The 69,886-nt window shown below is 45.0% G+C and overlaps 5 protein-coding genes across 5 annotated transcripts in view; 3 read left to right on the forward strand and 2 right to left on the reverse strand.

Annotated features, from left to right (window-relative positions):
- Window positions 1–458: 458 nt before the first annotated feature.
- Window positions 459–7,525, reverse strand: zgc:92162 (group 10 secretory phospholipase A2). The gene is made up of 4 exons (XM_035398459.1): window positions 6,771–7,525; window positions 4,121–4,289; window positions 1,281–1,387; window positions 459–641 (listed from the first exon to the last, which is right to left on the reverse strand). The coding sequence occupies exons 1-4, from the start codon at window positions 6,805–6,807 to the stop codon at window positions 493–495; spliced, it is 462 nt and encodes a 153-aa protein (XP_035254350.1). The 5' UTR covers window positions 6,808–7,525; the 3' UTR covers window positions 459–492.
- A 235-nt stretch (window positions 7,526–7,760) lies between these two features.
- zc3h7a (zinc finger CCCH-type containing 7A) lies at window positions 7,761–28,111 on the forward strand. Its single transcript, XM_035398457.1, has 22 exons — window positions 7,761–7,902; window positions 8,971–9,074; window positions 9,850–9,889; window positions 9,975–10,172; window positions 12,778–12,936; window positions 13,071–13,151; window positions 16,538–16,577; window positions 16,713–17,053; window positions 17,539–17,767; window positions 18,290–18,315; window positions 18,796–18,937; window positions 19,210–19,365; window positions 19,789–19,994; window positions 20,350–20,450; window positions 21,100–21,284; window positions 21,756–21,829; window positions 23,869–24,005; window positions 24,358–24,463; window positions 24,979–25,087; window positions 26,161–26,294; window positions 26,801–26,964; window positions 27,344–28,111. The coding sequence occupies exons 2-22, from the start codon at window positions 9,007–9,009 to the stop codon at window positions 27,531–27,533; spliced, it is 2,886 nt and encodes a 961-aa protein (XP_035254348.1). The 5' UTR covers window positions 7,761–7,902; window positions 8,971–9,006; the 3' UTR covers window positions 27,534–28,111.
- Window positions 28,112–36,605: 8,494 nt separating this feature from the next.
- On the reverse strand, window positions 36,606–41,949 carry LOC118216181 (stannin-like). The gene is made up of 2 exons (XM_035397243.1): window positions 41,690–41,949; window positions 36,606–37,151 (listed from the first exon to the last, which is right to left on the reverse strand). Exon 2 carries the CDS (start codon window positions 36,945–36,947, stop codon window positions 36,684–36,686), a length of 264 nt encoding a protein of 87 aa, XP_035253134.1. The 5' UTR covers window positions 36,948–37,151; window positions 41,690–41,949; the 3' UTR covers window positions 36,606–36,683.
- A 9,642-nt stretch (window positions 41,950–51,591) lies between these two features.
- LOC118217076 lies at window positions 51,592–60,184 on the forward strand. The gene is made up of 15 exons (XM_035398873.1): window positions 51,592–51,813; window positions 51,969–52,312; window positions 52,460–52,606; window positions 52,764–52,994; window positions 53,078–53,182; window positions 53,393–53,488; window positions 54,285–54,623; window positions 54,770–54,916; window positions 55,227–55,463; window positions 55,561–55,665; window positions 55,876–57,507; window positions 57,761–58,099; window positions 58,292–58,618; window positions 58,721–58,825; window positions 59,129–60,184. The coding sequence occupies exons 1-15, from the start codon at window positions 51,684–51,686 to the stop codon at window positions 60,182–60,184; spliced, it is 5,340 nt and encodes a 1,779-aa protein (XP_035254764.1). The 5' UTR covers window positions 51,592–51,683.
- A 1,099-nt stretch (window positions 60,185–61,283) lies between these two features.
- Window positions 61,284–69,886, forward strand: part of litaf (lipopolysaccharide-induced TNF factor) — an 8,992-nt gene continuing 389 nt past the window's right edge. The window contains exons 1-4 of the mRNA XM_035397880.1: window positions 61,284–61,769; window positions 64,786–65,087; window positions 66,141–66,297; window positions 67,971–69,886. The exon at window positions 67,971–69,886 is cut by the window's right edge and continues 389 nt beyond it. Coding sequence (XP_035253771.1) covers window positions 64,790–65,087; window positions 66,141–66,297; window positions 67,971–68,079 — 564 coding nt within the window. The 5' untranslated portion in view covers window positions 61,284–61,769; window positions 64,786–64,789 and the 3' untranslated portion in view covers window positions 68,080–69,886. The remainder of the gene's footprint in view (window positions 61,770–64,785; window positions 65,088–66,140; window positions 66,298–67,970) is intronic.

Raw genomic sequence — 69,886 nt, forward strand, 5'->3', positions numbered from 1 at the left:
TGTGATGTACATCATATAAATACAGTGACATAACTGGATTACAGCCCATGATCATGAAATAGTATACGGGCTGCTTGGAGTTTAATCCCTAAATCAGGGGTCCTCAATCTTATCCAGAAAGGTCCGGTGTGGGTGCAGGCTTTCATTCCAACCAAGCAGTTTACACACCCGATTCCACTAATCAAGGTCCTTAGCAAAGACTCTAGTGGTTGATTAGTAGAATCAGGTGTGTAACTGCTTGGTTGGAACAAAAGCCTGCACCCACACCGGCCCTTTCTGGATAAGATTGAGGACCCCTGCCCTGAACATTTTGAATGGGAAAATGAACCATGTGTTAACTGTATGGATAATCATACACATACCACTTTCATTTAATCGCTGTACGTTACTCTTGAAGAAAAATGTAGAAGAAGAATGTAAAATATGTTCATTTTGATACAAAAAATGATATACGAATGCACTTTGTGGCCCAAAAAGCGTGGCTTTATTGAATCAGTAATAGCTGCACGTTGGGTATTCACTGCCGCAGAGGAAGTCGGGCCAGACAGAGTACCTCCGGATGAACGGCGCCTTCCTCAAGCATTTCGCTGCTTCCCTGTCACATTTGCAAAGAATTCGTTCACACTTGTCCTTCAGGGAATCTGGAAAAAGAGAAAGGACACCTCCTGGTGACATCCACAACCTTTTCTAGCCATTCAGTAATCTGAATGTGAAGGGAGTGAGGCATGATTTTTAACCTATGTATTTCAACAGCAAACAGAGCTGCCCATGGTTATTATGCATTCCATGTGCAGCACGTGATACTGTAATGACTGCGGTTGCTAAGGGCTAAAAATAGTTCTGGAACCTGGAGCGCACACCGCACTTACCCTCCCATTGGCTATAACGGGACCGCGGTGTTCCCCAAACTGGACCGCGCTCGGTGAACCACATTCTAATTGCCCGCTCGTTCAGTCCTAAGGACTGCAAGCACAGTCGGCACACATTCTGGCTCTCCTGCTTTACCAGCAGCCAAATGGGTGAGACGTCCTGCTCTTCGTAAGCTACCGACCCAAGGGTGGACGCACGCTCGCACGGCAGCATTTGTTTTCGCCCGACGATACCGTCGCGTCATTTTAGATTTCATCCATTCGAGTGCCTCGGCGCAAGTGACCGCACGCAGGCTGGCTGGCGTTAGTGCAGGGCGTGCAGGGCACGGACAGGAGGTAGGAGGCGCGAGAGCAGCGTCCCACCCCCGGGAGGGGTCCGTTCGGCCGGGGCTTTCCGCGGGACGAACGTACCGCAGTCTGGGACCCGGTCCTCGCACGTCCAGTCGTACCTGTCCGTCATGGTTCGGCAGCCGGCAAACTCCGCCTTCCCGTAGCAGCAGTCGTGCCTGTGGCAGCACCTGGGCAGAGGAAAGAGAAGCTCATTCTGAGACGCGTTCGATTGTAACTCGGGAACTGTAACGTTTCTCGCGGTTTCACTCCCAGCTTCTGTTATTTTATGGTAAATCGGCCTGTCTGTAGGGATGTTCAACCGTAAAAAAGAGATTTAAAATGTCATCTGCCGAGCACCAGAGGCCTGGTAGGCATGCCCAAAGAACCTTAAATAGTCTGTCAAAGAAAACAGAAAAAAACTTTCATTACCTTAAAAATAAACACTGTAAGAAGATAAAAGCTCGTCCAGCAGGCTTTGACACTTCATAAAAGTAAGAGCCTCTGGAAATGAGCCACTAATTGCTGTTTCTGGGGTGAGCTGAGGGTTTGGGTTATTTTAAATTACAGCAGATCATTCAGAACCAGATGCAAAACAGCTGCACAATCTTGTCTCATGAAACGAGGGGAACACGGTTACTTATGAGTATATTAGAGAGCCGCACACCCATGCAGGGCTATTTTTAATATATAATATATTATATATTATACAGTACTCCGGTTTCCTCCCACAGTCCAAAGACATGCAGGCAGGCCAATTGGAGACTCTAAATTGGCCATTTGTATGAGGGTGTGAGTGAATGGTGAGTGTGCCCTATGATAGATTGGCGGCCTGTCCAGGGTGTTTTTGTTTTTTAGACATTTTTCCAAAAAATGGAAATCATTTGGTCTAAAAATCAAAAACTCAACTAACATACAACTAAAAATCAACATACAACTACAAAAACAACTAAACTAAAAATCAACAAACTTAATCAATCAACATCATCCTGTTTCAGCATCGCTAAATGTATACTGAGTATCATGTGAATGACAGTCAACAGTTTAAAAGTTAACACAAACCTTTATGTTTTTATCAGTTCTAATACTGATATAATTATTTATTTACTGTCAAATTGTCTTTGACCCAATGTAAATAAATTGATATATCCATCACTTTGTATGATCGGTCTTTCACTTTGGTGAAGAAAAAATGTTGTGGGCTGCTGGGTGGCTCAATCAGTTAAGGCACCACGCTGTGCCAGTCTGGACCGTGGCAGTGCCAACTGTGGTCAGTAGTGCCATAGGGCAACGTACAACTGTCGATTACATTGCCCAGGCTTGCTCATCACTTTCATTAAAACATTTATCTATTTATTTATTTTAAATTTGGTGCACAATGTGGGGCTGAACACGTCGGATTTCTACCATATGCTGGAAGGTCCGACTACCTGCAGCCACAGCCACATTCAGGAACAAACCTCACAGCTGATTTGGGAGTGTGTGCCACAGCCAAACACATATAGGGTGGAGTCGGAGGAAGACCTTCCACATGCGGCTTTAGCATGCAGTCCACCGGTGACCAGCGGGGGTCACTAGAGAGCAGTGAAATGCGCACCCCTAACTGACTGAACCCTCCCGTACCCTGGGCAATGTAATCAACAGTTGTACGTTGCCCTATGGCACTACTGACCACAGTTGGCACTGCCACGGTCCAGACTGGCACAGCGTGGTGCCTTAACTGATTGAGCCACCCAGCAGCCCACAACATTTTTTCTTCACAAAAGTGAAAGACCGATCATACAAAGTGATGGATATATCAATTTATTTACATTGGGTCAAAGACAATTTGACAGTAAATAAATAATTATATCAGTATTAGAACTGATATATAAAGGTTTGTGTTAACTTTTAAACTGTTGGCAAAAGAATTAAAATAAAGGAACATATTCTATATGGTTTTGTGTGTGCATTTCAGTGACATACTATGTGCTTTGTTGCCCTATTTCTGTGCTGAAATGATTATACCCATCTGGGAACCCATCCCATCAATTCACTAAAACAACAGTAGCAACTGTACATTATCGGAGGGAAATTCCTATACGGAATAAAGTTTTCCCTGTTATTTTTTTCACTTGACAGCATTTGAGTGTGCGGTCCTGATGCTTTGAGGTCAAAGCAGGAAGTGGGTGGTGGGTGTGTCCCACCAGAGAAACACCAAATCTTAAAACTGCACAAAATAATACTCTGTGCCCTCCAGTGCATAACCCTGTCATCATATTCAGCTTGTAAACACAAGGAAACCAGGCACACTAAAAATATTAGACAAACAAGAAGAGTGCCTGCCAAATGGCTGCAGTCTTTAGTAGAACTGATGCCACACACACTCAAACGTATCAGCTATAACATTCTTGGCCATGTGACTTATATGAGTAAATTATCTGCATTTCTACAGCGTCTTTCAGAACAAAATACGGGGAGGACTTTTACTTTCTGAACCTGGATTTTCCACTGTGGTAACACCTGCAGTTCAATCACAGCCCCCATAGTTTGCTTAAACTGTTTGTTTAACTTTAACTTCAGACAATCAAACTGACAGACAGCCAATTTTTGGGAATTTGGCCGAGATGCAGGGGACCTCTATTAGTCCATTACATTACATTACAGGAATTTGGCAGACACCCTTATCCAGAGCAACTTACAGAGACTTACAGCAACCTACAACTTATCCAGAGCACAGCATTTATATTGCATCCATTTATGGCTGGATATAAGCTGATAGCAATGCAGGATAGTACCTTGATTAAGGGTATAACAGCAGTGTCCTACCCAGGAATTGAACCTGTGACCTTTAGGTTACAAGCCCAGTTCCTTACCCACCATGCTACACTGCCGCCCCCAGTCCCTATGCATCCCGCAGCACAGATCCCCAGCAGCCTCCTCACCAGTCTGCCCTGTCGCGGGGCCAGCCGCGCCCGCCCAGCCCGCAGTAGCAGCCGTACATCATGTAGGAGAGGGCCGACCTCCTCGTGCTGCACTTGATGGCCCCGGCCAGCTCCAGCAGCCCTCTCTTGCTCCTCTGAGACTTCTCAGGGGTCTGGGATGCCACACAAGCTGGAACACATGGAACAGAATCCCCTCAAAGCACAGCTACCAGCTCAGAGAACAGAATCCCCTCAGAGCACAGCTACCAACACAGAGAACAGAATCCCCTCAAAGCACAGCTACCAACTCAGAGAACAGAATCCCCTCAAAGCACAGCTACCAACAGAGAACAGAACCCTCTCAGAGCACAGCTACCAGCACAGAGAACAGAACCCTCTCGGGGATTCAGATGGGCTGTGACATTGTAGGTGGGGGGATTTAGCGATCGGTGTAATACAGTGTATTTTAATGCTGATCAGAACCCTATTTACTATTGAAATGTAAAATATTGTCTTTGTTAATTTGTATTTCATTGCTATTATTTCTTATGTTCAGCTGTGCATTTTGTAACGTTTGTTGTTTAATTGTTGCTAATTGGGGTAATGGTATGAGCTGCTGCTATAAAAGGGCTGCATTGGGGTCCTCACTTCAGTTCCAGTCTAGTTTCTTATGGTGGATGTGCCAAGATCAGTAGGGTGATATTGTGTGCAGGGTCTGAGGACATAGCCTGGCAACATATGCCCATTCATGTAATTTTTTCTGTACAGTTTTTTGTTTAGTGTTTTGTACTGTTCACTGTATATATGTTAATTCACTGGCTTCCCACCTGTTAATAAAATAAGTGAACGCACTGCACTGGTTTTGGAAAAACGCAGTCTCCTCTGCTACTTACCATCATCCAGCCAGTGGTCAACCCCTAACACCCTGAAATACATTTCTGAGCTCAGTTCCAGCCGTTTATAACAATGACCTGCTAAACGTGCCAGGAAGGGAAATGACTGTGATAATTCTACATCTCCATCTAAGAGAGTATCTCCTTGACTATAAATTATGTCATTAATACTTTATAACACTTTGAAACTACCACACTGCAAATATTTGTTTGCAGAGCTGTAATGAAATATAATTCTCAGATTGTGCCTTTAAAGCATTGAACAGTACTTTACCATCCAGCCTAACATTGACTATCAAAAAGCCCTTCACATCAATCCTTGTTATTAGGACAACACTGACTTTTAATAAATGTTTTATTCTATTTATTGCCATATATACAGTGACAAAATATGAGATTAAAATCCTCTATGTAAATTGGGTTCCAGAAACAGATAATGATATGCACATCCAGAGTGACTGCAGTGGTTTCCTGCCAAGCTCACAGTAATTTGATCTGGTTCTGGTGAGCAGTTTGTGTCCCCTTTCCCTTTTTAAGGGCCAATTTTCTGTGGCGCGCTTGTGTGATGGTAATGAGTCTGCAACTGCTATCTCCAGATCTGGAGGGGAAAAGGCTAACAGTGGTGCACCCAGCATTCCAACACACAAAAGAAGGGATCAGATCAGCAGAGGCTGCCCTCCCACCATTGTACAGACAACAGTGAATGGATTTCTGCCTTTACAACCAAACCATCCTGGGCAGCTCATAGCACATAGACTGCAGTAAAACAGAGTAAAACAGAACAGTGTAGTTAAGCTAAGCAGCCAATGGACGTAGAATATTTATAGAACAGTGTTCCTTTGAGGACGTGATGGGCTCACACCCTACAGTGCGTACAGTAATGGCTGTTTTTCTGATCTCAGAAATGATACCAAACCAAGCAGCCCAACATCAGACTTACAGACTGGGATGCATGTTTTCTAGATGCAAGGTCCAATAATGCTGCATTGTGTAAACACATTCATTGATAAAGTCATTAGTGTCATGCATGGAACAAATGCAATAAAAAGTTTGTAAAAGTTTAGCGGTATTGCTTACTATACCAAAGGTACATAATATAATTTTAATAGCACTGAAATACTGGTACCATTCCATGACTTAATGGAGTTACATATAAAATCCTAAAAATCATAAAGAAAATTTCCTGTCTGTTGTCCCCAATTATTATAATTATATATACATCCTTGTTACATTGTAGAATTTAGATACAAGTTTTCCATATACAGTAAATGTATTCTGATGAATGCAGAAAAAATATGCCATTAAAGCTTTGGTGTAAATAGACAAAACTACAAGTATATTACTTCTGGTCAGAAGCAGGACCATGAAGGCATGGCACCACATCTGCAATGTTTTATCCATGCCAACAGGCACTAGAGCGCGTATTGTTTCGAGTTCGCCATTGGAAATTCTAAAATTAAGGATATCAGCAGAGAAAGCAAATCTTATAAACACACGCGAATAGCCTACGTAGCAGTGTTCGAATTACGGCGGGGATTGGGTAAAAACATGTTGTTTTTACCTCTTTTGTGCTGGTCCAAGTTTTAATTAGGGGGTCAGACCCCCACAATCCCCGCCGTAATTCGAACACTGCTGCGTAGCGTACTTCACCAAACTTGGTTGCGCAAATCCTCTGCACGGTGCCTGAAACGCACTCACCTAGTCCATAACACAGCAGATAAGCAAACATCTTTTACATTTGAAAAAGTCAGTTATAGTACCGAGCGCCCTGTACTTACCAGAAAAGAGCAGTAGTATTAGATACAGAGCAGACATGGCCGGCAGTGAAATCGGCTCTTGCTTTCACTCGGGAGAACAGACGCGCGCTGTTAAGAGGTTTTTATGCTTACCCGTTTACGCATAAGCTGCCCCTCAGCGCTTCCTTGAGAAAGTCCTAATGCCTGCACACAGCTCGTGCCTCTGCTGCCTTAGGCATCCCTCCTCAGTGTCAAAATTGTTGCCTGGAGAATTGCGTAATTGCGCCTGCATGGTCAACATCAACTCAAGGAGTTCCAGAGCAAGCAACTCACATTAAACTCAAGTGCAGTCGATAATACACAGAGAATTTGTCCTGCTCTATATGAGGGAGACTATTTTAGCGTACAAAGTTCAGTCATATAGTGCAGTCCGTAAGTATCTGGAAAGTAACACAATTTCTGTTTCTTTGGCTCAGTACTCCAGCACATGGGATTTGAAACATTTTACTGTAATTTGTGCGATATTTCGTCTTGCATGTGGTTGTATTGTTATAATTGCTCAGTTTCCTAAGGAATAGCACGCTATTTTTATTTCTGTTTTGCATTCGGCTTTGCGTTTTGAGTCTTTATTTTCGTATGTAGCTACAATTGTAATAGCCTACTTTTTGACATATTGATATAAAATGATATGACAACAAAAGTTAAAGAATTGATAATAATACATTATATATAAGATATAGATTAGATCTTTAGCCTAGACTACAAAGCAAGGGAGTTCCCTGTGTGTCCTATATTTTCTATGGCAAATATTCAAAAATTTATTAATAGAAAAGCAAAGAAAACGATAAACAGTCGGGGTTAGTTATAGTAGTAACATCTCACTATACACGAGCAGGCTACACGGGTTGTGTTTTCATGTGGAAACTGGCCGTTTTGAGAAGGAGAGGGCCGCTGATTCTCTGCCTGGTGCAGTGATTGGTGAAGTTCGGAGGTGGTCGATAGGGAGCAGCACTCTCTTCACTTTTAGACCAGGACACTTTTTCGGAGGGGAACAAAAAAAATCGGCGGCGGTGTGTAGATGAGTGTCGTTTTGCCCTAGTACCAACAGCACAGGGTTGACTAGTAGGCTGTTTAACGTTACCCAGAGCATCTGCTGACCAAGTATTTTAAAAGGGTAAGTCTGCGACAGAGCTGGGGTGGTTCCAATGCTCTGAAGGTTTACTGTTTAGCACCTTGTGTTGAAATGTGTTTTTAGCATGTTAAAATCGCTTTGCTAGTGTTAGCCATATAAACTTTACAGGCCGACCCTGCTAGCGTTAGCTAACTAGCTACTATACTGCTGACGAGTTTTTACATATCACAAATATACAGCTTTGTTCGCGTGTTTTCTCGCATTCCGGCGATATAACTTATCTGACTTTCCTGCCTGCTTGAGCCGTGTGGATATGTAGCTCGCTGGCTTTAATGTACCATTCTGCTACAATCAGCAACATGCTATAGCCAGCTGTGAAAGCGCATTTCCGCTCCACTTATGCGCCAAACGTCTGACTGAATGGCATTGCATACTAGCTACAAATAGCTAGTGCAATAAACAGCAGCCTTTATGTATGGAAATGGCGTAACAGTGTTGCTAAGTTAGCTACTCCTCATACTGCAGTTATAGAGACAATTATTTCGCCTCTGACAGTTGATAGCAAGGGCCAGGCAAGTTCGGTACCTTCCTAGCCACATAGCCTTGCTAATCGTATAGCATAACTACCTGTAATACCTGGCTATCGATACTCATGTCTAGCTAGTCTAACCGTATCGTAGCCACCGGAATCTCCGTACACGCCACATCACAGAGATGCGGCAAGGTTAACGAGCCTACTAGATAACTTACTATTTTAAGGTGTAGCTAAACTAGCTAGCTTGTAAAATTAATTTCCAAACGTGTTGAGTGCCGTTTGAAAGCTCTGTTTGTATAATTGAGAGAGGCTGGCGAAACGATCCCCCATTCTACTTCCTTGTACAAATAGTGTCCATGCAAGCTGATGTTACCAATAACGTTACTTAATCTATACCCAGCTAATGTTAGCTAACATTTTTCCATGTATGGGACGGGGTATGGTAGTTTAATAGTGGTAGTATGGACCGGGACAGTGCAGGCGCTTATTCTGGTACCCGAGTCCCTGTCCCTGTTCCTGGGCGCTACTTCCGTGGAGGTGACGTGCGCGCATTCCGGGCCTTCATGCGTTTTTAGGTGCGGAGCGATCCGGGACCGGCGGCGCATGGAAGCATGTCTAGCATGTCTCAGGACCGAAGCAGCCGCTGGACGGACATACAGAAAGGACTGCAGTTCATACAGTGAGTTCCGATGAGACCTGGAGCCCCCACGGTCTTGCTCAGACTCCGGAGGGAGCCGCGTTTACCTCTGCATCTCGGCTGTTCCCAAGAGACTATCAACACATTACTTGTCAGGGGGGACCTGTAATTGTTTTTGTGCAGATAATAGTTTTAATAGAATTTTTATAGCCAGAACTCTCGTGCAGTTTTAATTGTGTGCATTATATTACATTACTGTTTAATTTACTGTGTATGTTTGTGATTCTTACATTGCCAGCAATTAATAAATAGACCTAAACATGGTTAGTAGTAGTACTTGTTGCTTTTCATGTTTTTGTTCATCCTAAATCAAAATAGCTTCACATTTTTACATTCAGGGGTGAATGATTAATATGAGGGCTGTGTAAGTTGTCAAGAGGCTGCAGAATCATTGACAGGACATTTGTTTTTGCACAAGGTTAAGCATGAGTAATGATGATTACTAATGTCTTTAGTGAGGCAGGTTTTGCCTTACATTGGCCCTAACCCCAAGTGATGTACAAGCAAGACTGGAAGATTCTGATCTGCTTCACATAAGACTTACAGTAAATCTAGCTTTATTAAAAATCATGTGCCACATAATCCATATTGCAGCACTGTATATACAGTACACATGAATTAATGTTCTGTTGAAGTTAGTTTCCTGTTCTGTTGTGCTGGACATGCATGTTGTCCTGCATCGTTAAAATTGAGCTGTGTTCTGTATGTGAAGCGCACTTCGAAATCGTAAGTGCGCACCTGTTTTGTTTCGGAACAGGTCTACCCTGCCCTTTCCTGGAACTCAGGAGGAGTATGAGGTAAGCGCGCTTCGGCTGAGGTCTAGCTCCGGGGATGAGGTTTAGCATGGGCCTCTCAGCCCTTACGCTCCCTCTGCTCTTACAGGTGTTCCTCCGGGACCTGGTGTGGAAGCTGTTTGGGGAGGGAAATGACATCTATAGCGAGGGCGAGTGGGCGCGCTCAGTGGAGCTGTACACCGAGGCCTTGAGCATCGCAGAGTACGCCGACTCCGAAGACATCAGCATCTCCAGCACGGTGCTGGAGAAGCTGCACGCTAATCGCGCCGCTGCCTATTTAAACATGGTAAGTATAACATGAGATGGGGGGGGGGGGGTTCACGTTGATTTGGCGGTTCAGTGTTAAATTGATTGTCGTCTGTGAATGTTAAAGAGGAAACATTGATTCTGATTTTGACTTTTTACATGAGGCTGATAAATCGCAAAGACAGTCACTTCACAAAAATACTTGAATCTTTCTTGAGGATAAAATGGACACCTTATGTGTATGTTTCTTGTTTTAAATGCATTCAAAATATATTTTGTACAGCTGGATATTACTGAAATAATTCAGGTGAAGTATGCTCATGGTAGTGCCCCACCTTGGAATCAGACCTGTGACCCTGGATCTGCAAGCCCTGTTCCCTCAGTGCTGTACTGCACGAGCACCTTTCAGCTCTCATTGACACTGAGAAAGCGAAGTGCATTTAATGACATCATTTTTAAGTGGCAGGCGTGCCTGTGTGGGGGTATGGCTGCTTGCCTGATTCAATTGAATGTGCTTTGTTGTGATTGAATGTCAAAGCCATTTCTGTTTGCTCTGACCAAGCAGCCAAACCCATACTGTATTTCTGAAGTTTACTTTCTGGTCTTGTTGATAGGTGTTTCTCACTGGCATCACTGCGCTTGGCTCCAGTATAGCTGTTTCAGCTAGGGTTTGGCCGATGTAAAAATTCAACCGGTTTGATATTAAGCCAAATACCTGACCGGACCGGAAATACCGAATTTTACCACTAGGCGTCGCACGTAACTCAGCCGCTCCCGAGTGGAACATAATGAGAGTGTAGCGGCTTTACCGTTGTCAAGCACTCCCGTTGGTAGTTCTATTTGGACCATTGTTATGCAAAAACTCTGGTTGGTAGTTCTATTTGCACTGTTTTTAAGCAAAAACCTCTGGTCGTTAATTCTATGAAAACAATGATGCTATCAAGAAAAAATAGTTCCTTCTCGTTTTATACCATACAATTAGCACCAATTTTGGTGATTTTGTCATTACATTATGTAATAAAACTGCATGAAACCATAAGTCAATCAAATTAATCTCCCTAGCACTGTTTTGCTTTTTAAATGGTGTGGTCGCGCAGTGTATACATAACGTCTTTCTAAGACCCTCTGAAACTGGTTTTGAATGCCAGCTAGCTTTATGTTCACGGTCACTTGTCACCTAGCCAATATTAAAATTCTTGGTTTTAGGTCAGAATGGTCTCATGGCATGCTTGTTATCCTGGCTAGCTAGCTAGCTAACTAACTATTGAATTGTATTCAAAACAGCGGTTACTATAAACGCAATCGTTCACAAACATGCGGATGAAAATGCGTAACACCTACTCTACTGTCCAAATAAGGGACGATTCCGATCTGTAAAGCTAGCAACAGTAACTAGAAATGTGATTCAACGTTGCCATCAATTGTGAAATTGGACATTGAAAACGGGAGGGGATATAACGACAATTCAAATGCGAAAGTTGCTGTTTAAACTGCTTTAGAATGCTGGATTTTGTAGCGTATTGGTTTTAGAACCGCTAAAAGGCCAAGGTGTCCCTTTACTGAGAAATAATTCCCACCCTTGGACCAATCAGGATTGAGTATTCAGCCAAGCCGTTGTATAATGAAATTGGATCTCCTTGTTGCCGGCCTCAGCACTAAATTGCGCACGGCCTGTCAATCTTTTTTTTTTTTTTTTTTTTTTTTTTTTTTTTTGGGCACTCAGACACTAGTGGCTCCGTTTATGAACAAACATAATATTATGTTGATCACATTGTTATATTGTTTATTAGTAATGCAATACAGGTTTGATTTAGCGCCGTCGGCACAGGTTGCTGATGTAGGCTACTTTTTAATTTACCAGTAGGCTACGTCTCATAATGACAAATGCTGGTTCCGTCGGTTCGCATAAAATCAAACCGGTTTAAGCTCGTACACCGGACCGGACCGGCAAAACCGGAAACCGACCCAACCCTAGTTTCAGCCACTTGCTTTAATGTCAAGGACAACAATACGGTCAAAATACGAAGTCAATAATATTTTCCCTCAAGAAAAAGTTGCAAAAGGTGTTTTTTCTTCATGTAATGTCTCCCCATATGCCTCTTTGTTACGTTGTTGTGCTATTTGGATAAACCGATAATATTTTGTGGACCAATCACAGACAGACTGAGTCACTATCTCACGCACTTAGTGGACGACTGGACTTCAAATCCCTACTGCGCAGTCTCTGGCTCCAATTTGTACAACATGGCGGTGCCCACAAACTACACTGCCTGGGCTTCAAAACCCTTTTCACCAAGCCCATGGAAAGTCAATGGGTGACGTCACAGCGAATTTGTCCATATTCTTATAGAGTTTATGGCTTTGACTCACCCAGGGCCAGCCAACCCTGTCCCATAGTGGTTCACCAGTGTTGTGTCTGTGTGAAGGGATGCGGCCATATTTGGAAGCAGCCCCAGAATCCTCAGTAAAACCTCTCTGTTCTCTGTTTTTGTGTAGACTGAAATCTCAGGCAGACTAACCTTTGCTTTCATGAGGGTGGACGGATTCACAAACAGCACCAGGACTGTGTTCCTGAAGCTGACTGGTGTGGACTCCTTAGAGTGCATGGCTCATAGCACGTGTGTGTGTGTGTGTGTGTGTTTCAGGGTGTCCATGACCAGGCCCTGGAGGACTGCGATAAGGCCCTGCAGCTGAACGAGGGGAATCACAGAGCCCTGTACCGCAAGGCCCGGTCCCTGAAGGAGCTGGAGAGGCACAAGGAGGCGTACGAGGCTGTGGCCCAGTGCTCCCTGGCTGTACCTCAGGTACAGCTTCCCCCCCGCCCTTATTTCAGCTGATGTGTTTGTCCCAGTCACCCCTCCGCCTTTGGGAAGCCTGTGTGGTACTTGTACTTCCTTTATTTTAGTGTTCCTTTTATAGTCTTTTGTTTCCCTTGCAGGATCCAAGTGTCATAAAACTGACTCAGGAGCTGGCTAAAATGTTGGGCCTAAAAATACGTAAAGCATACGTAAGGAGTAAGGTAAGCATTAACATTACCATTGTACCTTACCTGTGGTGTGATTGTTCTTTTTATTTAACATTCACCAGCCTGTGTCTTTGTCAGCACTGAGACAGATTTTGGTGTGGTTACTCTGCTACCCGATCGGTTGTATAATCAGTGGTTGCCATGTGATGCCAAAATCTCTAATTTGCAAAGTGTCATTTTGTAAGATGCTAATTCGAACCATCATAGGGACGAAAAGCTGACAGAATTTTCCCCCTGAGTATTTAGTCAGAATTTTGGCTGAAAAGTATATAAAATGGATTAGAGTCATGAAGACCACGCAAGTTAAAAATAAGAAGAATTTATTAACAGGCAGGTAGGTCATTAGCTTAGAATTCACAATCAATTATAAAATATGAAATTTCTAGAACATATATACGGAGTAAAAAGTTCTTACCCAGCCTGTTCAGCTACACACGGAACACAGAGTATGCGCAGTGTGGTCGATTACAATCTTCCCAGATTGCTCTGTCCCTTCTCCTTAAATGTCCAAACAGAGGTCATAAATCTCGGAACTGCAGCGGTCAAATTGGAATTTTGATTACCTTTTCCAGATGTCCTTCTGAGAGAATATTTTACCAATGCGGGTTTTTCTCCTAAGTTATTGAATAGATATGAAATCTATGTCCGCTGTTTATGAAATTAATATTACTGTACTCCCCACTCCGATGCGCTTCAAACAAGACCAGACATGACTCAGTCTGACTTGATACTGTTGCTCTTTGTCATGAAACCTCCCCTTTTCACTGTTCTACTAATCAAATGAATAGTTAAAACCCAGTCAGATCCCTGAATTCTGATTGGAGCAATACCCACAATATACACCTTTAACCTAAGTTAGGTAAAGTATGTGTATTAATATAGATATTACATTTGTTCAGTATATTGTAATGATGTTACTCTAATACTATATATTTCATCAGACAAAACAATATCTTAATGATCACATAATGCAGAGTATTTGAATAAAATGTCCGGTTTCCTTTATACAGTGCTTCTGGAAAGAAAGATGTATTTTTCCAGCTCAGTGCATGGTTTCTGTGTGAGATCCCTTGTTTGGAGTAAAGGAAAAAGGAAGAGGTGTCCCGACTCACTTTTTCCTCATGAGGGTAATGTTTCACTGGCCGGGCAGTGACCTCTGAAAACATGGTTCTTGTCCTGAAAAAGGCGCCCTGGAGTTCAGGAGGTTGTAATCCATCTTGCAGGATCTTACAGGAGCCTCGGCCTAATGGTTTTTACGACCTGCTTTAAAGGAAATTCCTCCCATACTGGCACGGTTTCTCAGACCCAGTTCCCATGCCTCTGTGTTAAAGATTTTCCCAGGTGTCCAGTCTTTCGGCCTGCCTTACACCCGCCATCGGCGTGAAGCCTTTTCCATAATGTGCTGCAGAGATGTGTGTCCTGAGACGGGCCTGCAGTGAAACGGTCGCGTTAGCTAAAACTGCCCGGCTCCGTTTAGTGCCCAGGGTTTCAGTTTGGGGTTTAGCCTGCGCTGAACGTGCTAACCTGTGTCTCTGCTCATTTCAGCCTGTGCTAAACATGCTAACCTGTGTCTCTACTCGTTTCAGCCTGTGCTAAACGTGCTAACCTGTGTCTCTGCTCATTTCAGCCTGTGCTAAACGTGCTAACCTGTGTGTCTGCTCATTTCAGCCTGTGCTAAACGTGCTAACCTGTGTCTCTGCTCATTTCAGCCTGTGCTAAACGTGCTAACCTGTGTCTCTGCTCATTTCAGCCTGTGCTAAACGTGCTAACCTGTGTCTCTGCTCATTTCAGCCTGTGCTAAACGTGCTAACCTGTGTCTCTGCTCATTTCAGCCTGTGCTAAACGTGCTAACCTGTGTGTCTCTGCTCATTTCAGCCAGCGCTGAATGTGCTGCAGGGCTCCAGCAGCTCAGGGGCGAGCAGCGATAAGGTGAGTCAGGGCCCCATTCTGCGGGTGCTCAAGTATGCTAACGCCATTGTGAGGCCCCGTGAGGGCCCCGGGCCTCTCATGCCCGGGAAGGCCGCTGCGAAGCTTTCAGCAGCCTGCCCCAGGACAGCTGGGAACGCTCCGGGCCCACAGATGCCGAACCCAGATACACACGTTTACACAAACACATGTTTGTTAGGGCCGCATTTTTCTGCTTCTCCGTGTCACGTTTGAATGTCAGAGATGTAGACAGGGGCCGGGTGGGGGGGGGGGGTCGGGTCGGGTCGGGCCGGGCAGTCTGATGGGAAAACCAAATCCCAATGGTAAACCCCTCCACCCCATCGACCCCCTCACCCCCACTGCCCCCCCCACCCCCCCTTTCCCGAGAGGGTGTGACTCTATCCAATCAAATTCTCTGTTTTTAATAGCTGTACACAAGGAGGCGAAGAAAGCAAGTGCTGTTCGGTCAGAGGCTTTTCAGTTAAAAGTTACTACAGGAATGATTGGTTTTGGCCTTTTTTTGGAGGCCTTTTTTTGCGCGAGTTGCACGATGGTTGACCTTTCACCCGTCGACCTGCACGGCTGTTTACTGGCCTGCCAATCATTCATCACAGAAGAGCTCAGCATGTCAGACCCCCCCCCCCCCCCCCCCCCAGCTCTCATCTGTAGAAATTACACCCCTAAAGTGAAAAGCAACTTATTTCCCTGGTTATACTTTTAAAGGAGTTATTGTTAGGGGTGTAACGATGCATCAGTCCGGATTGGTACAGCATGCGACAACCAATCAAATTGTTATGAATCATAGCAAAATATTAATTTGAATGTTCATAACCTTACAGCGCTTTGCTGTCTAGCAACGTGCTGTCAATAAGCTTTTACACTCTCCACCTCATTGTGGTTATTTGTATACACTGTAGCAGGGTAGTGTTAGGTGGATCATATATATTGATCTTTTCTCACTATATCGGACCATTTTGTATCGTATCGAAATTAGTGATATTGCCAAATATCGAACCGCTGCCACTAGAATCAAAATCATATCCTGTTGTGGTGAAGCCTGAGGTTTACACCCATAGTAATTATGCATCTATCTTGTGGTTTAATGCACATTTTAAATGCACAGAATCCCACACTTCATCTCCCAACACTGTACATTAACCACCTTATTCTGAATGCACCCACACCTACGCACACACACACATACACCAACATGCACACACACACACACCAACACCAACATGCGCATGCGTGCACACACGCACACACACACACACAAACACACACACCCTGCAGCCAAAGGAGGTCTCCCCCTTCTGAGTTCCCCCCTTCCCCCCGGTTTGTTCATGTTTCGCTCCTTGGAGAGTCTCTCTGTTGGTGTTGTGGGGCTTTATGTTGGGGTCCCAGATTACATCAGAAATGTTGGATCTAATGGTTATTCCTCTGTTGTTTCACAGTGTTGTCAAGGGTCTGAATCCGTGGAGGATATTGAGATGGGTGAGTGATCCTGTCAGTGTGTGTGTGTGAGGTGTTGTGCGTGCGGTGCGTGAGACCGCCGTGGTCCTGTGTGCGGTGCTGTGGCCCTGGCCGAGCCGCGGCTGGCCCGGCTGCTGACTCGCTGTGTCGTTGAAGCGCCGCAGCCCACGCAGGAGATGGGCGGAGCCCCGCCGGGTCCCGGCCCCGCCCCTCGCCCCCTCGCCGGCGAGAAGCCCGAGTGCGAGTCGGCGCCGGTCAGCGCCATGTCCTCCGTCTCGCCCATCGAGGTCCACAACCCCGAGAAGCCCCCGATGCCCGTGGCCGCGCCCCTGACCGTCCCCGTCGCCACGCCCATGGCCACACCCCCGCTGGTGAACGGGGCCAGGGCTAACGAGTCGTACCCTGTGCCGGAGTCCCGCCTGGACTACGACACCGAAATCATCGGGGACGACCTGGACGAGCTGCTGGACAGGGCGGGCCCTGCTGAACCTCCCATGGTGAGTCACATGACGTCACAATGTCCTCTGTAATAATAGCAGATTACACTGCATTGTATTATGTTCAGTTACATTATGCTTTGAATTGTTATATTACGTTATTGTACAATACTCGCACTCTGTTCTTGTGAAGCGGACTCAGACGCTTTGTGCAGGCGGTGTTTAGCTGTGATGGGGTTCCTCCTGCAGCGGTTTGACCGTGTTGGGGGACCTTATCGGCGATTTGACCGTGTTGGGGGATCTTAGCGGCAGTTTGACCGTGTTGGGGGATCTTAGTGGCGATTTGACCGTGTTGGGGGATCTTAGCGGCGATTTGACCGTGTTGGGGGATCTTAGCGGCGGTTTGACCGTGTTGGGGGATCATAGCGGCGATTTGACCGTGTTGGGGGATCTTAGCGGCGATTTGACCATGTTGGGGGCTGTTGGCTGCACTGCCGTTCCTCCTGCAGCGGTTTGACCGTGTTGGGGGCTCTGCTCCGTTTCAGGCCGTTCCCGCTCTGAAGGGACCCGTCCCACTTCCTGCCAGCATCCCCAGCAGCAGCCCCACCGCCCTGCACATGCCCTCTCACCACACCAGCCATTCTTTCATCCCCGTGCCCCCTGTCAACCTGCCCCCCCTTTATCACCAAGCGGGTTACTCGGCGCTGGGGCTGGACTCCTACTCCTCCCCCCTGGATTCGCTGGACAGCCTGTCCATATCCGAATCCGAGGCAGGTACGTACGGCCCTCTCAGCACAGACGAGGTAAACGGGACGCAAGCACAGGAGATTCTCATGGGGAATTCTGCACTCTTCTGTTCTCGCTCTTATAGTTTATTTTGTTAAGGGAAGCCACAGGTTGTGTTCATTTTTTAAACCACACTGATTTCTGGGTTCCTCTGTTAAAACCTTTCCTTTGCTCTGGCTCCTGTGTCTGTGCGTCAGAGCTGGCTGATTCTCATCATGACCATGTTCTGTCAGTGATTATTTCCTGTAATATGTTTTATGCGCAATGTGGAGAAATTGCAAGCACTTTGCAAGCACTTTGCATTTTATCATACGTCAAAATAATATTGTAGTTTCGTATTATGAATCTTACTTGAATTAAATAAGCAGAACTTTTGGAAGTTATCTTCTGTACCTTGTGTTATATTTGTTATTTAATTTGGAATAAGCATGTTTAATCACTAATTAGATGTGTCTGACATCCTTTTGTCTTTCAAATACAACTTGACAACATTTCCACCTAAAATTCCAGTGTACGGCCAGGCTTCCTTTATGCCAGTAAGTTTTATTTTAGTTTTTTTTATCTGAATGATAATGATAAAAGATAGCTGAATGATGTAGCTGTGAAGTTACGTTGGCGTCAGAGCATTGGTTGATCAGTATGTTTTAAGTTTTTTGTCAGTAGTTGTGAAATTAGCATTGTGTTTCTCAGTGTGTGTGAAGTTAGCATCGTGTTTCTTGGTGCGTGTGTAGTTAGCATCCTGTTTCTCAGTGTGTGTAAAGTTAGCATCGTGTTTGTCAGTGTGTGTGAAGTTAGCATTGTGTTTCTCAGTGCGTGTGAAGTTAGCATCCTGTTTCTCAATATAGTCAGCATTGTGTTTCTCAGTGCATGTGAAGTTAGCATCTTGTTTCTCAGTGTGTGAAGTTAGCATTGTGTTTGTCAGTGTGTGTGAAGTTAGCATCGTGTTTCTCAGTGTGTGTAAAGTCAGCATCGTGTTTCTCAGTGTGCGTGAAGCTAACCTTGCGCTTGTTTGTCAGGTTGTTGGGGTTGGTGACGGGGCTCAGGGCCCCCCCGTGGGGATGGGCTTCATCGTGTCGGAGGGAGTGGACCTGGCCAAAAATCCTCTGGCCGACACGCATGAATTTAAACAGGCCTGCAGCGGCTGCTTCATAAAAACCGGTAAGGAAACGAGTCCACGTTTCTCACTGCTGTACACTGACCTGAGGTGTGGGGCTGGCTTCAGATGCAATCCCAACAGTATTCACTACCTACGTACAGTATAATGCAATGTAATGTATTCCAAATAGCAGTTACGCATATATCAGCACTATCTCTCTCAGGGCTTGAATATGCCTGGTTCTGGACATGTTTAGTGGGCCACTGGTGTCTTAGCGGGGACATGAGTTTCACCCTCTCGTACTCCATGCTTAGTGCCACTTCTCTCCCGTCAGGTACCGGTCTGCTGGATTATACTTTGTATGCAGATGATCACAAATGTAAGAAGGACATCCTGCTGGGACGAATTAAGCTTTCAGAGGACCGGCAGTGGAAACCAATACGGCCAAGGCCAACTAACCAATACGTAGGACCCTATTACATCTGTAAAGGTCAGTACTATACCGATATGTAGAGCAGTATTGCATCTGCGAAGATCAGTACTAAGTACCGATATGCAGAGCAGTATTACACCTGTGAAGGTCAGTACTAAGTACCGATATGCAGAGCAGTATTACACCTGTGAAGGTCAGTACTAAGTACCGATATGCAGAGCAGTATTACACCTGTGAAGGTCAATACTAAGTACCAATATGTAGAGCAGTATTACACCTGTGAAGGTCAGTACTAAGTACCGATATATGTCGAGCAGTATTACACCTGTAAAGGTCAGAACTTAAAGTGTGTGTGTTTTTGTGTACCTGTGTGTGTGTGTTTTTGTGTATGTGTGTGTATCTGTATGTGTTTGTGTGTGTGTTTTTGTGTATGTATGCATGCGTGTGTGTGTACGTGCGTGCGGTTGTGTCTCCCTGCAGATGTGGCAGCAGGAGAGGTGTGTAGGTACCACGGCCATTGCACGTTCGCTTACTGCCAAGAGGAGATTGACGTTTGGACTCTGGAGCGAAAAGGGGTCATCTGCAGGGACCTGCTGTTTGACCCATTCGGTGCCAACGGAAAGGTCAACCTGACCGTCCCCAAGATCTTACAAGAGAATCATGGGATGTTTGAGTTCCTGTGTGGGGTACGTGGAGCACTGCAAACCCACACTGCACTCTGCACAGTGCAAGTGCACACTGCAAACACACACTGCACTCTGCACAGTGCAAGTGCACACTGCAAACACACACTGCACTCTGCACAGTGCAAGTGCACATTGCAAACCCACACTGCACTCTGCAAGCGGTCTGAAGGGCACAGTGCAAACACACACTGCACTCTGCACACTACACACTGCAAGTGCACACTGCAAACACACACCACTCTGCACACTGCTAGGCATCTGCACACAGGTAGACTTTCACCCAGTACTCCCTGTTGTGATCTTGCAGGTGGGTGGGACAGTGCTGTCGTAATGTGGGTAATCTGCTTGCTTGCAGGAGTGTTTCGACCACAAACCCAGGATCATCAGTAAGAGGAATAAGGAGAGCCCCACCCTCTGCTCGCACTCCGTCTCAAAGCACAACTTCGAAGACTCCAAGTAAGGCGGCCGAACAAAGGCTGTTACAGCTCTGCCCTGCCTCAGGGTGACCTGCACAACGCACTCCTTAAATGCCCTTTCCCAAAGCCGTGCTAATGATGGATTATTGGGCCATGCTAATTGCCGGTTAGCAGGTCGTGCTAACTGCTGGTTATCGGGCCATGCTAAATGCGGGTTAGCAGGTCGTGCTAACTGCTGGTTATCGGGCCATGCTAAATGCGGGTTAGCAGGTCGTGCTAACTGCTGGTTATCGGGCCATGCTAAATGCGGGTTAGCAGGTCATGCTAACAGCGGGTGAGGGGGTCGTGCTAAATGCGGGTTAGCAGGTCGTGCTAACGGCGGGTGAGCGGGTCGTGCTAAATGCGGGTTATTGGGCCATGCTAAATGTGGGTTAGCAGGTCGTGCTAAATGCGGGTGAGCGGGTCGTGCTCACCCCACTGAACGCATCACAAAAGCAACCTGGGTTAACACCTGCCTTGGCACAGCCGGCTGTGGAGGGGGATCAGGAGGGCTGATAGTGGGGAGGCCCTGACACATGGTAGGGGCTAACCGGCCGTTTGCACGGCCAGCACACCCGGATTTACCCCCCTCCCCCACTGTACCTGTGAGGTGTGACCCTCAACCTGCCCCCCCCCCCCCCCCCCCCCAGGTGCCTCGTCCACGTCCTGCGGGACACCACGCTCCGCTACTCTAAGATCCGGGCCTACCTGCCCCTGCAGTGCCAGCTGGACCTGTGTCGGCACGAGGTTCGATACGGCTGCGTGCGGGAGGACAACTGCTTCTTCGCCCACAGCCTCATCGAGCTCAAAGTGTGGATGATGCAGCACGAACTGGGTGAGCCTCCCTGGGGGTCCTCCGCTCCTCCCCCCACGTATTCCAGAGTTCCCCCCGCAGACACCACTCAGCTGCCCCAGGCCTTAGCTTGAGCTTGTGGCATAGAAAGACAGCTGCACACACGCAGCAGATAAGACTGTGCACACTGCTTGTGAATGATTAGATCTGTGCCCTGGGGTGATGTTTAAATATGCCTGGGCTTCTTCCAGAAAGTGGGATGTTAATGCCAAGCTAAAAGGCGCTAAATTACGTCTGGAAGGTGCAGTAGTGGCACTGTAGGTTTTCCGAGAAGATTTTTTGGCCTTGAATGTGTAAGGAAATGCAGAGGGTGAATCGGGTAACAAGATTGTTGGGGTTTACAGTTTTACAGCTCGAAGGCTGCATAGAGATGCGCTGACATCATATCCGCAGTATTTTTAAGGCAACAGTATTTATGATAATCCCTGTGATTCCCTCTTTATGTCCTCGTAGGTATTACGCATGAGAGCATCGTTCTGGAGTCGCGAAAGTACTGGAGCGCAGTAGCCTCTTCTCAAGGCGTTGAGGTAATTTCACGACCCTGATTTCCCTGACACCCTTGGCTGGTGTGAGTCAAAATCAGAGATGTTATTTATTTTTCCTCTGTTCGTAAGAACAGGGCACAATTATACTTAAGAATGCACTCGATCCGTCGCCACGGGTCAGATATGAATGCGCTGTTCCATATCCCGCTTAAGACTGGCCTGAAACGGATCAGTAACATTCTTGTTACTCTCCGTTTGCACACGGGGCTATGTTGTCATCAGAAACATATCTGATCTGTCGCCGGACTGTCAATGTTCCAATGGGAGCATCCGAATACTCACAAATGAGCGGAACAACACATCAAATATATCCATGACCACTGCAAGTAAGCGTAACAGTTACTATGGTTTACTCTCGCAATTATCTGCACGTTCGACTCACCGCCGCAATGTTCTGGGAGAGGGACAGTCTGTTGTCCGTCACCACTCCCAAGGTTTTTGGCAGTGGGTGATGATGACACCACGGTGTCCCCTAGGGAAATAGAGAAGTCAAGGAGGTTAGAGGATGGAGCAGGAATGAAGATCATCTCTGTCTTACCTGGGTTCAGCTTAAGATGGTGGTTATCCATCCAGCTCTGGATGTCCCTCAGGCAAGCAGAGATGCGAGCGGAGACCTGTGTGTCAGAGGGGGGTAAGGAGAAAAAGAGTTGAAAGAAAGAGTAAATTAACCTGGACGAATGATAAAATCTGTAATTTAGGCCCCCACCGTTTGGAGGCTGTTGTAAAAACAATTAGTGGGGGGATGGGAAAATGAGATGATTACCAGAGAGGATATTCCATTGTGATAGTTTTTCCCTGTGTTTCTGAAACTATGCTTTATTAAATTTTATTTGGTATGAAACATATTTCATTCAATTTCTTGAATTTCCCTGAATACGTCCATACCAAACATGTTAAGGGGATGTAATATTATGGTGCAGTTGTCATGAAAATACCCTTTTGTTGAACCATTTTACAGGCAATCCATGTTATTAATACATAAGGTATAATACAGCAATATAATGAAAACGTGCATGGTTTATAAGGTTTTACGGGGTTTGTCAATATTATAAACAGACGGTTTAGAGTCCAGATCCAGGAAAGAAACAAAAAGTATAGTGACAGAGGGGCCCACATAAGGGCACTGTGGTACTGTCAAGAGTAGTTGCCCCACCATTTTGCCAGAGACCTGATGATCTTTTCACCCTTAATGACCCCAAAACACACACACCCACAACCATAGACAAAGACTAGTTCCCCTTATCTCAGTTTTGTCCAGATGGCAACATTCCAGAGAGCCAAAGGCCTGCTCACACAACCATAGACAAATAGTCCAGTTCCCCTCATCTCAGTCTTGTCCAGATGGAAACATTCCAGAGAGCCAACGGCCTGCTCATCACAAGGCTCTTGTTTTATCACAAGGCTCTCGGGTCCTTTGAGGTATAGGATGAGTCCCAGCCCCCAGGCTCGTTCAAATGTCAGCCTTTTCTGGGTCCCAGTTTGACTCCCCTCTAGTGTTCAGCGATTTGGAGTAAGTGGTTCTTTGCCTGAATGTTTCGCCCCAAAAGTCAGATTACGCCAGATCAGTTGGATGCCCTTCTCACATACTGCCTGTGGAAATTGTGGAGAGTTATTTATTAGCTGGTTTGTCTGTGTGCATTCATTTTTACATTTTTTCTTGCATTTATGTTTATTTATTTATTTGTGTCATTTATTATTTTATTTTTCATTTACGCATTTTTGGTCCGTAGTCCTCAGTGTCCAGACTGCCAATTTTTTCAACCCTCTTGCCTTTACTACTGGCATTATTGCGTTTTATTAGATGCCATTTTAAAGTGATGTAGAGAAATGGGTAGTGCATACTGAGCTAAAAGTGGAAATGAGTTTACATGATCACATCTGTAAGCCCTTGTAGATGTTCAGGTGAGCATGCTAGCCCGTTTGCGAAGGTAAGATCCAGGCTCAGTCTGCTCAAAGCTACACGTTGTCTGCGTCCCCTGATCTGTGCAGCTAAAGTTTGTGTGACTGCTGTCTCCCCCCAGCCAGCCCCGAGTGTCGTTAAGAAGTTTGGACCCCCTAACCTGAAGATGCAGTTTGTGTGCGGACAGTGCTGGCGCAACGGGCAGGTCAGCGAACCGGACAAGAACAGGAAGTACTGCAACGCCAAAGCCCGGCACCCGTGAGTGTCCGAGCCGTGGGGCATCTGAGCGCGCTCAGAAGGCCTGTCGCCTTCTCACTGTCACTGGGGTGCACATAGAAGCTGCTACTGTTGGGTCTCCCTCCCCTAATCTCAGAACTCCTCCCCTAGTGTCTGCTTTCAGAGCTCCTCCCCTAATCTCAGAACTCCTCCCCTAGTGTCTGCTTTCAGAGCTCCTCCCCTAATCTCAGAACTCCTCCCCTAGTGTCTGCTTTCAGAGCTCCTCCCCTAATCTCAGAACTCCTCCCCTAGTGTCTGCTTTCAGAGCTCCTCCCCTAATCTCAGAACTCCTCCCCTAGTGTCTGCTTTTTGAGCGCCTCTCTCCTATGCACAGATGGGCTAAAGATAGGAGAGTTTTGTTGGTCAGCTCCCTGGAGCGCAAGAAGTGGACTACAATCCGCCCACTTCCCACGAAGAAACCCATACCTTCTCAGTTTGAGGTGAGTTTGAAACCCATACACATTCTGTTTGAGGTGCATTTTCCCATACACACTCAGTTTGGGATGTGTGCTGTATGCTGGCTGCTCTATGCTATCTGATGTGTGCTGAATGCTCTATGCTATCTGATGTGTGCTGAATGCTATCTGATGTATGCTGTCTGATGTGTGCTGTATGCTGGCTGCTCTATGCTATCTGATGTGTGCTGTATGCTCTATGCTATCTGATGTGTGCTGAATGCTATCTGATGTATGCTATCTGATGTGTGCTGTATGCTGGCTGCTCTATGCTGTCTGATGTGTGCTATCTGCTGTATGCTGGCTGCTCTATGCTGTCTGATGTGTGCTAAATGCTATCTGATGTATGCTATCTGATGTGTGCTGTATGCTATCTGCTGTATGCTGTCTGATGTGTAGTGTGTGCGGGCTGCTGTATGCTGTCTGATGTGTAGTGTGTGCAGGCTGCTGTATGCTGGCTGCTCTATGCTACCTGATGCGTCCTGTATTTCTCCTGACAGATCTGCTTGCATGTGGCCGCTGGTAAGAAGTGCCAGTATATCGGAAACTGCAGCTTTGCACACAGCTCAGAAGAGCGGGATCTGTGGACATACATGAAGGATAATAACAGTGAGTACAGACCGTTTGACAGTGCCCCCCGACCCCCCCAGGGTCAGTGATGTAGGGTTAGATAGGGTCTAACCCTACATCACTGCAGTGACAGTGATGTAGGGTTAGATAGGGTCTCTCTGAGAGCCAGTGATGTAGGGTTAGATAGGGCCTCTCTGCAGGGTCAGTGATGTTGGGTTAGATTGGGTCTCTCTGAGGGTCAGTGATGTAGGGTTAGATAGAGCCTCTCTGCAGGGTCAGTGATGTAGGGTTAGATTGGGTCTCTCTGAGGGTCAGTGATGTAGGGTTAGATAGAGCCTCTCTGCAGGGTCAGTGATGTAGGGTTAGATAGGGTCTCTCTGCGGGGTCAGTGATGTAGGGTTAGATAGGGCCTCTCTGCAGGGTCAGTGATGTAGGGTTAGATAGGGTCTCTCTGAGGGTCAGTGATGTAGGGTTAGATAGGGTCCCTCTGAGGGTCAGTGATGTAGGGTTATATAGGGCCTCTCTGCAGGGTCAGTGATGTAGGGTTAGATAGGGACTCTCTGCAGGGTCAGTGATATAGGGTTAGATAGGGCCTCTCTGCAGGGTCAGTGATGTAGGGTTAGATAGGGACTCTCTGCAGGGTCAGTGATGTAGGGTTAGATAGGGTCTCTCTCTGCGGGGTCAGTGATGTAGGGTTAGATAGGGTCTCTCTGCGGGTCAGTGATGTAGGGTTAGATAGGGTCTCTCTGAGAGCCAGTGATGTAGGGTTAGATAGGGTCTCTCTGCAGGGTCAGTGATGTAGGGTTAGATAGGGTCTCTGTGCAGGGTCAGTGATGTAGGGTTAGATAGGGTCTCTCTGCAGGGTCAGTGATGTAGGGTTAGATAGGGCCTCTCTGCAGGGTCAGTGATGTAGGGTTAGATAGGGTCTCTCTGCAGGGTCAGTGATGTAGGGTTAGATAGGGTCTCTCTGCAGGGTCAGTGATGTAGGGTTAGATAGGGTCTCTGCAGGGTCAGTGATGTAGGGTTATATAGGGCCTCTCTGAGAGCCAGTGATGTAGGGTTATATAGGGCCTCTCTGCAGGTCTTCCACTGGGTGCTTCTCCGCTCTTTAGTTCCAGACATGGAGCATTTATACGAGCTGTGGCTGCAGTCCCTGAAGCCCGGCTGGAGCGAGGAGGCCTCCAGCGCCGCCGCCAAAGAGAACGGGAAGCAGATCCACATGCCCACGGACTACGCGGAGGAAGTGGTGCGTGTCACTTCCTCCTGCAGGGCCAGCGGCTGTGCACGACGTGTTCACCAAAATTCCGAGCTCCGGGCTTCAGCCCTGGCCCCTCCCCCCGCGTGCTTTGTCTCCGCTGACCTTTAAGAGGACACGTCGCTTTCACAGTGTCACCAAACCGGCCATTACTTAACCTTCCAGAATGGTTTAAAAATATCTGAAATAGGGAGTGCTGCGAAAGGTAGCACCTTTCTCGCAGAAGAAACATCAAACCTTTTTCTCACAAAGTGGCCACCCTTCTGCTCTTCACTCACCCGCTTTAAAGACATGTTAATTGCAGTCATCGTCAGGTGTGCTGCCGGCCTTAATCAGTCACAGGTTGTCACCATCATAGGTTTCTGGATGACTGAAATTATGACAGTGTTTTAAGTGGTGTTCCCATTTGACATTAGAAACATTTGAGTGATTTAACAGCTGTGTGGTGACCTTGGCACACCGTGGCTGTGGGATGACGTGCGCTTTCTGGCTTGCAGGCTGGAAACCACTGCTGGCTGTGTGGGAAGAACTGTAACAGCGATAAGCAGTGGCAGCAGCACATCACCTCTGAGAAACACAAGGACAAAGTGTTCAACTCTGAGGACGACCAAAACTGCTGGCAGTACCGCTTCCCCACGGGCACCTTCAGAGTGTGCGAAAGGTAACGTGTGCAGTGTTCCCTCTCCCATATGAATCAGTGTTCCCACTCCCATATGAATCAGTGTGCCCTCTCCTATATGAATCAGTGTGCCCACTCCCGTATGAATCAGTGTGCCCTCTCCCATATGAATCAATGTGCCCTCTCCCATATGAATCTCTAATACTGAATTTGGCCCTATCCATATGAATCAGTCTAATAATGAATATCGCCCTGTGCATATAAATCAAGTCTAATTATGAACGTGGCCACGCCCATATGTTGGTTGGTTGATTGGTTTGTGGGTTGGCTGATTGAATGACTGATTGGTTGGTGGGTTGGTTTGTTTGGTTGATTGGTGGATCGATTGATTGATTGATTGGCTGGCTGGTTGGTGTTTCAGGTTCCTGAAAGGCACTTGTCTGGAGGAGGAGAGCTGCAGTTTGGCCCACGGGAGCGAGGAGCTGCGGGAGTGGCAGGACAGGCAGCAGGTCCTGCAGATGAAACTGGCCAAAGCCAGGAAGGACCATCTCATAGCGCCAAACGATAACGACTTCGGGAAATACAGCTTTCTGCTTAAAGATGTAAATTAACCTCTGAGAGAGAGAGAGAGATGGTAGAGCTTAAAACAGGATAAAGACTGCAGCCCAGCCCTGGCGCCAGCCGGTCATTACAGGCCAGGAGAGGGCGCTGTGGAGCACGGTACTCTCAGCTCCTATTTACCTAAGCACAGCAAACGGCCGTAGGGTCTGAATAGGCCTGGCCACGCCGCTTTTCTCACTCGTATATATGGAAAAAAAGAAAACCCATCGTTGCCTTTTTAAGTAGCAATCATTCTTACCATCTATCAAAGTGGATTGCTTACAGAAATCAGGTGTGAGGAGAGTTAAGCTGGAAAAAGACAGAGGGGGGAATGCTGCTCAGTTTGTGAATGTTGTTTTGGGGAGGGGGGGGAGGAGGGCGGATAAAGAAAGGTCCTTTTAAGGGTTTCAGGTTCTGCAGTTTCTTTTCCTTTTCGCGGACTGACTGAATGAAACGTCTGTGCTCTGTTCAGCTCGCCGGGTAAAATGATATTTCTTTCCTTAATGTGAACGTCTTGTATTTATGCCTGTGGGGATGTGTCATGTGACGAGAACCAACGATGCCAAAATAAAGTCTTTGTTTTCCAGAACAGTGGCCCGATTGTGTGGTTATTGACGTGCGTCGGTCTCCCGCCGCGCTGGCGTGTCCCGTTCTGACGCGGGGGGGGCTCGTAGCCCAGGCCCATTTCCTGTCTGTTCCCTGCGGAACCTGCTCCTGGCTCGGTGATGCGCGGCGTTCTGCGGCGTCCACTTCCTATTGCCCCAGTGATGTCTGGGAATCGCGGTTTAGCGGCCGTTCTCGTCAGCAGAAAATCCCCTCGTTCCCAGGAAGCGTTCGCCTCCAGCTGGAAGGTGCCCAAATTTTGCTCCCGCCGGTCAGTCGCACCCTCGGGATCTCTGTCGCGGTTTCGAGCGTAAAGATAATGATCTTCGGCCTTTCGAAGAGCGAAGATTTTTGCGTGAGTATGTGGTGTTTTGCATGAACCAGGCTGGACACCATTATTTGGCCGTGTAGGGAAGACTGGGATTCGGAAAATGTAATTTTCCAGCGTGAGCCACAGACCTGGGTCAAATAACATATTTGTTTTGGATTCAAGTACTTTTCTGCACTCTGTTGATCTTGGCTGGTGTAATTGAGCCTGCCAGTATGACCAGAAGGTGGGGTTTGCGCTTTTTGAGAGTATTTCATTGGTTCTAATACACCACACAATCTCAGTGAAGTGTTGAAAAGTATTTGAATCGAAAACAAATATGTATTTGACCCAGGTCTGGCGAGACGTTTGCTTAGGCGGCACAAGTTTGTTAGCCTGGACCCTTTCTGTATCTGTGCGTAGGTGCTATTAAAGCTGCGGTATGCACTTTCTCACTAGTGGCATCAAATGCAAATTTAAACAAAAATTTGTTAAATTAAATGCAACTATAGCAAAATAACTCTTATTCTGTCTTCCGTACACTGACTGCCAGTACAAGCCAGAGGTGACTTCAGAACGCTTCCTTTAACATATGAAGCCTTGCGTGGATTGGCCGTCTACCTCTCTAATCTTATTACACCATCCACACCAGCAGGCACCCTGCGCTCCCAGTATGCAGGCTATTTATCACTCCCCAGATTCAATAAGCAGCTGGGAGCAGAGCATCGCAGTGCTGTGGAATGCCCAGTCCAGCAGAGACTGCTCTACCTCTGGAATGTTCTTCCCCATCAATTAGGAATTGCAAGTTCTGTTAATATTTTTAACAACAGGTATATCTAAGAGTAAGCCCTTAAATTATAGTTGCCGATTTGCTTATTTCATTGCATTTTAAATGTACAGTGTGTTGAGAAATGCGATGCATTTTAAATGATTGCCGGTGACTTAAAGGAGTAGTATGTGTGGAAAAGCAGTGCTTGTACCTGCAGCTGGTGAGGTAAGACAGCAAGGAGAGCTTCAGATTCGAGCAGCAAACTAATCCGTGGCAGAGCTGTTCACATGCAAACCCATTCAAAGCCATTCTGCCTTTCACTTAAACCACCTCAGCAAACACTCATTTCAAAGCAAGCACACAGTGCCATCCATACGAAGCCCCAGGAGTGCTAATAGCTCCCCCTTGTGGAGAATTGTCATCCTGCTAAATGTGAGTGAATGAGAGAGTGAGTGAGGGAGAACTGTACAAGCCAGGTCCATGAGGTGCTTCACAAGGAAAAATAACCTGATGTTGGAATGTAAGTTTCATGTAATTTGACTTTTAACATTTTTTTCCCCCTTATAAATGTACCAGTCATTTCTGTTAAATGAGAAAAAGCAAAAAAACATGACAAAATTCCAAGAAGAATCGTACAGTGCTTTATTTAATCGGTTTTCTGGCAAATCAGCCCTGTGTACAAGCATACAGTACATTAATGGGGCAAACATATGTGTTGTTATGTTTGTAAGATTCAATATTTAATGGGCCTCAACATGTCCAAATTTTATCTGCATTTACATGTGTACCCCCACCGCCCCCTTTTCTGTAGTGTAAATGATTTATGTATCTTGGTATAAATGTCTGTTTATAAATGTGAATGTTACATGCTGCTAGGGAAAAGGTGGGAGGGTCCTCACCAATCACAGCCGAGGCCATGGGAGGCTCCTCACCAATCACAGCAAAACATGAAAGGATCAATCGGCTCTGTTGTTGCAGAACTTGGACAGACCCATAAGGTTTTGGTGAACGTCAACACCTTGTCACTGGCCCTCATTGACGGTATGTCCCAAATTGACCTATACAAACACTTTTTTAATAAATCAAAATATCTCTAAAAGTGTGCAAGTGCAACTCCACTCAGTGAACACCCTCAATTATATGGTGTACATCTCATTTTGCCATTTAAATCCCTTGGCAGTAAAAACAGCTCAATAACATTGTAAAGCATAAAGCAACTTAATGGCAGAAAAGCGACTAAAAAAGAGCTTCTCTGAATGTGAGACTGAAGGGCTGCTGACGGAGGTGCAGGCAGCTGATGGAGGTGCTGCTGGTGGAGGTGCAGGCAGCTGATGGAGGTGCTGCTGGTGGAGGTGCAGGCAGCTGACAGAGGTGCTGCTGATGGAGGTGCAGGCAGCTGACAGAGGTGCTGCTGATGGAGGTGCAGGCAGCTGACGGAGGTGCTGCTGATGGAGGTGCAGGCAGCTGACAGAGGTGCTGCTGATGGAGGTGCAGGCAGCTGACAGAGGTGCTGCTGATGGAGGTGCAGGCAGCTGACGGAGGTGCTGCTGATGGAGGTGCTGCTGACGGAGGTGCAGGCAGCTGATGGAGGTGCAGGCAGCTGACGGAGGTGCTGCTGATGGAGGAGCAGGCAGCTGACGGAGGTGCTGCTGACGGAGGAGCAGGCAGCTGAATGTGAGACTGAAGAGCCGCTGACGGAGGTGCTGCTGATGGAGGTGCTGCTGACGGAGGAGCAGGCAGCTGATGGAGGTGCTGCTGACGGAGGAGCAGGCAGCTGAATGTGAGACTGAAGAGCGGCTGACGGAGGTGCAGGCAGGAGTACAACCATGGTCACATCCGCAGTACTGCACACAGCAGAACTAACACCTTGTTTGACTGTGAGAGCAAGCTGTGATAGCAGCCGTGAATGAGGTTGGGGAGCAAAAATTTTGGTAATTTTCTTCTAGTTGCTCGTGCTATCACATGCCATTGATGTCAAACATGTTTCTGACTTGTCATGCACTATAGCTATTCACATTTTGCTTCTCTTCTGTTAGTTAAACACAATAGTCTATTTTAATGCCTCAGCTCAATTATTAATGTGAATGTCAGCCAATGTTTCAGGAGCTGCCTTTTAATTATTGTACTTTATTGTGTTTGTGGATGTTGATGCAGCCCACGTGAATGGCATGCAGGTATTAATGGCATTTCTTGTTGGAATTTTGTCAATGTTATTCACACATTTCTTGTTGCTGATGCATTTACACCGTCCCATTTGTACACAATTTGTGCTCTTCAGATATTACATCTGTTGCAAGAACTGTGTCAAGTCTGTATGCATGGTCTGGAGCTTTTTCACAAATTTTAAAGGTTTATAAATCTTAGCATTGGAGTGGATTTTGGTGCACACACAATTTACGGTCAAATTCGTGCACATGACCATTTTATACATGAGGTCCGTAAACATTGGTGCCAGTAAGATTAGGAAGGCTTTGGGCCCTACCAAAATTTGTTTCTGTTGGTTGGAGGTTGAATCACCCTCTGGAGGCACTGCCTTCTGGACTAAGAATGAAGCTGGCACTGTAAATATTCATGTGTGTACATGAATTACATGGGTCCATGTAAGACGTTACAGATAGGGGCGTCTGCTTAGCAGGTACATTTCTATTTATGTGGATCACTTTCTAGCTCCATCCAATTCAGAGTTAGTGTGCAGTGACTATGGAAACAATCTCTGGCTCTCAAACAATGGTATACGGGACCCTCATTGTGTAGAGCAGTATTTATGTTCATATGTTGCAGTTTTTATTTGTAGAAAGTACAATGGCTGTGTTTTCTATGTAATTGGATTCTAAGAAATTAATTATATTTCCACTAGGGGGAGTTAGTGAGTTGGGGCAATGTGTTACTTTGTTTTTACTGGTGTCAGGGCTGGTATGAAACCTGTTGCATTCTGCTTCTGGTTGGCACTTTATTGGATAAAACGCTATCGTAATTTAAACTTTGGTGCATTGTTTTGAGCATGTGTATGTACAAGTTATTGGTACGTTAGTAGCACTCTGTTGTAGCAATTTGCACTTAGCTGTAGCTAAATACACTTTTCCTTGCTGACTATCTTGATAGCTTTCTAGCGTGATAGCAGTTCACTTGCTCTAGATAACTACTTAGCTTACAGTGCTTTAGCCAGCAGGCTAATACCAACAAGACAGTCCAGGCCATCCCTACATGAATAACCACATAGTTACGCATGTTTCGCATTGTTTCCAATAAAGCGTCGATAAGGGGTTTTTGCTCTTAAGCCAGCAATAGTAATTCAACCTGCACAGGTCCAGCTCTGTTCCTGGAGAGCTACAGGGCCTGCTGGGGTCCCCAGTTCCAGTCCCAGAGGGCCACAGGTTCTGCTGATATTCATCGTTACTCTGCGCATAGTGTATTGGTAAAAGCCACTGACTGCACAGGTAACTCACCTCACCTCGATTCTTGGGTCTGAACTAGATGCTGATTTTAAGGTGAAAACAAAAACCAGGGGACCTGACGGCTCCTCAAGGCCAGGGCTCCATACCTCTGCCCCGCATTCATGTAATATCCCAGACTGCACCGCTGCACAGTCATAAATAAGGAGTTTAATGCAGCTGGGGAAGAGCGCGTAAATTTGAGCCTGCTCTGCCTGAGGTCATTAACGCGCAATGAAACTGACAGTGGCGCTGCGGAGTCTGGCCCCTGGGCGGAAGAGGAAGCTGCTCCAGCTGCTCCACGCTTGCGTGGCCCAGTACGGCACGTCACAGCGGACAGGAGAGCTCGCCGCGCTCAGACCTCCAGAGAGAGAGAGAAGCCATTAAGTGAAATCAGCGGAACTCTGAGGTATTTTTAAAAAGTCCCGAAGGACTGCTCTCCAAATATAGAAAGGATGGTGCGTTAAATCACTGCCTATCAGCTCCACATTATGAGCCAATGAGGGTCTAAGAAAACAATATAATATTTAATTAACGTACAACTAAAGTATTATTATTGTTGTTGTTGTTAATAATAATAATAATAATAATAATAATAACCGTGACTTAATTATTCCAGAAAAATGTAGAGTGGTGTAGCTGCATTCTATGTTCATAACCGATGTAGGTTTCAGTATTTTACAGGGTGTTTAGACAGACACACACACACACACACACACATACAGCACAGAGCTCTGAGCAGCACCCCACACACACACACACACACACACACACACATACAGCACAGAGCACTAAGCAGCACCCCCCCCACACACACACACACACACACACACACACATACAGCACCCCCCCCCCACACACACACACACACATTCAGCACATAGCTCTGAGTGAGCGGATGCTGTAATTGCAGGAAGCGAGGGCAGGAAACGCAGATGCTCCAGATGCTGAAAGTCTGTTTGGTCTGTTGTTTACAGACAGTTGTGGTTGTGTGCTGAGTGCAGCAGAGCTTCAGAGTGTGAGCTACTCAGACAGCTTCAGAGTGTGAGCTACTCAGGCAGCTTCAGAGTGTGAGCTACTCTCAGACAGCTTCAGAGTGTGAGCTACTCTCAGACAGCTTCAGAGTGAGCTACTCTCTCAGACAGCTTCAGAGTGTGAGCTACTCTCAGACAGCTTCAGAGTGAGCTACTCTCAGACAGCTTCAGAGTGAGCTACTCTCTCAGACAGCTTCAGAGTGTGAGCTACTCTCAGACAGCTTCAGAGTGAGCTACTCTCTCAGACAGCTTCAGAGTGTGAGCTACTCTCAGACTGCTTCAGAGTGAGCTACTCTCTCAGACAGCTTCAGAGTGAGCTACTCTCTCAGATAGCTTCATAGAGTGAGCTACTCTCAGTGCATGGCCTGTGTCCACTTGATTTATTTATATTTTAAGTAGATATTGACCACAAACTAGAACTGTGTTCAGATAGATCTTCTCTTGGTTCTGATTCTGTAGTGCTTAAAGATCCCATGGCCCTGATTGCACAGACTGGTATTATAAAGCACTGAGACCCTGTGACGTGCTATAGAAATACATTATTATTATTACTATTATTATTATCATCATTATTGTTGCTGGCAAGCAGCAAAGTTTCAATTTGTAGTGAATGTGGCTCCTGTAATTTTTCAGGCAACAGAAGGGGTACTTTGCCGATGAAGTGACTTCTGTGCAGAGGATGTGTGATATTCATGGAAAGGGGAAGTGTCATCTCAGTGGCCAATGAGGCCTCACATCCTGTGGAAATTCTGCTCAGACTCCTCCGTCAGACGTCTCCTAAAAGTAGTTCTGCAATCAAACCAAATTTAGCTGCTTGTTTTTGTCTATAAATGACAAGACTGTATTTTTCAGACTATGGCTGGAGATGGTCATAAGGACTGAGAAAAATGTAGAGAACCATTTGTATGCATGACAAAAGGTCAAAAGGACACCACAGTAACAAGGTGGAATTTACTGCTAATTTTTTTTCGAAAAGCAAAATCACTTATAAATAAATATCAGCAAAATGCTAAAAATCTGAACTAAGGAGCAGGAGGGAGTACTGTGTATGTGGTGATGTGCCTTGAAAATGATGTCACCTAACATGTCCTTTTGCAAATTTGGCCAGCGTTGACTTCAAACCACAACCACAAACCAGCAATCATCAAAACATCACAAAGTAACATCCTGTAGATCCATAAATCTGAAAAGAACACACAGCAGGTTCATACATCTTTAAAAAAAACAAAAAAAAAACACACACACACTACCAGTTCTACTCCAGGTTTGTCAAATTTCCTGAATGAATTTCCAAACTCAAATGGAACCGAACCCAATTCTAGCGGATACAAAAAGTCAATTCTTGAATAAAATTTGAAATAATAAGCGTAACTGCAATGCATAGCTACAAAAGTTTATTAGTTCATATCCAGTACAGAAAGAAGAGTTTGCATTAGGGACGATATGAGGATCACACGTACACTCTTAAGGAAGAAAAGCCATCATGTAAGGGGCAGTCTGGAGCTCGGTGGCATTATCATCATACTTCTGCACACGTGCACGCCAGGAGTGACCTGCAAGTGTTGAGCCACGATTGCCGAGCAGACCGAGGGCACCCTCCGCGTCAGGCAGCAGCAGTTCTGTGTCAAAGCCTTCCACAGGTTCAATTTACCCACATATCGAATGCATGAACGTGACTGGTGAACTCAGGAGGAGGAGCGACGGCTTCCCAATTAGTAGTTCCATTTACTTCCTGTCAAGTTCATGGCCACGCCCCCTCCCCCTCCCCCTCCCCCCCCCCCCCCAATTTAAACCTCAGTTGGAATGAAATCCAGAAAATAGAACCACGGCATTATATAAAAATACATATTTCACATATCAGTGGCATCCCATTTCTCATCGGAAATGTACTTCATATAAATGTAAAATGACAAAGTAATAAATACATAGCCTTGTGTGGAAATACTTCTTATTAAAAAAAAAAAAAAAAACAGGATAGAAGTTGGCTTGGAACTGCATTTTGCTTTACGTCCTTGTTAATGCAAAAATGGTGACAATAAAAATAATCTTCAAAAATGCTGAGGTTGTTAAAGCACAATGATCCCGCTCAGCCAAACACGAACCAAGACCCAAGACCCATCCGGATATTCCAGGGCGGGGAAAGAAGAGCAGCGCCTCTGGAAATCCATCACTGGATGCCTGGATGGCTTCAGCGGCTTCACAGCAGGACCGATCCCACGGGGCCGACGGAAATAAGGACCGCGACTGATCCCGCGCGCGGAAAAGCAGCTCCCCGACTAAACGCGTTCACAAAACACGTCCAGAGCACTCTGGTTTTGTACAGGGCCGCTATCCAACCAAACTCATACCAAGAGCCTCTCTCATGCATTCGCCATTACCATCCTCCTCCACACATCTCATCTGCATCCCACGCACACGCATAAAAACAAATTCATACTGTGTATCCTTCTGCAAATTTATGCACGTAAGCCCACTCTGCGAGGCTCTTTCAGAACAAAAACGCACTACTTATGCATAAGTTGCAGAATAAATAAGACTGTTACATTTACATTAGCATTAGTTGTAGACTCACATTATGGTAAGGCTGAGCAAAAATTAAGTCAACAAAAACAAAACGAACAACGCTGGCTCAAAGAAACAAAAGGTTTGATTGCTCGTGTAGGTTTGTTCGGTGTGCGCTCTGCGCTCAGCCGTCATTCAGACGCCATGGCGACCACGGCCACGTGATCCCGAACCTTTAAACCCCAGCTTCCGGCGCGGAGCTGAACGAAGAAGAGCTCTAATACTGCTGTTAAAACCGGTCACCATGAAGGCTTTATATACACAGGGAAATGCTCGACCGGACCGTGCGGGGGGTGGAGGGACGGGGTCCGGGGGGGGGATTGAGGGGGGGGGGAACGGGTGCGGGGGGTGGAGGGGGGGGGACCGGGCCGCGCGGGGGGTGGAGGGACGGGGACCGGGCCGCGCGTGGGGTGGAGGGACGGGGACGGGGCCCCGCTGCGTGTCCCCAGGCCCAGTTAGCTGCGGCTCTCGGCGCCGTTGGGCGTGAGTTTGGTCTTGTGCTCGGCCCGCGGGCCTCGGGCCGAGTACTGCACCAGCAGGAAGGGCTCCTTGGTCTCGCCGTCGCCCACGATGCTCTCCTCGTCCTCCGATTGGCCGATGCGCTGCAGGCGCAGGTAGCACCAGCAGCCCAGGATGAGCGCGCCCAGGGCGGCGATGGCGATGAGGGTGACGATGACGGTCACCACCCCCGTGGTGGGGCTGTGGTCCATGATGGACATGGTCGAGCGAGGGGGGCAGGGCGGGGCACGGCGCGTGGGCGGGAGAACGGGCGGGGCTGTGTGGCAGTGGGTGGGGCTCTGGCAGAAGGTGGGGCTCTGTTGCGATGAGTAGGGTTGTGTGGCAGTGGGCGGGGCTACGCTGTGATGGACAGAGAAGTGACCACTCCCTTGTTCTTCGGTTTCTCACAGACTCCACAGTGTTACCTTGAACAGACAGGAAAATTCCAGTTATGCTCATGGATGCATTTTTTTACAGGCTATGTTCAGACCAGGCTCGGGGTCAGTTCCAATTCAATTCAGTCAATTAATAATGCCCAGAATATTCTATGAGGATTATGGGTGGGTCATATACCAGTATTAATGAGCATAAAGACAGAGATTGCCAGTGCGTCATAGACATGCCTTAGCATGGTCATTTTGTAAGATTTTCAAGGAAAGAATCCTGCATAGTATGCATTTAAAAATAGGTTGCAGTACTTGTATGGGAGTGTGTTTACTTAAATCAGGGGACCGAAGTTAAACCAAAGCCTGGGAATCAGGGTTTTGTTTGGCATTGCATTGGCCTCTTAGTGTGGCAGGTGAGCAAGAAATGTTCCAATTTCAACAAGCTACGAGCTTACTAACGTCAATCTAAAACAGATTGATAGTTATACATATGCCTAGCATAGCATAACATAACATAACAATGAGAACAGGCCATTCAGCCCAACAATGGTCGCCATTTTCCTGACTAAATTAGTGCTCTGATTACCCACAGACAAGATAGTATCTAACACCGTATCAAGCCTAGTCTTTATAATCTGCCTCTACTATGAAAAGTGGTCATTAAAAATATTTAGCAAATAAAGAAATATTCAGAAAATAACAACAGCATACGCATTCATTTTATCAAATAAATCATTTACACACAGCATCCAGACAGCTATCGATTTCAAAATATAACAAGGTCAAACTTCACAAGCTAGCATTATAGCCAACTGGTATCAATTAAGTAAAATTTAATTTACACCGTTTGGGCACGACATAGTCCACCATAGCGTGTTGTAACGACATAATTTTAGGTTGTTGCTTTGTGTAAAATGCCTGCGAAAGAGGACTGCGACTGCCACCACATGTGAGCAGTCTGGCCAAGAAATACAACCCCACCACAAGAGCCCCGTCAGCGAGAGCGGTCAGTACGGGAGGCAATGTGGTGACATGCCATTGGTCAGTGCTCAGACCTCAGCTGTGATCAGATTGGAGGATCAGAAGGAAGAAAAAAAAAAAAAAAACTTTTCATCTGAAAAATAAGTTGAATGAATACAACAACAACAAAAAATACACAGCTGAACTGCTGTATTTTGTGAGGAAACGTATAATTTTACTGCAATCACTGCATATTGTCGATCTTATTGGTTGAGAAAAAAAATCCTTATGTTAGCTTTGGTGCATGAGTTAAAAATTGTACAATAAAAATATTGAGTGTATCCAGTAAGATTTGTGTGATAATTAAACAGTTTTATATGATACACTTAAGGTATGATTCTCAATTTTTAAAGATCTATATAGCGATATTATGTTATTGCGATAACTGCAAACTACTGGTTATGAATCATAGGCCGCATTGCTGAGCCCTGATGAGAATTTTTCAATTAATGGATTTCATTAATTTCACTGAATTGACTGACTTTGAAAAGAACCGACATAGAACTTGTTTCATACACATTATCCCAGTTTATCAGATTACAGGAGAGGTTCTGCTGGCAACCATCTGCTGAGAGCAGGAGTCTCTCTCTCCAGGTCTGGAGAGCAGATTATCTCATCGTTTTTGCGATTTCCTTTTAAATCAGGAGTTAATTTAGGCATTGGAAACCAGGGGGGCATTTTGCAATTAAGCTGAGCTGTAAAACAAGCTCATTTAAAGTCTGGATAGGTTCTCAGATAAGTCAGTTTCACAAAGTAAGCTTGACTAAACGGCAGTTATCTTACTAAGGCAACATACGCGTTGGAGCTAGCCTGGTCGGGAGCAGGCTAACGTGGTTCATGCATAACTTACTTGTAGTCAATAATGTTACAGTGACACTAACTCAAACGGACGTACCACTCGCCTACAAGCAACACGTTCCATACCTTTTTTTTGGTCAAGTTATTCCTTTTATGTCATATTAATAGAACATTTAAATTTCACGTTTTTGACTTTGTTTTCATTTGTAGGTTATGTTCAAAATAATTCATTTTTTATGTCATATTAGAACATTTTAAATTTGTTTTTCACAGGGTTTTATTTGTAGGATCTCAAAAAGCCATTCTGTAATATTTTAGAGGCTTAAGCTATAGGCATAGGGGTCTGTGTACCTACGACAAACATATTCTCACCATGGAGGGTCGTTCGTAGACATATTGGACCCAATTATGTAGTGTATAAAAAGGGGGGCTTTTTGACTGGTTCGGATTCAATCGCGGTGTCCATTCATTGACAGCCCCGTAGATGAAGGACCACAGTAAGGACAGTGTTTCGAGCAGAGAAGGCGTTCTGTGATGGAGCAGATCCACGTGGTTATCCAGACAAGCATCTATATGAACGCTACAGATTTTTCGAGGAGAAAATAATCTACAATTGCAATTTGCGAGAGGTCGATATCACAAACAGGCATAGCAGTCCATCCATTAGTGAAATACAAACGGTGCGCATTGGGTTGCATTTTTTGGCAAGTGGCACGTTTTTGTACACCACTGGGGATGCTGAGAGTCTCAGCCAAGCTACTGTGTGCCACACTACTGTGTGCCACACTGTATATAGTGTGCCTTGCCCTGAAAACGCATGCCTTTAAAACATTCTCAACTACCAAGGAGTACATCACACCGAGGAAGGTTTTTACAGAATTGCTGGAACCCTATTCACATTTATGCCTGGCAATTAGAATTTCCACGTTTAATTTGTTTTCCACCTAGAATCCCACGGGGGTTCCCGTAAGCTTCTATTTTGACTAAAAACGAATTACTTTCAAACATGGTAACGTGACGTCCTCTGCGTTCGTAGATCTGCTTCGTCAGCGTCGTTACTAAACCCCATGTATCCAGATTATCTCGTTTGTGTCCTTTTCCCATCGGATGGTTCCAACTAATGGAACAAAAACGTAAAAGTACTGATTCTACCTAGCAACATGTGTCAGGTAGCACCCTTCTGCCCTGGCCCTAATAATTTGGTGATCTTTTTTTTTCAAGTTGAACATGTTTAGTGTATATGGTTAAAAAACACACCGTCGAAAATACTGATTCGTTTCCTCCTTTCTGCAATGCGTGTTTGTTTCCATTGCCATGTTTCCCGTAGTTTAGATGTTTATCAGATGTCTGCTAGTTAAAGTTAAAAGCTCCCGTCGACACTAGGCCAAATTATTTAGTTCACAACAAATCTAAAACTAAACCAGGACAATGACTGTAAATGACATATCGATTGCTACATTTCATATCGCGACATTTATAAACGCGATATGAAAAGCGCTTCCAGGATGAACAAAAATATGTTCGCTCATGTTCACTGCGGAAACACATTACAGCCACATCCTAATACTTTTAACAGATGTTTTATCTCATCACCCTTTAATCTTTCATGAATGTTAACCACAGGCCATTTACAAATAAAAACGACTCGCCTGTGCTATTCAAAGCCTGTGTTATAACTAAAAATATATAACTATTCCGAAATGTATGATATGCAGTGATCGCTCCATTCTGTTCGCCCTTGACATTGTTCTTAATCTATTATTTCAAAGAGCCACAGGTTATGCAACAGTTTTCTTGTAATAGCTTCAACTGTCCTTTGAAAGATGGCAAGCGGAGTCGACGGCCGGAATCCGTCCCAAAGTGTAATGGAAATCTGCATCCTAATACCGTAGACCTGCTGGCGGCCCGTCTATATCATACCGCATCCCATGTTCCACAGCAAGTACATGTGAAATATAGCCATTTAAAGGCTTACCGGAAGACGGCGAGGCATCGCCGGACCTGTCAAAACGTAAAACATGCGATATAGCGGTTCATACCGACAAGGTTTACGGCTGAAACCACTAAATCACCTTTCGTGTTTAAATACAACACATCAGAGGCCTTTAGCGTCTTAAACTCCAGTATTTACGCATTTATATTTTTGGAATTACTGGAGATCAGTGCACAAACAGTTTGCGGAACCCGAATCTGCCCGTTTATCACTAACAAAAAGGTTAGTCTTCCTGTACGCAATTAAGCAAAATGTCACTTATTTTACAGTGTCTAAGTGATGATATTGGGAGCCTATGCCGAACAAGGCAACAACGAATGCGACAGGGTTTCAAAACACTTGAATTCACCACCGAGAACTGTGTGGAGCGACCCAGACGAATATACACATGCCCTCGCAGTTACATTCGTTACCCAATTTAGGACATTTAAATGTGACGGGTGCAGTTGATACAATCTTTTAAGACACCCGGACTTGGTGTTTTTAGGGCACTGTGGGGGACCTTATTCGAAGCCACATTAAGACCGACCGTGGTGCGTTAATGAATCAACAGGGCTAGTTTGCACAGGCTGTGACAGTACGAGGGGTGTAGCCTACATCCATTATTGAAATAAAACGACGACGGTTAGCATTTCAAAGAAAAAGCTGTTGGCCTCCTAAAAACTATCAGCGACACTCAAAATATCAGACGCAAGGGTACTGCTATGCAGAAATAAAAAACACAAAAATGGATTAAGGCTACAGAAACGACAAAAAAAATGCTTACCATATTTTCATTCACGTATTTTATGCGCGCAATCAGAAGGAATATATATAATTCCGTTGTTTCCCAGCGTGAAAGCAGTCCATGACAAACCGTTAGACTTCAGTCCAGATGACCACTTTGGAAGATTAATAGCGTTAATATGTAGTTTATCTTTCTCTGTTCTCCATTCCCTTGTATGTGCTGCCCGCACATTAACGGTGTTGCAGCGCAAGAGCAATAACATTACCTAGAGGCCGCAATTTCACATCGCAGGAAATGAGATCACTCCGGTACAGACCCCGAGAGCCAATCAAATCCGAGGAAACCGCTACCGACGACTAACTTCAAATACACATTTGCACGGACAGTCAGAGCTCTATTTATATTTGAAATACTCCATACGCTCAGGCACCATAAATTGTTTATGGAAATAATTGAAATTGCAATAAAGCGATGTTGTTTGTGCAATATATAATTGTTCATCTTTAAAATATGCAAAACAACAATAATAATATTAATATAAAGCATACTACCACTATTATTATAAGGAGTACTACGACTACATATTTTATTATTATTATTATTATTATTATGATTATTACAACAACTAAGACTTGTACCTTTGATTCCCTGAGACCCAAGCTGATGCAATCCACTGTATTTACACTAATTAAATTACACTGATGACTGAAATGCATTTTATTTGCTCAAGTGGTTGAATGGTATTATTGAGTAAGTGACCTATAAATTCTGGAAACTGATTTGTACTGCTCAGCATAACTGAATGGCAGAATGTATTTTTTTTTAAATTAAAAGCATTGTCTGTATTTTTGGAGAATTTCCCAGTGGAAATTGGGAGTCACATAGACCTGCTTTTGGCCTTTTGATCATTAAGAAGAAAAAGTGTAATTCAGACGCATCAAACATTGTGATTGTATGTTTTGGTCTGAATCTGTACCACTGTTGATGAAATAATAACTAATGGCTGTGCATATTTTTAAAAATGCACTTTATTTAAACACACGCACTGTGTTCGTATATTGTTTTCTTAACAATATGTAAAAAATGTTTTTCCCGTATGCAGTTTTGAAAAGGAATTGGGCCCGCAAGGAAGTAGACCTGCCATAGAACACCATGTCATTTTTTACTGTTTCTATTTGTGCTAGTTAAAAATGAAATGAGTTGAATTCATGAAATATACTAATATAAAAAAATATGGATCTAATGATTATTATTCTGTTTGGAAAAATCAAACACATGCAAGCCTGAACAAAACTGGTAAAATGCAGAGTACACGATTTAATCAATTTGCTTATTGTAAATGAAAGAATATATCAGGAAGTAATTTGTCTGTGGGTTCCTGTGTCTCCATCACTCACAACTACAAGACTGTATTCGATGTAGGTAGCATTTTCATAGTCAATTCAATTTTGACACATGATGCTAAGCTACCTAGTGTGTCAACTCTGTAGAGCCATCTTGACACTTGAGGATAAACTAACTAGCATGCTGTAATAGTGTGCTGCTGTAAAAAAAAAAAAAAAAAACATACTAAATTGTGCCCTAAACTTGCACTGCAGTGATTGCTATGCTAACAGCTTCGTGAGACCCTTCAATATTAACAAAGGCATAGAAAGAAGAAAAGAAGAAGTATAAATTTTAAAAAATGAAGCATTTCACCCTGCAGCTGTGAGTTAACTTAGTCAGCATTTCACTGAGTCAGAGAGACCATGCAAATGAACATAAGCCTTCTCCCCTTCTCCACAAAAGCAAGTCTCCAGCAACACCAGGTATGATCTATCACCTGTGAAATATTACCAAGGATGATCTATCCCCAGCCAAACATTACCAGGAATTATTTATCATCTACCAAGCATCACCAGATTATCTATCACCTGCCAAACATCACCAAGGATGATATATCACCTGCCAAATACAGCCAGATATGATTTAAAACCATGATTACATTACATTACATTACAGGCATTTAGCAGACGCTCTTATCCAGAGTGACTTACACAACTTTTTTTTTTTTACATAGCATTTTTACATTGTATCCATTTATACAGCTGGATATATACTGAAGCAATTTCGGTTACCTTGCTCAAGGGTACAACGGCAGTGTCCTACCCAGGAATTGAACCTGCGACCTTTCGGTTACAAGCCCAGTTCCTTACCCACTGTGCTACACTCCGTCCGCATGTGTGTGGTGACATACTGACACACAGAACCTGCAGACAAACTAGCAACCTGCGACAGGAAGCAGATACTCTCAATAGTCCTGAACCTCACTTGGATATGCCCTTTCTCTTTATCTCTGCTTTACCTTCCTGCTCCTCTTTGTCGGGACAGTGGCCCAGGTTCATTGTGAGATCTCACTGGAGGAGATAGAAGGGCAGGACCTGCAGGACGGAGAGGAGGGCTCCTGTTTCTCTACCCCACCTGATCTCAGTTAAAGTTTTTATATTTTATTATAGAATAAAAATGGCTTTGGACAGGATGGGATCCCAGATTTAAAAATAGTAGTGTATCGCTTTGAAGAACAGTGAATTACAGTGATTTCATCATGAGCTCAAGAGTTCATATTTATTTAGTGTACATGATGCGGTTGGAATCTTTGTGTCTCTCCTTACCTCACAAATCCCACCGGGATTTGATGTTCTTAACAGGGGAGGCGTCACTGTTGCCTCCTGTCCGCTGGTCTCCAGTATTTCCGGAAGCTTCCACAGCAGCTGGTCATGTCTCCATCTGTAGCACCCCTGTGCTGGAGCCGTCTCATAGCCTGACAGAACGTGCCGGCGGCCTGCTCTCTGTCTCTGTGCCGGAGGCCTGCTCTGTGTCCCTGTGCCGGAGGCCTGCTCTGTGTCCCTGTGCTGAAGGCCTGCTCTGTGTCCCTGTGCTGGAGGCCTGCTCTGTGTCCCTGTGCTGGAGCCGTCTCACAGCCTGACAGGCCTGCTCTGTGTCCCTGTGCCGGAGGCCTGCTCTGTGTCCCTGTGCTGGAGCCGTCTCACAGCCTGATAGGCCTGCTCTGTGTCCCTGTGCTGGAGGCCTGCTCTGTATCCCTGTGCTGGAGCCGTCTCACAGCCTGATAGGCCTGCTCTGTGTCCCTGTGCTGGAGGCCTGCTCTGTATCCCTGTGCTGGAGCCGTCTCACAGCCTGATAGGCCTGCTCTGTGTCCCTGTGCTGGAGGCCTGCTCTGTATCCCTGTGCTGGAGCTGTCTCACAGCCTGATAGGCCTGCTCTGTGTCCCTGTGCTGGAGGCCTGCTCTGTATCCCTGTGCTGGAGGCCTGCTCAGTGTCCCTGTGCTGGAGCCGTCTCGCAGCCTGACAGGCCTGCTCTGTGTCCCTGTGCCAGAGGCCTGCTCAGTGTCCCTGTGCTGGAGCCGTCTCAAGGCTGTTGATGTTGGTAGTGGTAAGCTGGAGTGGAGGCCAGGTTTATCTTTAGGTGTATCTGCAGGTTATTCCTGCGGATCGATGGTACCTTAGTGCTGCCAGCCGGGAGCCTGAATCTGCAGCCAGAGAACCTGCTTTGATGCTTTAAAGCAAGCCATTTACCTTCAGTGAAGTATATCAGACAGCTCTGGACAGTGGAACAGTATCTCAGCGTAGCTAGGGGACCACAGAAAATGATTCTGTACATTTTTTGTTAGAATATTGAATTAAAACTAATTAAAAGTTTAAAAACCATGCATGAAGCCATTGCTTTAACAGAGAGCAGAAGTTACCATAGTATAATTACACAAACAGACTTGTGAGGAAAAGATGAATGAATGAACAATGGCGGCTGTGTGTCAAATCCACACAAAAAAATAAAAATAAATAAAAGTCCTGATAAAACATGGACTCAAATGGCTTATTTATAGATGCTGATTCAGTAGAAAAGGAGCAGATCCATATCGCTGCCTCAGTTCCTTTTACAGTTCTTTGCTATTCTGAGAAATTGCGATGGGACGCATTTTGTTAAATCAACACAATAATTCTTCAGATGCCAGGTGCAGATTTTCCTATGGGGGAGTGTTGCTATAGTGAGCTAATGAAAACTCCACTGTGTGCTGGCTCCTCTCCAGGGACATTTTCTGCCAACCTAGCTCAAAATAAATCAATGGCCTCTGTCGTACTGGCTGATTAAGTGTTTATGTGGCACAACAATTATCTATATGAATATCGACGAACAAGACCTTGCAAATGTCTGAGTACAACACCGGCAAATGATAACGTAACTTGAGCTTTTCCACTGAACTGAACTGGTAACCCTCATATATGCACTGAGACTGAACTGGCAACCCTCATATGCACACTGAGACTGAACTGGCAACCCTCACATGCACACTGAGACTGAACTGGCAACCCTCATATGCGCAATGAGACTGAACTGGCAACCCTCATATACGCACTGAGACTGATCTGGCAACCCTCATACGCGCACTGAGACTGAACTGGCAACCCTCATATGCGCACTGAGACTGAACTGGCAACCCTCATATACGCACTGAGACTGAACTGGCAACCCTCATATGCGCACTGAGACTGAACTGGCAACCCTCAGGTGCATGCTGGGACTAAACTGGCCTCCCTCAGGTGCAGCTGAGACTGAACTGGCCTCCCTCAGGTGCATGCTGGGATGGAACTGGCCTCCCTCAGGTGCAGCTGAGACTGAACTGGTCTCCCTCAGGTGCAGCTGGGACTGAACTGGCCTCCCTCAGGTGCATGCTGAGACTGAACTGGCCTCCCTCAGGTGCATGCTGGGACTGAACTGGCCTCCCTCAGGTGCAGCTGAGACTGAACTGGCCTCCCTCAGGTGCAGCTGAGACTAAACTGGCCTCCCTCAGGTGCATGCTGGGACTGAACTGGCCTCCTTCAGGTGCATGCTGGGACTGAACTGGCCTCCCTCAGGTGCATGCTGGGACTGAACTGGCCTCCCTCAGGTGCATGCTGGGACTGAACTGGCCTCCCTCAGGTGCAGCTGAGACTGAACTGGCGTCCCTCAGGTGCAGCTGAGACTGAACTGGCCTCCCTGAGGTGCATGCTGGGACTAAACTGGCCTCCCTCAGGTGCAGCTGAGACTGAACTGGCCTCCCTCAGGTACATGCTGGGACTGAACTGGCCTCCCTCAGGTGCAGCTGAGACTGAACTGGCCTCCCTCAGGTGCATGCTGGGACTGAACTGGCCTCCTTCAGGTGCATGATGGGACTGAACTGGCCTCCCTCAGGTGCATGCTGGGACTGAACTGGACTCCCTCAGGTGCATGCTGGGACTGTTAGCTGAAATGCTATGTTTGCTCTGAAAGCTTTCCTGTTAACTAGCTGATACATTTGGCTCCTTTATCTGTGTTTGCCAGCATCATGAAAGACCGTAGTGAACAGCGATGCTGCATGATGGGCATTAGTTCCCCTTGCTGGCACTGTAGCTACTCAACAGAAAAGCTGTAACATATGGCCGCCCATAAAGACTTGCAACACAACTTCTTATATTTAACTAGTTAGATTGCTAAATGTAGGCCCTGCACAAACACTAATTTTAAAACACTATAGACGGGGCTAGTGTCATTACAGTGCTGAACAATGATAGCTAGGTCATTTCTACAATACAGTGCCTTCGGGCTGTGGTACCTTTCTCAGAAGAAGTTGTAATTTCCTGTAATTTTAACATTTTATCAGAAAGAGCAAATTGTGATCCTGCCTTATAGTTTTATTTCCCATGTCGAGAATCACATTTAGCTATACTGAATTTCATTTGCCAGGTTTCCGTCTACTTCTGGATTTTGTTTAAAATTTCCTGGATTACTTTAGTAGATTCCAAACTATTAGCTGGGCCTCCCAGTTTTGTATCATCTGCAAATTTAACTAAAGTATTTTCAATGTCCCTGTCAAGGTCATTGATATAAATGAGGAAGAGCAGTGGTCCCAGCACCTACTCTTTGTGCTCTACGCTGTAGCCAGTTCTGAACCCACTGTGAAATACATCCTGTAATTTCTACTGTCTTCAGTTTGCTAGTTAGTCTCTCATGTGGTACCTTATCAAATGCTTTTTGTAAATCTATGTCTATAATATCATAAGTTTTGTTTTAGTCAAAGCACTTAGTAGCTTTTTCAAAGACTACTAAAAGGTTTGTCAGGCATGACCTTCCATTGCAAAAACCATGCTGGATATCCCTTAGGATGTTGTTATTTAACAAGAAACAATTCTAACGTTTCTCTCTGTAATGATAGATTCCAGTATTTTACATGTGATGATGTTAAACTGACAGCCTGTAGTTCTCTGGATCAGTATGGTCCCCTTTTTATATAGGCTACTGGTATTATATTACCTGTTACGTATTATACATTGGTATTTATTTGTATGATCCGCTGGTTTTATTTGTAGATCAGCTACATTTATGTGTGGATGTGCTGCAATTATTTGTGGACCAGCTACATTTATTTGTGGATCGGTTGCATTTATTCGTGGATCGGTTGCATTTATTTATTTGTTTTTGAGAAAGTAATGCCCCAATACCTTGTGCTCTACCTACTGAGATACATTTGCGAAACATACAGATTAAAATCTACACACATGCTTGCTAATTACATCGGCCGTCCAGTAATTCTCACGCAATTCTCATTCGGGTGTTTTAAACTGGAGTTAGTTAACGTTAACATAAAGTAAGTTTGCTAATTATGAGTATTTTATCTGGCTAACAAACGTGCATATGGAAAAGCAGTGTCACAATTAAGTATTTAGTAAGCAGTAAATCCAAAGTAGAGAATGTAGCTCTGATCCATCACATCACCAGCCACAACTGAAGGAAGAGCTGCTGCTTGCTGCTCAGCGTAGCTAAACAAAACAAATCTAAACTAAGCTAAACTTAAACTAGCAAACGTTAGCTACAGGTTAGTCCCCCAAATAGCCTACCTGTATTGAGTGACCAGCTCGATCTCAACCGTTACGAGTATTGCTTAGAAGCGTGTTCCTGGTGAGTGACACCCAAGGGTCTGATGCTTTCAGTCACAGTTAAACCCCGAACACACGTGCTCTGCGCCTGTCATCTAACATGCGATCCAGAGTGATTTGTTGCATGGAGTGTTAGTGCGATAGAGCAATAGCACAAAATGATTTAGACCAGGTATTCTACCATTAGATTAATATGGGAAATGCATTCTTTCTGTTTCTGATATAATTGACATTTTAAAAGTTAAATGGAGGACATGGTTCTGGAGGCATTGAGGTCGTTTGACGGTAATTCTATCTAAAATGTTATTTAAAACCAACAAAGTCAGCACTATATAGCAAGCGTCCTGGTGCCAATTCCAGTACAAAACATCTGGGCAACTCTGTTCTGTCTGTTTTCGAACAGGAAATGATGTTGTCCTGAATATTAAGACTTTTTGATGTTCTTCACTATGAGTGCACTTCCAACTGTCTCAATTAAAGTACAGGATATACAGTGCCAGAAACTCCTTCAGTTAGGTCAAAATATAGATAGATGATGATTATACAATAGACCTATATTTCGTTGACAGCTGGCACACATGATCTAATTAGGGGCTCAAGCACTAACGGTGAGTAGGGCCCCTATTGTTTTTTTTTAAAGAATATTCTTCTTATTATTATTTTTCTTCCTTTTGCTGCATTTTAACCCCTTTCCCATGCTAAGAGTTTGACAGGCATGTCCAGCCTGACTGCCAATGCTTTGTGCATCAGACACATGCAACTGACACTCTAGGCACTACAGTGCCACGTGCAAAATTGCAACATTGAAAAATTACTACGTCCATCCCGTTTAACATACATGCACCAAATTTCTTCCACAGGTATGCCTCTTCATTCTGAATAAATTTTCTCATAGGACCAATACAGTCTGCCATGTTTGATTTGCTTCCATTTTGATTTTTGATTTTTTTAAACAAAGGTTTCTCCTGCAGTGTTTGTCTGATTCTCATCAAATTCGGCATGTGTGATCTAGGATGTCTTAGTGTGAAAATCCGAAGGGAATTTTGATTCCAAAGATGGCCAAATATGGCTAACCATGACCATACCCAAAATATGCATAGGGCCACAAATTTACTATCATTTTTAAATCAATTGTAACAATTAACAAACATACACAGCCTCTCAGTGTCATTGTGCAATATATATATATATAAGATTTTTTAGGGCTTTGTCTGCTTTATTGGACAGGTAGAGAGATAGAAAGAGTGGGGAGCGAGAGGGTGGGAGAGACAAGTGTGACAAGGGTTGAACCGCTGACAACACAGCTCGTAATAAGCATGTGCATTTGTTCCAGAGGGGCAAAATGTGCCGGTGCTGCAGCACCATTAGGACCTCATGTGTGGATTCCTCTAGGGAGGAAAAAAGGGCTTGACCTTGCAAATTCTACTTGTCTCCCTCTCCCGTTGCAGCATTCTCACACTTGGAAGCATGCATGCTGGGGGATAAAATCACCTCATGGAGTTGAGCTGTGTTTTTTAATCACACTATGATTCACAACATAAAAGTGAGGGACGATAGAGAGAAAGATTTAAAATGTTGCTTGGTGAAAACTGACAGAAAATTATATTTTAAAAATGAATAAGGCTGTCTGCTACAAGGATGATAGGCTAACAGAGCTTGGCGTATCCCTGCTTATTTACAATTGAAGTAAGTAACGATACAAATATTTTTTGCAGGGCTAAAGCGAGGGTTTAGCATACACGCAATCTGCTGCAGCTGTGTCTGACTTCCATCTGTGACTAGGGTACCCCACCGACGCTGAAATGCATGATTGCGTAAACCACGGTAAAACGAATGCTCAACTGTACAGAACGCATCCCAGATTGTCATGACAACACAGAACGCGGTGTGACGTGACGTAACAGTACAGAATGATTTCGGCGTGTTACCTACTGTGATGCAATATTCTAACATTGGTGACGTCTATATATTGCGGTACGTTTATAACGTAGTTGATGGGAAGTTGGCGAGATTCGTTTAAAAAATTGTATTGGAAATTCAAAGAAGATTTTCATTTAAGTGCACCATTTTTGAATGAAAACAGGTAAGTTTACCTATTTGGGACATTAACTGGTCATTAGCACAAGCCTGTAGTATATTAACAAAATGTATTCATGAGGAAAATTGTTGTGTTTCTTTTTTTTTTTTTTTTTTTTTTTTAATTGCTATGCCTTATGTTATGCAGTCTTGATAGGCAGCCCGTACTGTTAAAATTGAAATTTCTTCAAAGTTGGATAAATCTCTCACTTTGGGTTTTGTAAAGCCAAAAAGGAATTTTAGTTTCTAGCAAATAAATTACCAGGGCTGGATTGAAACGGCTAGGTAACTAGCACAGATGCATACATTATAATAACTAGATATATGGCTATCATATTGATTGGCCATAAACTGAAATTAATTCATATATTAAGAAATTATTTATTCATTTCATAAGAAAATAAGTACCTCAGTAACACATGTGCAGTGGTACTGAAAGTACATACATCCCTTGGACAACTTCTGTCTAGCTATGAAGAAATGCTATTTTATTTTTCTAAGTCAAACAGGTAGCTAAAACGTTCTGCTAACTGTATGGTGACTTTTTTAAACTAACTGCCCATAACTGCTAGTTTGTGTAGCTTGTAATTGTGGGCATCAACTGGTACTCCTAGTTAGTAGTGATACTAGCTAGCTATCAGCTAACTATAAACTTTATGCAGTTAGGCATGCAAAACTACTAGAAAAGCTATAGACACTGAATTCAATGTCTGCATTATACAGACATTGTATTAATGCTTATTTATGAATTTGCATAGCATATGAATAGCTAAAACCTCCTGATCAGGCTAGAGCTGGCCTAAATCAAAATCACAATGCATCCTCATTTTACAAAACTTTTGTCATAATTTCCCTCTTAATTTCCCTGTTGTTTTGAGAGAAATGACTAAATAAATCAGCTACATAAAGGGGGTAAACAGACTTGAACAGGGTGTTGTTTTTGGGTTAAACTTGTCTTCTGTACCCCATTCCAGCTTTCTGAGAATTTCACATCAAACGAGATCGGTGCATGGTCGGCCGCAACCAGATCGCCAGCAGGGTCCCTGCCCGGATCTTGTATTCCCGGGAGGAGCTCCTGAAGCTCCAATGTCTGGTCACTACACCACCAGATGTCCCGGATGAAATTCGTAGGAGGAGAGGTAGGCAGGGTGATTTACAAACAAGTTTCAACTTTTAACTTTAGAAACTGATGTGTTTTAGGTGTAATTTATTGTGTTTACTTTGTTTCACCATTTATTGTTTATGCTGAGCTGTGGAGGCTATAACTCGTTAAATCTTGTTTGTGGAATTTCAGAGCAAGGCAGGAGAACGGAAACACGGAGAATCATCAGCTGTGTTTCCTTCAGTGAAGATGTCAACCTTCACAAGGCGGAGACTGCATGGAAGCCATCGGTTAAGAAGAACTGGGGGGAGCAGGACCCCGAGATGGCCGTGACCCAGGAGATGTTCGGCAGAATGCGCGGCATCCTGAACAAACTGACACTTGAGAAGTTTGAGCAGTTGATGAAGCAAGTCGCTGAGCTCTCCTTGAACACCGAGGATCGTCTTGAGGGCATTGGCAACATCATCTTTGAGAAGGCAATTTCTGAACCCAAATTTGCCGGCACATATGCCAAGATGTGCCACTGCCTTAAGGAGGTGAGTGTGTCTAATATTATGCATTGAAGAAGGAAGAAGCCACGTGCTGTCTTGTCTTGTATAAGCTTTGCTGCCGTGTGTTCCTTCAGTAGGTTCTGGGATAAACCCAAAGGTGTTCCTTCCTAAAAATCCTTTTTTCCATCTCAGATCACTGTGCCCTGCCGTGACGATCCATCAAAGAACCTAAAATTCCATCTGCTGATGCTTCATCTTTGCCGCAAGGAGTTTATCAAGTTCCATGACAATGCAACAACATCTGCAGAGAACCAACAGGATCCCAGCACGGCTGCTACGGTAACCACGGGTGATGTGTGGATGACAGTGTGGGGACACGTTCTGACTTTAGTGCAAGCAGTCACACAGACCAGGGTACTCACAACATGTGGTTTGCAAATAAAAATAAACTGTTGTACTGAGATGTTTCCTCTTGACTGCCCCATTCTTCATCCAGGACAACAAGAGGCAGCATCTGAAGAAGTCATCTGAAGATGTCGCCCAACGCTGGCGGGCAGTGGGCAACATGAAGTTCCTTGGGGAACTATTCAAGCTCGACATGGTGAAGGATGTCATCATTCATGGTTGCATTGCCGTGTTTCTCGACACCAAGAGCCAGGAGACATTGGAGTGCCTCTGCTGCCTGATTACCACCACTGGCCCAGTCCTGGACTGCGAGAACATCAAGGTATTATACTGCATGGCTATAGCTAAAGCTTATACTTATTGTATAAAACACAGGCATGTTCACTCTGCCTTCTGTATCTGCAGCCCCGAATGGATGGGTACTTCATTCAAATGGAGAGTATCCTGAAGGAGGGGAAGACCACGTCCAGAATCCGTTTTATGTTGCAAGATGTGATGGACCTGAGACAAGTAACACACCTCTTGACCTCAGTTCTAACCTTCAGTTCACCATTTAGAAATACTCTACCCTTCCTTGCTCTCTTCTGCTTCTTTACTATCCTCATCATTTTTTCCATCCTGTCAACTCTTAATTTTTCATATCAATCCCATTTCCACTTCTTAGGTTAGTACAGAAGGATAAGCTAACAGGTACCCATCTTCTTTTCCTGTGTGTTACAGAACAACTGGGTCTCCCGGAGGGGTGAACGGGGCCCAAAAACCATCAGTCAGGTCCATGAAGAAACCAACCTGGAGAACCAGCTGGAGGTTATCACGGTGCTTTATCTCAAATGCCTTCATACTCAATCTCATGCTACACAGTGTTGCGTTAGCTTCATCTTTGTGAACCCAATTAATACCATATGCTACCAAATAGCAAGATTGGATGAAGGTGGCTAGTGCACTGGTGGGCATCATCACTGACTGAAATATGCAGTCAGCCAGATAATAATATAATATTTCATGTTGATAGATAATATTTGTGGATAGAACATGAGGGTTTAGCTGGCCAAATTATTAGCCAACATGTTAGGCCTATATATTGTGATAATTTTAGAATGAATGAACTACATAAATTGTCTTATGTAACACATGGCAACTGTTGGTAGCTCTTATATAGTTAGCTAATAGGCTTTAAAAAATTACGTGTGTAATACGATTGTGCACACCAGCTCGCTGTAATTAACACTAGAAACGCGTCTGGGTAGCTAGCTACCCACCAACATTACAAAACCTAGGTAGTAGTACACAACTTTACAAGTAAATTTGGGTAGCTGTGATATCAAACAAATAGCTATCTAGTCAACAGTTGCCAAAATCCATTTCTTAAATCAAAATGACAATATTTATGTACTGTTCCACCACTCGTCCTGTTTTTCACAAAATTTAGGAAATACACCTCCCTCTTCTCTTGCTTTTGAGTATTACAATCCAAAATAATAAGCTTGTTTTCAAAAGGGGCAAACACTTCTTGCTGGGAGCTGGGGCAGGTACACCAAATTGGGTTAAATGTCCTTGCCTGTTGTGCCCTACCCAGACCCCTGAGATGTTTGGTCCTGGAATCTCATTGCAGGTCCAGAGCAATGAAACACAGAAAATCATCAGCGGTGTTTCATTCAGCATGGACGTGAAGCTCCACAAGGTGGACAATGCCTGGAGGCCCTCTATTAAGAACATCAAGGTGGAGCAGGACGCAGAGACCGCAGAGACCCATGAGCTGTTTGGCCGAATGCGCAGCATCCTCAACAAGCTGACGCCAGATAAGTTTGAGCAGCTCATGAAGCAAGTCACTGAGCTCTCCATGACCACCGAGGATCGCCTTGAGGGCATTGGTAGCATGATATTTGAGAAAGCCATTTGCGAGCTGAAATTCACCAGCACCTATGCAAAGATGTGCCAGTGCCTTAAGGAGGTGAGTACACCAGTCTTGTCTATGCTATATGCTTTAGAGCTTGCCTATACTAACAGATAGGCCTTTACTTCTAAAGGGGTGCCATAGTCTCATACTTGATTCCTCAGCAGGTTCTGGAATCTGATTTTTTCTTTTCTGTCTCTCAGCTCACTGTCCCCTGCAATGATGATCCGGCAGTCAACCTGAATTTCCGGTTGCTGATGCTCCATCTCTGTCGGAAGGAGTTTTTTAAGGTTAATGGAGACGGCAAGATGCTGGAGAAGGAATGGCAGAACCTGAATGCTACTGACATGGTAACCACTGGTGGAGTTGTGTAAATGGACTTTAGAGCATTGTTCGGAACCAAGGATATCGATGGTTTTGTAATGGGAATGGAAAGGGGGTATGGACTGGGTAAGAGCATTGCCTGTCTGGATCAAATCATTTGCATGCTCCAATCACCTAGTAAATGGACAAAGTCAATGATAAGCAGAAGGTGCATGTTCCCAGTCTAGTAGTCACATAAATTGAAATGAGCAGTTTCAAATGTCTTTGTGTGCTTTACTGATGTTGCCTCCTCTTTCTCTGACCTCAATTTCCTCACCCACCTCATCCTGTGTCCAGGAGGAAGGGAGGCAGCATTTGAAGGAGGAGCTTGGCACCAAAGTCATCGCCCACCGCCAGCGGGCAGTGGGCAGCATGAGGCTCCTTGGGGAACTGTTCAAGCTCGACATGGTGAGGGACGTTGTCATCCTTGGGTGCATCGTCACCTTTCTGGACACCCAGAGCGAGGTGGCATTGGAGTGCACTTGCTGCCTGATCACCACCACTGGCTTGATCCTGGACTGTGAGAACGTCAAGGTATTGTATTACATAGCTAACTCTCTAATGCATGAACACTTGTTGTATACACACCCAGAAACGCATGCATGTTCACTCTTGCCTTCTGTATCTGCAGCCTCAATTGGACGGGTGTTTCAGCAAGCTGAAGCAGATCTTAAATGAGGGGAAGACCACCTCCCGAATCCGCTTCATGCTAGAAGATGTGATGGATCTGAGACAGGTAACACGCCTCTTGTCCTCAGTTGCAGCTCTCAGTTCATGGGTGTTTATAAATCATTTCCTTCCTTCTTTTTCGCCTGCCTGTGAGTGTCATAATTTCTTACCATTTTGTCATCTCTACCTTATCTCTCCCCCTCCCCCTCCCCCTCTCCATCTCTTCAGTAGTAATGGAGGATTAGGTAACAGCTTCTCTTCTCTTTACATATTTCAGAATAACTGGGTCCCCAGGAGGGATGAACAGGTGCCTAAAACCATCAACCAGGTCCACCTAGAGGCCGAGCTTGAGAACCAGTTGGAAATAAGGAAGGTTGAGGAGAGCAGGAACACCGCCCCTGTGACAACCGATTATGCCCCCACCAACATCCACAATGAATCAGAGCCAGCTGTGCAGGAAATTGACACCAAGCCAGCTGTGCAGGAAATGGAGGCCGAGCCAGCTGTGGAGATTGACACTGAGCCAGCTGTGCAGGAAATTAACACTGAGCCAGCTGTGCAGGAGATTGACACTGAGCCAGCTGTGCAGGAAATTGACGTCAAGCCAGCTGTGCAGGAAATTGACGTCGAGCCAGCTGTGCAGGAAACTGTCATCGAGCCAGCTGTGCAGGAGATTGACATCGAGCCAGCTGTGCAGGAAATTGACGTCAAGCCAGCTGTGCAGGAAACTGTCATCGAGCCAGCTGTGCAGGAAACTGTCATCGAGCCAGCTGTGCAGGACACCGAGCCAGCTGTGCAGGAGATTGACATCGAGCCAACTGTGCAGGAGATTGACATCGAGCCAACTGTGCAGGAAATTAACACTGAGCCAGCTGTGCAGGAGATTGACACTGAGCCAGCTGTGCAGGAAATTGACGTCGAGCCAGCTGTGCAGGAAACTGTCATCGAGCCAACTGTGCAGGAGATTGACATCGAGCCAACTGTGCAGGAAATTAACACTGAGCCAGCTGTGCAGGAGATTGACACTGAGCCAGCTGTGCAGGAAATTGACGTCGAACCAGCTGTGCAGGAAACTGTCATCGAGCCAGCTGTGCAGGAGATTGACATCGAGACAGCTGTGCAGGAAATTGACGTCAAGCCAGCTGTGCAGGAAACTGTCATCGAGCCAGCTGTGCAGGAGATTGACACCGAGCCAGCTGTGCAGGAGAATGACACCGAGCCAGCTGTGCAGGAGATTGACATCGAACCAGCTGTGCAGGAAACTGTCATCGAGCCAGCTGTGCAGGAGATTGACATCGAGCCAGCTGTGCAGGAAACTGTCATTGAGCCAGATGTGCAGGACACCGAGCCAGCTGTGCAGGAGATTGACATCGAGCCAGCTGTGCAGGAGAATGACACCGAGCCAGCTGTGCAGGAAACTGTCATCGAGCCAGCTGTGCAGGACACCGAGCCAGCTGTGCAGGAAATTGACACTGAGCCAGCTGTGCAGGAGAATGACACCAAGCCAGCTGTGCAGGAAATTGACACTGAGCCAGCTGTGCAGGAGAATGACACCGAGCCAGCTGTGCAGGAGAATGTCATCAAGCCAGCTGTTGAGAATGACACCAAGCCAGCTGTGGAGAATGACACCAAGCCAGCTGTGGAGGGGAATGACACCGAGCTAGCTGTGGAAATTGACATCGAGCCAGCTGTGCAGGAGATTGTCATCAAGCCAGCTGTGGCAATTGACACCGAGCCAGCTGTGGAGAATGACACCGAGCCAGCTGTGGAGAATGACACCGAGCCAGCTGTGGAGGGGAATGACACCGAGCCAGCTGTGGCAATTGACACCGAGCCAGCTGTGAAAGAGGACACGGTGTCCGCTAACTTCACCACCGTGGACACCAGTCAGTCCTGTGAGATCCCCAAGGTGAGAACAGAACCTCATTTTAGAATATTCATATAAAAGCAGAAAATTTTCAGAATTTATGTTACTGAAGAAGCTGCTTTCCTGTGTGCACAGCTCATAGATGAACGTACCTTCTAGTTTAAGGTCTTAATTAGGTCCTCCTTGTTCAATGACACTGACACAATGACATACTGATTACGGAGCTGGGGCAAGGTTAACAGGGATTTAGGCCCCTCAGCCCTCTGAGATGTTTGGTCCTGGAATCTCATTGCAGGTCCAGAACAGTGGAACACACAAAATCATCAGCGGTGTTTCATTTAGCAAGGATGTGAAGCTCCACAAGGTGGAAAACGCCTGGAGGCCTTCAATTAAAAAAGACAAGGTTGAGCAGGACCCTGAGAAGACCGTGACTCAGGAGCTGTTTCGTCGAATGCGCAGCATCCTCAACAAGCTGACGCCGGAGAAGTTTGAGCAGCTGGTCAATCAGGTGGCCGAGCTCAACATTGACACCACGGAACGCCTCCAGGGCGTTGTCGACATCGTTTTCGAGAAGGCCATCTTCGAGCCCAAGTTTGCCAGCACTTATGCCAAGATGTGCCACCGCCTTAAGGAGGTGAGTCAGCCCATGTCTGACCAGTATCATTCATCTAGACTTGATGCTGATATATTTTTATATGATGTAATGGGAAAATAAGAAGACCCATGCGATCTGTCTGTATGGACTTTCGCAAACCTTTTCCGACTGTCCAGTGTCATCAGCAGAATCCTGGATCTAAACATGGGTCTGGTGTCCTTTCTCCCTCAGCTCAATGCCCCCCTCAACGACTGCCTGGAAGCCACTCTTAATTTCCATCTGGCGATTCTGAATCGCTGCTGGGTGGAGTTTGATCTGGTCAATGAGCGCGCTCTGCGACCGAAAGAGGAGCTTGAGGCTAACGTCGCCGCCAGCCACCGGCGCTCGCTCGGGAACGTGAAGTTCCTGGGCGAGCTGTTCAACCTGGAGATGGCAGAGGAGTTCCTAATGCACAGGTGCATTACCACTCTGCTGGACAACCAGGGTGAGAAGGCACTTGAGTGCCTGTGCTGTCTGCTGTCCACCATCGGCAGGAACCTGGATTGGGATAAAAACAAGGTACCGCAGAGCATGGCCGTAGCTCTCTCAAAAATGAAATCTACACACACACACATGGACACACACATACTCTAACTGTCCATCTCCTCTTTGTGTCTGCAGTGCCATATCGATAAGTACTTGCGTAAAATGGAGCAGATCCTGAAGGAGGGAAAGACCTCATCCAGAATCCGTTTCATGCTGCAAGATTTAATGGACCTGCGACAGGTACTGACCCCCCCTTTATTGAACCCCACCCCTAATTATCTCTGCTCCACCCCACTTGTGTTCAGTCCCGCTCTTCTCTATTTGACTTTTCATTTCCTTCCACCTGTCATTCATTGAGGCGACTGTGATGTCTTCGACAGTTAAGTTAAGCAACAACTCACCTAAGTACTTTGGTTAATAATGCAGCTACTGTCATACCTATATTTGTTTACCCTTTCTATTTTAATCTCTTGGGCAACACTGTATGTATCTACCTGTGGAAGATTACACAGCAAATATCTGATTTGTCCTTCCCCCTCCCAGAATAAATGGGCCCCTAAGAACAGTAACCAGGGGCCCAAAACCATCAGCCAGGTCCACAGTGATGCCCAGCTGGAGACCCAGCAGGAGAGGTCCAAGGTGGAGCAGCAGCTCCGAGCCAAGGCGAACAACTGGGACCCCAGGTGCCGTGCTGGAGAACAGCAATGGAGCCATGGGGAACGCCAGGACCGCGGTAGAGGGGAACGCTGGAACCGTGGGGAACACCAAGGCCACGGTAGAGAACAGCAATGGAACCGCGGAGAACGCCGGGACTGTGGAGGAGAGGAACGCTGGGGTCGTGTGGAACGGCAGGACCGTAGAGGCGAGGAACGCTGGAACCGTGGACAACACCAGTTCTACGGTAGAGAGCATCAGTGGAACCGCGAAGAACGTCTGGACCGTGGAGGAGAGGGACACTGCAACCGTGGGCAACAGCAATACTACGGTAGAGAACAGCAGTGGAACTGCGGAGAACGTCTGGACCGTGGAGGAGAGGGACACTGCAACCGTGGGCAACAGCAATACTACGGTAGAGAACAGCAGTGGAGCCGCGGAGAACATCTGGACCGTGGAGGAGAGGGACACTGCAACCGTGGGCAACAGCAATACTACGGTAGAGAACAGCAGTGGAACCGTGGAGAACGCCGGGATCGTGGAGGAGAGGAACGCTGGGGTCGTGTGGAACGACAGGACCGTAGAGGAGAGGAACGCTGGGGTCGTGTGGAACGACAGGACTGTAGAGGAGAGGAACGCTGGGGTCGTGTGGAACGACAGGACTGTGGTGGAGAGGAACGCTGGGGTCATGTGGAACGTCAGGACCGTAGAAGAGAGGAACGCTGGGGTCATGGGGAACGTCAGGAGCATAGAGGAGAGGAACGCTGGGGTCGTGTGGAACGACAGGACCGTAGAGGAGAGGAACGCTGGGGTCATGTCGAACGTCAGGACCGTAGAGGAGAGGAACGCTGGGGTCGTGGGGTGCCACACCCTGCTTGGAGCCGCGATAGCCAACAGCTTGAGACCAAGGCAGTTCATAGCTCCAGGTTTAGCTATAGAGGCTGAAAGAGATGGCATTGTGGTATAATTCTCATCAATACAATTGTTGGTGTCATGTAAACAATTGCCTAATAAAAATGTTCTTGCTGAAATGTGTAGCAGTACTTATTTCTTAACTGAAGTATTTATGCTAAAAATTAGCCATAAAGGACCTTAGCTGAAACAGCTGATTCGATGATACTTCCCTGGTAACCAAGTACACATACAAACCTAACATACCATCTCATTCCAGTCATGAGGATAGAAAATGACTTAACGTTTTTGTACAGATCAGTTTTTAGTTTTTAACAGTGCAAAGTCATTTCTGCGAAATCCCTGTTTCACTCTAATGAACCCTTGTGACCAGCATTTGCTATCTCCCATCTTTCACCCAGCCAAAACCCTGAAACCAAGAGGAATGACTTCTATTCAACTCAAGTTCAGGCTTATCCGAGAAGCACTAGTGTGGATGCAGGCCTTCATTCTACCCCACCCGGTTCACCTGTCTTGCCTTTGCATCAAGACCATAAGTTAGTATCCTGATGCTTTTGTAATGGACTTGAACGAAGCCTTGAATCCACACCAGCCCATAGATAAAGAGGGCACCTCTGATTTAACGGAACATCAATCATTTAAATTAGCTGGCAACAGGGAAATGCTCCAGTTTCAACATTCCACCGTAAACAATTATTTAATGTGGTTTTCGATTACACAGGGAAGGGAGAGTGATCCCTGGGCTGAAAGTGTAGTTATGGTTGCATTCATAATATAGAAAGTATTGTTGTTAATGCATAGCTTTTCAGGCCACATACTGGAACCAAAGACCCTTGGGATGTACAAGACCAGGCTGTGGACTTAATGATGATATTTCTATGTTGACACCTCCACAGCACAGATGGAAATTAGTATGGAGGATATTTTTGCATACTGCCCATCACATACTAAAATGTGCACACTAAACAGTATGCAGTATGCTTAATAGACCGTATGTATTTTGAGGACACATTAGTTAGGAGGCTGATTCAGATACAGCCCTGTTACGTATCCACAACGTTATTTTGCGACGTGGCCGCGACGGGGCACTGGTCTTACGTTTTTACGGTAATACTACGTAAATTGAGACGTAACGAAAACGTTACGAGACCAATAGAGGACGTTAATAGTACGTCGCCACAACCACATTTTGTTAGTAGGGATAGCTGGGCTACATAATTACTAATAATTAGTAACATAGTCAATTAATATTATTGAATATATAGAATTCAGTAAGTAGTGTAATGCGTAACCGTATTTCTAGTAAAGCTGAATCATAGTCATGTGTTCATGTGTATGGTGCTGTAGTACAGGCCATTTTCGGGGCTATATGATTAGACAACAGGTTTAGCCAATAGCCACTGAACTGGGTTTAGCTACGAAGAACGTAAAGAATTCCGGAGCAAATCACGTGACCACGAGTTGTTTGAGGAAGAAATTACGTAACATTTTCACTGATGAAAGTGGCCAAGTCTTTTGGCATTTTTCTCACTCCTATCTTTTAAGAGCACGACGTGAAATAGCAGAGGACTTACTTTCTGGGACTTTCTATATTATAAAACCTCAACAGAAGGATCAGGTAAGCAAAGACAGTTTGCTGGATTACATACTTTCTTGTTTTGACAAACTGACTGGGCTTGCGCGACTTCCTGGAAAAGATGTCGGTAACTAGGCGGCTGATTTCTGGTAAACGAATGATTTACAAAATAGAACTAAACGAAAGTAAAGTTTTGGATTCGACAATCTGCTCATGTACTTTACCTATTATAATGGCATTAGCTTCAAGATGTGACTGCCATTCTGAGTTAGGTAGGCTATTATAGTCTACATGCACATGCCAAACAGCATGTTATTCACGTATGCAATTAGAAAAGTTAGCTTTCAGTTCAGTGACACTTTAGCCTACTGTAAACCGGTGATGATTCTTAACCTATCGGTCATGGTTATGTATCATTTATTTTCGTTTACCAGATAACGTTATGTACAACGTTGCAACCGAAAACCGAAGGCTTGCTTTTATTAATTTAATATTAATTTTCTTTTGCTACATTCTACTAGGCTAAATCTTTGCTGGATAGCCGGCTAGTGTTTGAGAACAGTAGCACATTCTGTAGTTAAAGGGATGGTTCACTTTCTTGGATTTTGAAATGTATTTGCGGTTTAATGGTTTGGTTAGAGGCAGAGGTGTAAAAACGTATCCGAAAACGGCCGGTGTGGGTGCAGGTTTCACTACAACATATTATTGACTATTTAACTAACGTGGTCTTCAATCGACGTTGGTAAGTACACTCGGGTGTCTTGGTTATGCGCTAAAAACAATAACCTGCACCCACATCGGTCTTTTTCGGGTAAGATTTGATACCCCTGGGTTAAGGAAGGGAAATTCACTCGCGTCCTTCTCTAGAATTGCCTAAAATGGTTCGTGTAGGTGACGTCAAGAGAATACTTACCGCAACTTTAAACCAATGGATACAACGCACAGGACTACATTACATGTATAAACTTCCTAATTTCCATGGAAGATGAATGGGCTACCAACCAGACAGACCAGAGGGCACACGTGAAAGGTCGGACACCCTGGTTGAAATGAAAACGTCGTCCTACTTTCTCCAAGAGCGCTGGTATCGACCTACGTAAATACTGTCATTCGGTTTTACAAAATTATAAAACCAAATCGTTAGCCTAACACAAACTGAAGGTCAAGCGGGGTGTTATGAACAGTTTGAAATTTATTTATACACACACAAAACAATAGATTAGAATTTACAATTTGTAAAGATCATCTGCTAATTTGTTGCACACACAAAAATAGGGAATCATCTGTCAACCAGTTTAAAAAGAACAGCTTTAAGAAGCAGATAGATCAAAAATGTATCACTCTTTCACAATTTGACTGATAACCCCACATTATGTGCATCTCTGAATAAGCATGTACTCAGGGGCAAGCCAGTCCCCTCTGCAAAACCACTTGCTGTATGGCTCCAAAGGCTGTATAGCCTATATGAACAGACTCATTTCATAGCCTTTAATTTAAAATTTTAAAAATAATGATCAATGTAAATATGCTAACTTCTTTCCTTGAGTGCAGCGGTCTTGGGTTGCATGCATATATCTACATTTTCAGGAGGTGAAATGTCACTGTGCAAGCTGCTTTGGAGTTACTTTATGTGTATTTTCTTGTTTTAGACCACACACCCCTCTGGTGCCCCGTTGTAAAGCTGACAGGACATCAGAAACTTAAGAAAACATCTAATATGTCCTTCATCACAGACAAAATCTGTGTGGCCCGATTGAAAACATACACTAAAAACTTTTACCACGCTTAAAACCCCAGAAAGTGAACTGTCCTTTCAACAGCACATAGGCCTATTTCAACGTGCTACAGTAAAGTTGGGTCATGTCTGACAGCTCTGACACCATTGCATAGGGATTGTCATATATATATGCAGATGACTGACATTAGTTTTGACTGGAACCACATTTTGAAGTTGGATCTGTGAGAACTAGGCCTAACTAACTTACGATGGGATAAAACGTGAAATTGTTTGTAATCTCATATCTTCACCTTTGTTTGTGTTTTATTTTCTTTGCTGTTATATTCCGTTGGCATATGGGGGACAAACAGCGGATAATAGTGTCTCTGTAGAAGCAAGAAGAGGCAGATGTGCAGAAATCATAAGCTTAATGGCACACTAAGCTGTAACCTGAACTTTACTGCAGAACTTTTTTCTCAGTACCTTCACATAGCCTATAGGCTAGGCCTGTTTTGCTGTTTGTACCACAAGTGGGTTGCCCCTTTTTAATACCCGATTTCACATACTGGTGCTGATGATAAAATATTTTAATCCATAAGATATGCAATTTTGTATTTTCAAAGGAATTAATTGGAAACTGAAGTGCACTTCCAGTTCTCTTGAAAATAGGCTATATAGAGTAAAAGTGTTTTCTTGGACATAGTGTTGGCCATTTAAGCTCAGTATTAGCTGTTAATGCCTCTGTTATGTCTTAACCTGGCCACTCTGTGCTAGAGCAGCCACTGTCCTGATGTACTCGCTGTGTGTTAAAGCTGCCACTCTGTTACTGTACTCGCTGTGTGCTAAAGCTGCCACTCTGTTACTGTACTCGCTGTGTGCTAAAGCTGCCACTCTGTCACTGTACTGTGTGCTAAAGCTGCCACTCTGTCACTGTACTTGCTGTGTGTTAAAGCTGCCACTCTGTTACTGTATTCGCTGTGTGTTAAAGCTGCCACTCTGTCACTGTACTCGCTGTGTGTTAAAGCTGCCACTCTGTTACTGTATTCGCTGTGTGTTAAAGCTGCCACTCTGTTACTGTACTCGCTGTGTGTTAAAGCTGCCACTCTGTTACTGTACTCGCTGTGTGCTAAAGCTGCCACTCTGTCACTGTACTCGCTGTGTGTTAAAGCTGCCACTCTGTTACTGTACTCGCTGTGTGTTAAAGCTGCCACTCTGTTACTGTACTCACTGTGTGCTAAAGCTGCCACTCTGTCACTGTACTCGCTGTGTGCTAAAGCAGCCACTCTGGTGCCATGTTCTTCCAGTTTCTTCACATTAAGTACGTCTTCCTTTGTTTTTCAGTGCCATGGCAACTGCGCCGCCACTTATGGATTTCCCGCAGCCCCCCTCCTATGAAGAAACCATGGTAACCCCTCCCCCTCCTCATTACCACCTGGGCCCTCCCCCTCCTCAGGGTTACACCTCTGGGCCCCCCCCTCTTCAGGGTTACACCTCTGGGCCCCCCCCTCTTCAGGGTTACACCTCTGGGCCCCCCCCTCCTCAGGGTTACACCTCCGGGCCCCCCCCTCCTCCAGGCTACGCCAAGGTGCCTCAGTGCCCGTACCCTCCTCAGCCTGTTGGCCCCCCTGTCACCAGCCCTGTGGGTAAGTTCTTCTACCCTCTGCTGCTGCCTGTACTGGATGTTAAGGGTTTCAGCGTTTAGGTTTTACCCAGGTGATGTGCTCCCCATGTCAATTTTTATGGTCCTGCGTTATTAACTACCTAGATTATTAACAATTTTATATATCAAATGAATCTTTATTTTAAACTGGTTTTCATGCTGCAAAGTACACATGCCACTGCAGTTCAAGCATGACCCATACATAGGTGTGAGTGAGCGTGAGAGTGTCTGTGTGTTCTGTGCATAGTGTCTGTGAATAGTGTGTTTAGATTTGTAAGTGTCTAGCGTGTTTTTCCTTTAATTGTATAGTGTTTGTGTGTGCAGTGTATGCAGTAGTTTGACAGCCCTGGTCAAACATGTTTTGTTGAATCTCTTAAGTGAAAAGAACTTAATACAACCTCTGCAGGGTGCAAATGTAAACATAACACAATTAGATTTTATCTGCTTAATCTTTTTTTTCTATCTTTTTCTTGTTTTGAAGGAACAGTGAACCCGGTTTTACTGTTTGGGAAACAGCAGATGATTTTTCTGTGTTTTCAGTGCAGAAGTTTGCAACAGTCTGCAATTCTGTTGATATATTAAGTGCTTACTAACAAGATGCCCAAACTTTTGCACATGCCACATCTTCAATAGGTTGTAATACGCAAATAAAAAAGAATTGTGCATTCAAAATTACAGAAATATGCCACGTTTATGTTTGTACCCTGCAGAGGTTATATTCATTTCCTTTCACTTAGAAAATCAAGAAACCATGCAATTTGTCTGGGGGTGCTCAATCTTTTGCAGACCCATCATATATTTGTGTGTTTCAATTGGTCCAAATCGAATTGTAATTAAATCTTCCTTCCCATTTTGTGGTCACTGGTCTAATGGCAAAAATGTTACCAGACGTTGACGGTGCCGTTGCTAAAAGAGCAAACTTGGATCTGTAGTTTACACGGTGTTGGAGTGTATTTGCTGGACAGTGTGGGCCGCATAAACGCTGTCGCTGAGTTTGCCGAACGCGTCGGTAAGCTCTCGCGCGTCCCTCTCTCAGTGTCCGTGCAGACCATCTACGTGCAGCCGGGTGTGGCCTTTGGGGACAGGCCCGTGCAGGTGCACTGCCCCGCCTGCGCGCAGTTCGTGCTCAGCCGCATGGAGTACCACAGCGGCACCATGACCTGGCTCAGCTGCCTGGCCCTGTCCTTCTTCGGGTGAGCGCAACACTCCGAGCTTCACTGAAATCCCATTCAGATACTGGAAAAATTCCCCGTAATTTTCCATGAGTGTTTTTCAAGTGACAAGTTAAAATTTTGATTCAATTCAATAACTAATGGCGATTCTAATTAGCGTGATTGATATTTTGACTGTTATACAGTTAACTGTGAAAATAAAGGAAACAACAACTGTAGGGTCCCTCTTTGTAAAGTTCTCAACAAACTGTCTAACGGAAGCCCCTTCTGCATGGGGTAAGTTTTATCTGAGGAGGTCCTGCAACGTGTTATTTATTTTAGTGGCATTTCATTGTAATTATGTGGGTAATTGCAGCGGAGCAATCGTAAGGGATTCCCTGCATTTTCACCCCAGTCAGTGACTATGTCCTGGATGTGACTGGTAAAGGTGTGAAAATAAAGATAATTGGAACCAAAATTCAAGTGGAAAAAATAGCTTATGCAGAGATTGCTATTCACATGAGATTAGTATGATCTGCAGACGTATGAGTTTGACTCAAAAACAGTAGGCATTTCGGGCTGGATTTGGGCTGAATTTTCACTCTTCTAATCTGTGAAGATTACAGACATGGGAGATTTGTGCTGGATTAGAACAACAGGAGTAATACATAATAAATAAAATTACAGGACATCCTGGGGTAAAGCTAGTCAAACCTGCCACAGCAACCACCCTCTCTTCTAGCCGTGGTGGCTGAAATAATGGGCAACTGCATCTGCTAGCATTGTTCTACACAACAATCACCATACTGGGATGTTATTTGCTTAATTAACCACATAATATTTCGAAGCACCAGCTTTCAATATACTTTGTATTCTTCAGTTACTCAAGTGTTTCCTTTATTTGGCAGCTGAAGGTTAATTATGTTTTTTTCTAACCTGGGTTTTATTTTCCATCATTCCTTTTGGTTCTGATTTTAGGCATCAAGGTTTTAGTTTTTTTAGAGGTTTTTCCATGTCAGTTGGTTCGCAACGGCGTCTATGGGTCATATCAAGATACTATACAGGTTCAATTTACCTCTAACAAGTCCAATTTAAACCTGTTATCCTACTGTCTGCCCTATATTCATATATTTAGGGAAGCACATTATATCATTCATTAATTATATTAATCATTGTATGTCTCTTATTTCATGACATTTTTATTCCTGACCGACACTTTGCACATTTGCTCTTTTATTAATTTCCTTGCGTATTTATTTCAAGGCAAATTCATTTCCACTCGTATTCGTTTGTGTGTTTATTTCAAAACGACTCTGCCTAACTGTCAACATGAAAGGGGCGGGGTCAGCCATGATCATGGAAACAATGCAAGAATAGGCCACGCCCCCAGATGGGGGAAAACAATCCATCGTGTTCCATAGAGATAGTATTAGCAGTCAGAAGATTTACAAATTATTAAAATGCCGAAAATATGTTGTGTGGTGGGCTGTACCAAACCCCCAACCCCCTCCCCCCCACCCCCAAAAAAAACCCTTAACGATGAAGCGGCTGAAAAAAATACTGTGAGAACCAATAGGAATGATGGAAAGTGCTACAAAAATGGCCCAGGTTGGGGTAAAAACGTGGAATTATGCTTTAACTGTTGATGGTTGTTATTGTTATTATTCCTATACTACATTGTCTGATTATGCTGAACCATTCCTTTTGTATTCTAGCTGTATCTACGGATGTTGCCTGATTCCATTCTGTGCGGACAGTCTGAAGGATGTGAAACATTGCTGCCCAAACTGCCACAACGTCCTGGGAGTGTACAGACGCCTGTAATGCCTTTCAGCAGGGGTGCACAACTCCGGTCCTACCAGGCATGCTGGTTTTCCTTCCAACCAGTTACCTTAGTTTTTGTTTTCTGATGCCCCTATAAACTGACGGTTCGCTCTTCTACTTGAGCAGAGTAAAATGTTTAGTATACACTTGCAGTCTGCGTCTGTAGCTGAAGCTTATACAAATGCCACATCAAGATATGATTAAATTAATTAAATAATACGAGCAGAAGTTGGCACAAAATCCTGAAACGGATCTTCCCTTGTTGCGCTCCCCTGCCCTACTGTCAAGGACATCAGAAACTTCTAGAACTAAGCACTTGTGTCAATGAAGAAAACGTAATCGAGTGAACAGAATACTATACTGAATTCAAACTGACTATATGAACAGTAAACACATTGTAATTTAATTACAATTAATGAAGTGCTATTGAATTTAACTTTTACATATATTTCAATCAACTGGATGAAGATTATATTATTGGAAAAGGATCATTTTTGAAAATGCTTAGAAAATTAGCAGAGCCAGATAATTTTAAGCAGACTGTTTAATGTATACATGGTGGCCTTTTCCAAAGAAATTCAGGTTCTTCCCAAAATTATTTTCAGTGAAATGAAGACGTGCAACATACAGAGTACATTTTTAAAAAATCTCAAAAAATGTTGCTTTCATTTAAAAAGAGTACAGTTAGAAATAGTTGACAGTTTTATAATGTTTTGTGTTTTGAGAAGTGCTATATAAATTCAATTTTTATTATTATTATTATTATTATTATTATTACCACTTTGTTGTACGTCGCTCTGGATAAGAGTGTCTGCCAAATGCCTGTAATGTAATGTATTATTATTAATCATAATATTATTATATTATAGTAATCTAAACTGTGAAGTTAGGGTGGAGCGCCTCCTAAAAATATGCAGCTATTTATGAGATAATGGGGTGGATTGTAAAATATTGGGCTATCACATAGTGTGGAAGGCCAAATAAGTTGAAAATACGCGAAATTGACATATGGAATCACACGGTGTCAACGTCAGGTGGATCCACAGGTCGATCATTATACGTCACGCACTCCAAAAAAATATTTCCACAAAGGATGCACTCGTGGTTCCTTGCTCCAGAATTCTTCAGGAGCCTCCTAGCTCCTTGGAGGAGCATTTAGGACATTGGAATGTCCTCAAAGATGGCGCACCTTGATCGATTTGCGGGTCAGTCAAGGACCTCAGAGACAAATGGCGAATAAAATGAGTGATTGGAATGTGCCCATGTGACATCACATGATTCCAGATGTAAATTTCATGTATTTTTTTGTCCCATTTGGCCTTCCATACTAGGAAAGGAAGCAAGAAGGTAAAAAAATAAGTGGCTGGAATGCACCCCAGGTCTCAAAATCTCCACCGTTTTAAAACACCCCAAACGCTGTGATCCTACACAAGGACGATGCTTTATTTGTTTCAATCGGATAGCCTGAACAGAACCTCTTCCAGACCAGGGTTAAAGCTTAAGTTAGCTTGTGAAACCCATAATGCCACTTCATAGCACACCCCTCTGCTCACACACATCCTAAACCCAACTCTACATTAACCGCGAATCAGCCCTCACCCTTTATACGATTACAAAACCCGCGCAACCATAGAGTGTTCCACAGCAGTGCCATTGCACTTACTGGCCATTACAGTGTACCTGAAGTTTCAGTGACATGGGTGCAGGCCAGCCTGATATGAAGTGGGTCTTAAAAATGAGCAAAAGAGGGATGCTGACTAGAATGACATGCAGTTTTGGTGGTGGTAAGATATACAGCTAAACAATG

Source organism: Anguilla anguilla, chromosome 17 (genome assembly GCF_013347855.1).
Source record: "Anguilla anguilla isolate fAngAng1 chromosome 17, fAngAng1.pri, whole genome shotgun sequence".
NCBI lineage: Eukaryota > Metazoa > Chordata > Actinopteri > Anguilliformes > Anguillidae > Anguilla > Anguilla anguilla.

Bases quoted from the DNA above. Each gene is read 5' to 3' on its own strand.
- zgc:92162 (XM_035398459.1), bottom strand. From the start codon at position 6,807: ATGTCTGCTCTGTATCTAATACTACTGCTCTTTTCTG. The intron at 1,388-4,120 runs GTGAGGAGGCTG...TCCTCTGCCCAG, and splicing joins CCCCGCGACAGGGCAGACTG to GTGCTGCCACAGGCACGACT. The intron at 642-1,280 runs GTACGTTCGTCC...CTCTTTTTCCAG, and splicing joins GGACCGGGTCCCAGACTGCG to ATTCCCTGAAGGACAAGTGT.
- zc3h7a (XM_035398457.1), top strand. From the start codon at position 9,007: ATGTCTAGCATGTCTCAGGACCGAAGCAGCCGCTGGACGGACATACAG. The intron at 19,366-19,788 runs GTCAGTACTATA...GTCTCCCTGCAG, and splicing joins ACCCTATTACATCTGTAAAG to ATGTGGCAGCAGGAGAGGTG. The intron at 21,285-21,755 runs GTGAGCCTCCCT...ATGTCCTCGTAG, and splicing joins GATGATGCAGCACGAACTGG to GTATTACGCATGAGAGCATC.
- LOC118216181 (XM_035397243.1), bottom strand. From the start codon at position 36,947: ATGTCCATCATGGACCACAGCCCCACCACGGGGGTGGTGACCGTCATC.
- LOC118217076 (XM_035398873.1), top strand. From the start codon at position 51,684: ATGGTCGGCCGCAACCAGATCGCCAGCAGGGTCCCTGCCCGGATCTTG. The intron at 52,607-52,763 runs GTAACCACGGGT...TTCTTCATCCAG, and splicing joins ATCCCAGCACGGCTGCTACG to GACAACAAGAGGCAGCATCT. The intron at 58,619-58,720 runs GTACCGCAGAGC...TTGTGTCTGCAG, and splicing joins TGGATTGGGATAAAAACAAG to TGCCATATCGATAAGTACTT.